The 72,089-nt window shown below is 46.6% G+C and overlaps 1 long non-coding RNA gene across 4 annotated transcripts; it reads right to left on the bottom strand.

Annotated features, from left to right (window-relative positions):
• Window positions 1-44,181: 44,181 nt before the first annotated feature.
• Window positions 44,182-62,712, bottom strand: LOC119407076 (uncharacterized). Of its 4 annotated transcripts, none has more exons than XR_005186618.2 (4): window positions 62,590-62,678; window positions 52,385-52,433; window positions 50,366-50,504; window positions 44,182-44,310 (listed from the first exon to the last, which is right to left on the bottom strand). It is a non-coding gene; the product is annotated as an uncharacterized LOC119407076 (long non-coding RNA). The 4 variants fall into 4 exon arrangements; XR_005186619.2 differs by lacking the exon at window positions 62,590-62,678 and adding an exon at window positions 61,966-62,013; XR_005186617.1 differs by lacking the exon at window positions 52,385-52,433 and having other exon boundaries at window positions 62,590-62,712.
• Between the last annotated feature and the right edge of the window lie 9,377 nt (window positions 62,713-72,089).

Raw genomic sequence — 72,089 nt, 5'->3', positions numbered from 1 at the left:
GTACATTTATAAAGAGACTGATTGAAGAAGGACACCCTTTTGTGTTGGTAATACAGAGAAAACCTACTACATATAGAATAGGGGTAAATCCATTCATTATTTACATTGCACTGTTTTCGGCCACGAAAAGGCTTTAACGTCAATGCATAGGAAAATCTGCATTTACATCGAACGAAAATAGCCGGAACACTTGATACATCGAATACATCGGACAGCACTAAACGCTTCAAGAATTTAGCTTTCCCTCAGAAAAGATTGCCTTTTCCTCAGGGGAAGGAATATTTCCGCATGCCCCCGGGTGAGCCCAATATGGGCGTAGCGAAAATGTTTTCTGTTCAATGGGAAAGGGGAGGCTTTATTTTGTTCGTACGTGTGTTTGTATCCGTGCGTGTATATACGCACAAGCCAAACCGAAAATTTTCAGGGGGGAAGGGGGGTTGAGCACCTTAACTCCCCCCCTCCTTCCTACGTCAGCGCGTCCCACCCTAACCACTGCAACTGGGCACCAAAGGTTGGCCTTCTGAAAAGCACAGCATCCGCTCATTTTTACTTCTCCGTCCTTTGAGAAGAACTTATTTTCCTTCGCAGATGTCCGATAAAGAGGGTGGGGGATACGATGTGGCGACACTTTCCCTCCCCCCCCCCCCTACTTACACACAGTAATGTAGAACCCTGCGCGCGCCTACTCCATCAATTCCTCGCTTTTCGCGAGGAACTTCGAGATTTGTGCAATAAGAACCAAAAATATTTATTGCCCTAATTGTTGGCCCCTGAGAGAGACAGGACGAAGTTCAATAAACTCAGGCTTTTTTATTATCTGCAGTGGGCTAATAAAGCCTACGGCACTTCCATTCTCCATTTTTGTGTTCGGTGCATTGGCAGCCCCTCCCACAGTCAACGTTGCCACTACCTGGAGTGCAGGCCTAGAAAGAGAAAAGTGATCATGTAAATGTAAGGTGCGTAGCATTGCTTTAGTATTTCATAAATAGAGTATAATGATTCCTTGCAACTTGTAACAACTTTAAATGTGGGTGTGCCGGCCATAAAAGCGCATTTATTCCAGCGTGAATGGACCGGTCAACACTATGAATGTGTCCCATTTTGTTTGAAATGAACAGGCCCTTATCTACCGCGTTGAGAGTGACATACATTAGGGAGTTGCTATAGCAATTTAATGATTGATTGATCATAGTAAGCTTTTACGTTTTCGTATGTCTATTAAGACGTAGTAACATATCACGCTGATTAGTGAAGCTGCTTCCGTGATGAGTACTGCGTGTGTCTTATGGTTCTACTCGCAACTGCAGATCATCTGTAGAAGCTCTATTGAGGCAAAAACCTTGCATGTCTCATGAGCCAAGAGATTTTTTAATGCAAACATGCGTACAGTGCACACAAGGGCGAATGGACAGCGAGCACGAAAACGACGTTTCTGCCTTTCGTCTTTGTCTGCGCTGTAGGCAATTTTACAGTGGAATACCGGCTAGCCGGTACTCAAATCCTGCTTGAGATTTTTTACACTTGGTGAGACCTCACGAGACTTCAGGAATAGTAGAAAAAAAATATTAAGGCAGCTTCGTGCTAGTGGTGGCAAGCCTGAACGAACAACGTAGCAGGGCGGCCTTTCTTGTTTCTCTTTTTTTTTCTCTTTCTACATCTTTCATTCTCTTTCTCTGTATTTTTCTCAATTCTCTTTCTTGTCTCTGTTTCTTTCAATTCTTTTCTTTCTCTCCCTCTTTCTATTTCTTCCTTGCACTTTCTTTTCAAAATGGCCGATTCGGCGAGTTGGCGATTCATGATACTCGAAATACGAGTGCGTAAATTCAACAGGGACGAAGTGTGCGCGCCGGCCGAGTTATTGCGTCGCATGCGCTAGAAAGGTAGAGACCATTTATGATGATAGCCTTTGCGCACGCGTAATGAAAAACATAGCTCCGCTGTAAAAAAAACCAAGTAATAAACGTTGGTTAAAAGTCACCTGACTTCTTCAAGAAAAAAGTCACAGTTTCGCCGCAAGGCCGAAGCAATGAATGCGATAGCAAGGAACTAATGCTATACGAAGTGAGGCTCGCCAATGGATACTCTCAGTTTGAAGAGCGCTTCTGTTGCAAGGCGGCCGAAGGCGGCCGCCTTGCAACAGGCGGCCGAAGCAGCGAAGGCGGCCGAAGCAGCGAAGGAAACTAGCGTGCTTCAAGTGTCGAGCTGTGACACTTGATAGTTCGCGCTCATCTTCTGTTTGTTCGTTTAGCGGCGTCCGTGAGCTCGAGTGACATTCGTACGCGCCGTAACATGAGCGCGGACATCACGGTGAAAGCGTGAAACATTCCTCTACCCCTCGCCACGAGAAAACCGCGCGAGCAGACAGCGGAAGGGCAAGCTTCTCCCATGCGCAAATATAAGAAGAAGCGAGCGAGCTCGCCGACGACTTTTAAATGCGCCCGTCGGGCTCCTAGCGCCACCTCGCTGGTATTGAAGAAACGCCTATTATCGCCTGCTGTCTCCGAGTCCGTCCAGCGCTAAATGGTGTGTATATAACGCTCGCCGTTAGCTACGTGGAGGATCTGCGTTTCGTGGCGTAGTGGATAGCGCCGCTCGCTGCGGAGCAGGAGGTCCCTGGTTCGATTCCGCGCTTCGGAAGCATTTTTCTGGGTTATTTTTCTGTGGGGACTTTATAGATATATACATACTTATACATATACGGTGCATGACGGCGGCGACGGCGACGGCGACGGCAAAATCCAGCCGAGACTGTCCATATAATTGCTATCGCAATAAAATTGTAGCGCGAAACAACACAAGGACAGACGAGTGAACGGGTCTGATGCTCAAGTGGTTGTAGGTGTGCCGTGGGCGTACCAAAAGGCACATGGTCTCAATGTGACATATAACATCATCGGCGATGTCACAGGTCACCCCATTTTGTGAAGTCATCACTAAGTCCACGATACGACGTCACGTGATGACGCCATCACACGACGTCGTAGCTTGTTGAAAGGGGTCGATACCCGAACCAGTGCAAAACCACGTCAGCTGCAGAAAGCTTCGGCAAGGCGAGAATCAATACAATAGAGTGAGGAGAAAAACGACGGAGTTGCTATTTTTTAAAAGTTAACATTACTTTGATTTCACTTCAAAACGCATTACTCGCAATGTTTGTTGGGGATGACAAGCCTGAACGCAGCAATAACCTGCCTGTCGCAGGCTCTCTTAAACGTACGTTGCTAAAAAATTCGGAAGTTTCCCAAAGCATGAAAACTGGCCTTAATAACCGGCAAACGGCGAGTACATATTTAAAATGTTGTGAACAGTAAAGACAATTTGCTCTCGCGTTGGCCATTAGGCCAACGCGAGAGCAAATTTGGAATATGATGTGTACGTTTGTAAATCGTAAGAGTTTATTGTAGCAACGTAGATTTATTAAAAATTGTTCTAAAGTCTTAGTGCAAACAATTTTGAATTTCCAATTAATAATAGAGCCTCTCGATGTTATCACGTTTTAAACAATATTTTGTGATTGTTCACCGTGTCAATCACAGTGAGTTTTCTGCACCTTCAATACACGTTGACGCAGAGTATTATAAACATATATACAAGACAAATAGGAAATAGGCGAACACGAGCTGCAATTCTAAGCAAACTACCTCTTGTATACCTGTTAAATGGGCTGAATAATATACATTCAATCAGTATTGTCTCACAATATGGCAGATATTCTTGCCCCACCTAAAGATATCTTTAGAAAGGCACTTCCGCAACATTGATCAAGTGTATTTCGAGCTTTCATCATGTCCCTCGCACATCTTGCTCGGCCAGAGGTTACGCAAACTTCGGAATTTAATAATCCTGTAAGGAGGGTGGTAACGGTAGAAACCACTAGGCACTTCACCGACCAAATTGAAACTACCCACCACACTGTAAGGAGGGTGTTAAATCTGTGATCACATTAGGCCGGTCGATAGCATATCTAAGCAACCGCAAGTGATAGAACATAATGAAACGTAATGAACATTTGCAACTTATTTGAAAAATGCACGATTTCTTACTCTGCCTTTGTCTTTCGGTAGACAGGGGTGGTAAGTAGAGGGATCTATATGCATGATATGTACACGAGCACCGATAGTCCTGCAAGAACAGGACGAAGTATGGTCAGCTCTGATGAGTCGCAGACGTCCTTCTAATGCAGGTATATATATATATATATATATATATATATATATATATATATATATATATATATATATATATATATATATATATATATATATATATAAGTAACGATTTCATTTGAACGGCGGAGCTGGGAGCTGTTTAGGCCGGCGTGATCCTGTCTTTTGGAGACAAAAAACTATCATCATCATGAACCTACACGTGCTCTCTTCATCCTCTCCCTTATTGTCGTCGTCTTCTTCATGTTCTGCTTAGCTCCCACAACGCGTGCTCCTATATTTGCGGCGATAGATGCATTAAATCTGATGGGCGAGACAACGAGTACAGAGAGAAAAAGAGAAAGAAAGAGACACATAAAATATAAGGGAAGCGAGAAATTTTAGGGGTTCAAGGTCTCTTCGCGAGGCGAGATTCGAACACGCGTACCCACGATCCGAAGGCGAGCGCCTTAACCACTCGCCTATCGAGACATGCTAGCAGAGCGTAGCATAGTTAGTAAAGTATAGCAGAGCAAGGAGGTGGGAAAGGGCAGTGAGGAGGAGGTGGTCAGATGTGAAGGTGAGGAGGAGAGACAGGAGGAGGGTAGAGAGCGAAGCATAGCATAGAAAGAAAGAGAAAGAGAGAAATCGAGAGAACGAAAGGAAAAAAGAAGCAGAGAAAGAGAGAGAATCAAAGAGAAACAAATGAAGAGCGAGAAAAAGAGATATAAAGAAAGTGGGAGCGAGAAATACAGAGAGAGAGAGAGAGAGAGAGACAAGAACAGTGAAAAGAGAGCAAAACAAAATTCGGCAGATGCCACGTTCCTTGGGAATCGATGTTATGCGAAGCATGCTGCGGGAAGGTGATTGTGGCGTAATTTTTTACATTGAGCGAAACGTCACGAAATGACGCAATATATATGTGCAAGTGGTATATGAACACACACATGTTGAAGAGTCGAACATGTGCTATATAACCAGTTGCGTAATGATGCCAACAGCAGCATGGGTGTTAACGGCACCAGACGCGGTAAGCTGATATGTAGTGCTTATACTTGTACGTTATGATCGAGAACGCACGCATGTTTCACGGACCCTTGTGCATGTGTGGAAGGGTTGCTTGATAGTTCTCACGTAGATGGCGGCGAGCGCCTTTGTTATTGGGACTGATGTGCACAAAGCAGACTTCGCTCATTCCGCTGCTTGTCTGTGTGTGTTCGGTGTCTGGCGACCGGCAAAGTGGGATGCGGCCTACTAGAGGGTGCACGTCGCCTTGTTATACTGTATATGCCCATGCCGCCGCACCTGCAATGAAACCGCTTGCTGTGGACGACACATTGGAATCTTGTGATTGCAGTTGGCTCGCCACGCCAGGTTTCAGAATATGTTGGGACGCCAATTTCTCTGAGCAGAGCATCTTTTTCAAGGTCTTGCATGTGCGCGTGCACAGACTGTACGTTGAGAGCGGCGAGCCTGAGATCATTGTTGTGGTTGTGGCGTTGAATGAGGGTGGTAGCCCGATCCAAGGCAACGTCTAGTGGCCTCTTTGCTAGCCGGGTCATGTCGTCGACAGACTGTCTGTCAATAGAGCCGGCGACAAGTCGGAACCTGAAGCCACCTTTTGTGTTGGTAAGGTATAGGCCGTCGAGGCTTGTAGCTCTGGAAAGTGCTACGTATAGCAACATCAGTGGTTGACGCTTACCGTACCAGTAGACTACCGGGACGTATGAGGCCATTTCTGACTCATATATTGTTGTGGCGTTTGGTTACGCAAGGGGAAACTGTGTCCTCTTACAGAAGATATTTGCTGGCATATATCGTGGTTGTGGTGGTTCGATTACCACGGGCACCCATTTCAATTCTGTTGAGGGGTGTGCGGCAGTGATGTGTTTCGTCCTGGCTGGGACGAAAATGCCTACCGTGGATGTTGGAAATTCAAGCCACAGTCGCACGAGGCTGCAGTGTTCCTTTCGCTCGATGTACCACAAGGTGGCCATGTTTCTATTAACGAGGCCGTCACGTCGATGTTGGCCGCGATCATGTAAGGCTTGCCGATGCTCATGAAAATTGAGGCCGGCAGGGCACCCATGTCGCTGGCGTTCATCTCGGCCACCTGGGACAGGCCATCCCTGTGTACCTGCTCGTTCTTATAGCCAGTTATGTTATCGCATACGGGATGACATAACACGTTGTCCGCAGCGTCGAGGCAACGTGCGTTATATCGGTCGACGTCCGCATTGCTGTACTATAGCCGTGTGCCACCAGGGCACTTAGCGGCGGCTTCTTCGCGTGTCACAAAGCGGTTCTGAATCCATCTGATGTCATCCTTGGTGAGCATGAGGCCATCGCCTAGCTTTATAAGGAATGAAGAGAAGAGTACGCTATTCTGGCGAACCACGTGTACGAGTGGATGGCAGTCGAGCGTCTTCCAGGAGAGTTATGACTTCAGCTCCCACAGTTGCCTTGCGTTTCAATGTGTATATTCGCGGTTACTGTGTTGATTGACTGTGAATCACCTGTGGCACACACCCGCATAACATGAGCTGTGCTTTGCGGGTACATGCTACACGTGACTGATGAAAAGGGTTTCATGACGTACGCGACAGGCGTTTTGCGTTATTTTTATGTCATGACCAGTGAATCGTGCTCGTCAAACACTGATCCCCTGCTATGCCAATTTTGATATATTACGAGTAATGGAGATGACCAGGAGAGTGCCCAGATGTGGGCGGCTAGATAGATATATAGATACGTAGAAAGAAACGGCCCAAGTGCATGAGGTTCGCTATGAAATGGTTCGCATTTAAGAGAAATAGAGGTACAGAGAAAGAGAAAGCTTTCAAAACTTAGCAACGCAGAAATATCCAGGACTATCGTCAAATACTATTGGGTATCACATTACGGCGAGTATCGGTTATAGGAACACTTTTTATAGAGTTGACAAATATTACTTCACTGTTACTTTAACGTCATTGCAGCTAAACTCTCCTCTTTCAAAGCAAGCTCTTGTCCAATTTTGTACACTGATCTTTCGTTTAGACATTTGGCTGCTTCTGTTACAATCCTGCTACTCACTTCTGTCGCTGGCCGATTTCTTCAGATTTATGCTGTCGACTTCTTTCCCTCTTCCCTCATGTTCTGTTTCTTTCATGGGTAATTTAGCCATGCAACATGTACAATGTGTGGAACATAAAATTACAATGTTCCCATAGCGAGTGCCACAAAGATATGTGCGCGGAAACAATGGCACAAATGATATATTCGGGCACATGCGTATGGCTCACGTTTTTGCATAATTAGCAAGACTTGAGGGTCTGGCACCTATGGGGAAAAGAGAAGAAAACCTCTCTGAAGTAATGGCCGCTGGTTCTTGCCTCCACGAGTGGTGATAAGCACCACCGTGTGAGCCGTAATAACTGAACCAGCGAACGATTTGCGCTTCACGAGCAGGAACACTGTTGGTGGATTTAGACTACAAAGCTTGTGCGTATTCAATGTTTTTCTGGCGTGTGATGCAATGCCGCGCTGTGTCTGAAATTGTTTGAAATAATTTCCCTGCAGTAGTCGCGTTGATACAAACGGCATGTCGGATACGCGTTTTTTCTGACGCAGACATACGATCAGCCTGACAAAGAAGAAAAACCAACAAAAATTAAGTGGAGTTTATCCCGTTGTACTTTACTGATGTACGAGTATATTGATCAATAATGTTGGTTATACTTGCACCGAGATCTGATCTCCAGTAGAGCTCGTTAAGAGGTATACCTTGGTAAGCAAAGGAATGTATGTAAATATGCGCGTGTGGAGGTGTGTATGCTGGGGAACTGAACACTACCGACAATACGAGTGTGAAATTTTTGTGAGTCGTCTCGAGTCCCAAATTTAAAGAACAGCGCAAAGTGTTGTAGAGTGCAGAAATGATTGACTGGCCCTTCGAGGGGTCGAGGATTTTGCTTTACTATTAGGATGTCGCCTATGCCGTGCAATTTGCATTTCAGATCGCTTCCAGCGCACTAAGAACGACAGCTATTTCCATGAATGCAATGTTAACAGCACTCAACATTGCAGTAAATGCTCACAGTTATTGAAGCTATAAAACTCCAGATGGCGGCGAATATTACACAACAACGATGGCATAACTAAACGTAAGAGCTATTCATGCAGGTCGATATTGTGACAGCGCAGTATGAAAGCCAATCTGTTCGGATGGGTCTTGTTTTATATGTACATTTGGTTCACTTTCGAAGATGAAATGAATACGAGGTAACCACAAGGAAGAGAAAATTCTTTAAAGAAATTGGAAGCAGGGAGATATAAAACTACGTGGTAAAAATTATAGCTGAAATTAATGAAAGTACTACTTACCCCAGCATCACGGTTAATGCGAGGATTAAGACGAGTGCACACTTAACAGCCGACATTATGATATTGTTTAGTATACACGTTCTCTCGTTCAGATCAGTCTTGAAGTATCAATGTATTTATACATAGGCTGGGGCGCGGGTATTAGGTATATTTTGTTTCAGGCACGTGATTTAAAGAAAAGAACAGCAGATGACTGTCTATTTTCCTCGAACGTTACATATAAGATATATGCATCTTTCCCACTTACCGCTGGGAGGGCTTGTTAAATTTGGGACCACGCTTTTTCTTAAATAATAGATTCCAAAGAAGTGCACGATAACAAGCTAGCGTGCTTTCAACTATTGGTTCATAGTTGCTGTTGTACCAAGGAAGCGTAAACTATCATGTTTGCTATTGGTCTTTGTTATAGCTATGTTAAAGCGCATGACAATCATTTACTTTAAATATACTGTAAAAAATTTGTTTATTATGTGCGCACAAAATGTTCCTAAATATAAGGATGCCTGCCATTATACTTAAATGTGGAGAAAACTTACCTAAACACTGATTGACATGTTTCATTTTTTTCAGGAGCTTAAAGAGTCCCCTTGTTTTATGGGCCACATGCAAAAGTCGTAAAAACTGGCTTCCCTTTTAGTCATTTTCCAACCAAAGGACCCTAGTTATTAGACAACTTCTTTAGACAAAGTGCTTTGGGGAAAAGCCTGGGTAGGGGGTGATTATATATTCTCCGTCTCCATGTTTGCTCTTTAATACTCTTTTTCCGACAAGCGAGAGTAACGACGACACCAACCGGGATTTATTGATTGGTTCCTTTCACGAGGAATGAGGGTAGACAACACGCGACTGCCGTCCTGACACATTGCCTCGCTTCCACTGTGTCAGAACTGCCTCGCTGCCAGTATTGAATCCGGAGGTTTTTGTGCGAGGTTCCGCGAAGGCCTGAAAATGTACAAAAATGTCTCCGACATAAGGCTCTAGGTCGCCTTGGCTCAAAGAGCCCCTTTTTTGGAAAAGGTTCAGCTTGCGGTCGTCAACAGCGCTCCGTTAGCTCCGTCGGTAGTTTGCTTGCATTGTGGCTGTGAACCTTGTGTGTCGCACTTGGCACTCACACTTTCTGGCGTCGCGCGTGCTACCTCTCCCTCTCATTTTCGCTCTTCAGGCTCTCGCACTGTGCGCGGGTCTCTTTCAAGACCAATAAATTTTAAGCGCGCAACCAGGCGAGGACAGAAAAGAACATGTAAGACACACGGGCGCTAACTTTCAACACTTTATTGAGACCCGAGGAACGGAATATGTCAGGGCACGCGTGTCCTTACATGGCGCCAGGTCTCAATTTATATTCTTAGTGTAAGTCTGAATATATTCCGTTCCGCGGGTCTGAATGAAGTGCTGAAAGTTAGCGCCCCTATGTCTTACGTGTTCGTTCCTGTCCTCGTCTGGTTGCGCGCTTAAAATTTATTGGTCATGCCTTACCAACACGCCCAAACTGCCAGGATTGTGGACTCTCTTTCAAGCCGCTCGTGTAACTTTGGTTAGGATAGCCACGCCCGCTGAATACAAACGACGCTGCGCCGTGCTCCATTCTGAGCTGCAGAAATAAGTGTCACTTCCTTTTCCTAACCATTATTATTATTTTTATAAACACACGTGTTGTTTTCATCCAGCGGCCGTGGGGTGTCGAGTTTGGTTGGCACCCCTGCTGCGCGTTCCCTCCACTCGCGCTGTTCTGAACGGTAAGGCGACTGCTGTCCCTTGTTGCACGTGACGATCGTGCTAGAGAAGCTTCCTGTGCCTACTCTCCTCGCACTGCAATGGCTTTAAAGTGGTAAGTTGGGAAGGAGTACCGGTTCATGGTGTTGAGCAGTGCAAAGGGAAAAAACGGTAGTAAAGAGAACAGAACAGACGCTGTCCTTTGCTGAATGGCTACGCATTGGCGTAGCCGGGGGGAGGGGTAGGGATCGGGTGGGCTCCAACCCACGCCGAAAAAATTCAATTTTGCATGTGTATATTCGCACACATACAAACGCACGTGTGCACGTACGCACACATCACGTGCTTGAAACACCGCATCCCCCCCCCCCCCCCCCGACAAAAAGAAATCCGGCTACACCCGTGCCGCACTGCACTGGCTTTCGCGCTGTATTTTACCAGAACTATAGTTCCTGGATTCATTGGACCTTTGTATACCGTGTAAAGAACATTTATAAAAAGACTACCTAACAAACCCTCTTTTTTGTTGGTAATACTAAGAAAACCTAATGACATGCGGAGCGAAATGAAGAGTAGAGGTTCAGGGGGTTGCGCGCTGGTGAAGGTACTGCACGGAGGCTTGGCCGGGCGTGAGTGGCCAGTAATTATTCTGCCTGAGCGCCTCTTTGCCCGTCCCATATTTCACCATCCATCCCTTCATGTAGTCTGCTGGAAGGGCAGCCTCTCAAGGCCCCGGGAGAAAAGAAAGTTTCGATTTTTTTTCTGGTCCATGTACTATGTAGATGCTAAAAAAATAGAAAATGTTTTTCAAAGCAAGGTCGTCGCTAGAACAAAGTTCACTTGTCTGAACCTAGGGCTCAGTGACATTTTTCAAATGATGTATGGCGCCCTTCTTTTTCTCACTGATGGGCGTGTGTGTGCTTCTTTTGCAAAAAGTAACAAGCTTTGCAATCTGCAGCCCCATATGTCAGCCTGGTAGTGTTCTTTGTGCGCCACCACAAAGGAGGGTGACGAAGTACGCTGTTGTGCGTACCAGCTCAACGAAACTCGGTTTTGATACAGATGCCATCGGACGATCGTATGCACATCCGAGTGCGGGGGCTCTCGTCGAACCCCCAAGCAAATGAACCAAGCCCGCTTTCGGCTTTGGTGACCATGTTTTCCTGCTTCTGGTACGACTGTAAAAAAGCCGAATGCAGACAGTTCTTTGAGGCTCTAGAGGAAGCAGAACTTCAAATGCACACATACGACGGGGCGCGCTAAACCAATTTTCTTGCTTCGCCGGCTGTACTGTGGAGAGACTTGCAAATACACTTGCCACGGCGTCACTGTCCCGGTATGAAGCCAGCCTTACATAACTCCTTTGAACTCAATAAGTTATGAGTGAAGTACAACTCTAATTCAGCTTTGAGCTGTAAATATTATAAAGCTGTAATCTCACTTTCATGTGACATGCTTTTCAAACCTAATTTACAAGACATCGCCATTTCTATCGTCCTGAATATCTGCAAGAGCTCCTACAGTTATCATTGCTGTTTTGTTGCGCTTAACATTTTTGAGACATCAGATGAAGCAATACTTGTAGTCGTGGTGCTCTGTGCAGGATATGTTAAAAAGTCTTAATTTTTCGTCAGGAAGAGTGAGTTTATAGGCCTGGAAAAAAATTATGGCAGCTTTGCACTGGGGCTGCCAAGCCTGAAGTAAGAGCCCAGCTGTGTGGCCTTCCTTGGTTCTCGTTATTTTTTTCTTTTCTCCTTATATTCCTTTCTTATTCTCTCTGTTCCTTGTATATGTTTTTTGCATCTGTTCCTTTCCAATTATTACTTTCTCTCTATCTATTTCTTTCTCTTTCTCGCTCTTTCTATGTATTTTTATGTCGTTCTATATTCCTCTCTCTTTTTACAGCGAAAGCTGTTATGAGATCATTTCACCGGCCGTTTTTGGTGCCGTAGTTGTCCGCCGCCGCCGCCGCCGCCGGTGTCCGTAACAAGTATCGCTCGAAATAAGAAAAAAAAACGAAATAAGAAAAAATTCCAGGATGGAACGAGGTTCGAACCTGGGCCCTCTGCGTGGGAGCCCAGTATTCAACCTCTGAGCCATGCCGGTGCTTGAAACTGCTTTGCAAAAAGGTGCTATACAGCCTTCATGTCGGGAAGGAACCACATTAGCATATGCAATATAGCGTGGTAAAAGAGTAGAATAAGCACCAAGCGTCGCACAACGCGAATTCTGTAACCAGGCGTCACACAATGCGAATTGCGCAACGAGCAGGTTGTTGAATGCTTCCAACCCATTACAAAGGACCCTGCCATAATTCTTCATCGTCATCAGGCACAGCATCAACAAAGTGCGCATAATGCCTTACATGGGTTTAGCAGGTACCAACGCTCTCCGTAGAATGACAAAAAATGGCAGAGTGCCTGCTGGCCTACTTCTCAAAAATTACAATTATTTATAGCGTAGTGGGTTCCTCGCAAGGGCACTTGTATTGGTTGCCAAGGAAGCCCATAACCGTATGATCCATTTCCTCGGGGTCTCAGTAAAGTTCTTCGCTCCCCCCCCCCCCCCCCCCCGTCTCTTTCCCACGTCAACGTATGTTATACAGCATGAATGGAGAGGGAAATAGCGACCGGGCGTCACCGAATGCAAATTACATAACTGGTGGGCCGTTTAAAGATTCCAACCCATTACAAAGGGCTGAGCCATAATTCTTCATCGTCATCAGTCGTCGCGTGAACAAAGTGCACATAATGCCTTACAGACGTGTAGCTGGTGCCTCGCTTCTCCGCAGAATGACGAATAATGGCTTAGTAGGTGCTTCCTTTCTTCACAAAAATTGTGATTTATGGCGTAGTGGGTACCTTTCTAGTGTACTTGTATTGTAGCCTCAAGAGAGCTTAACGGGCTCTAGAAACGCCGCTCTTCCAGCTTTCGCTGTGACTGTGCTGCGGTTTTAGCGCAGGCCTGGAGTCTTTTTTTTCTTCTTTCTCTTCATTTCTCTCCTTATTTCTCTGTATTACTCTCTGTTTTTTCTATCTCTTTTTCGTGTGTGTTTCTTTCTGTATCTTTCTCTTTTTTTCCTATGTCTTTCTCTGTCGTTCTAGCTTTCTCTCTCTCTTTCCCTCTCTTTCTTTTTTCCTTTCCCTTTATTTCTCTCTCTTTCTGTCTTGCTCTCTCCTTTTTCTATATCTTTTTCGTGTCTATTTCTATCTCTTTGTCAGTCTTTCTATGATTTTCTGTGTCCATCTATCTTTTTACATCTTTATTCCGTTTATTTCTCTCTATTTTTCTCTTCCTCCTTCTTTCTATCTATTCCTTTCTTTCTCTATTTTTCACGTGTTCGTTTTCGTTTTACACTCGCGCCAGCTGCACTCCGTAGTGTGGCTTGCCCAATTCTTGTGGCTCATACTCACTTGAGCTTTCTGTTGACACCGCACAAACGACGGTGAGCTACAACAGCTTCGCAGTTAAAATCAGTCTGGTGATGTTTGTGGATGACGAAAGAGTTCGGCTGCTATTTTGCTTGCACTAGTCAAACCTACCTCTGAAAGAGCATCATGAATTTGGAGAGAGAAAGATGGAGAGACAGCGCTAAAGGAGCGGGACAAGAGAAGAAGAAGAGAATCTGGGACATTATTCTCACTTATCAACAATGTCACGAAAAAGAGTGAATGTAGTACTGAGAATGGTGGTGAAGCAGGACGGACAAGATTCACCAAATGGGTCTCTTTGCGCATAGAGAACAATTTACTTATTTATGTCGCATCATAGCTATATGGAAATTCTTCAGTACTCGAACTCGCATCAAAATGCGCGCATGCACCATGGATATCTTTCTAGTAGATTGTCGTATGCTTTCCTTAAATAAAGAAACCTCGACGGCACTGGGCCTCTAGTGGGCAATTCGTTGGCGATTAAAGGTATCCAGGAAGAGCACTTTACTATGATTTTTAGGGTTATGCTGATCCAGCAGATGGTCAGTGAAATAGTGAAAGAATGCTTGCGAGCATATTGTTGATAGAGGGGGAAAATGCGCAGAGACTTCCGGCTAGTGCGCTTCAGTTTTGTACCATTCAAATAGGTTGCTATGCAGCTGATAAAAGCGATCTTATCCTACAAGAAGTATTTTTCTATTGCTATTACGATCCTACCTGTATATTCACTTGGAGAATGAAAGACTCTGGCCCACGTGACGCGCATTACACTGCCTCCGGTAACAGTCACCTACTTGAGTTTGTCACTGTCAGTTGCGAGGGTGAAATGACTACAGTATCGTGCGGATAGTTCTATGCTAAAGAACACCATGCAGGTGAGAGACCAAAGATGCAATCACACAAAATTCGTAAACTCTAATGGGAAATCTGTATAGAAGGCATGTTTGTCGAAGTATTTTCTCATTATCAATATGTTAGCGCATCATCATTATCATCATCAGCCTGACTACGCCCGCTGCAGGGAAAAGGCCTCTCCCATGTTGCTCCAATCAACATGGTCCTGTGCTTGCTGCTGCCGCGTTATATCTACAGACTTCTTAATCACATGTGCCCACCACCGTTAGCCTCTGCTTCCCCCTCGCTCGTTTGCCTCCTCTTGGAATGCAGTCAGTCACTTTAATGAGCAGCGGTTGTTTTGCCTACGTGCTACTTGCCCTTCCCATATCTTGATTTCGGCTAAGATGTCCTTAACCCCCGTTTTTTTCATTGACCCATTCTGCTCTATTCTTTTCCCGTAACGTTACAAATAGTATTTTACTTGCCATTGTTCGCTGCGTCGTCCTCAATTTAAGTTCTACCCTCTTCGTAAGCCTGCAGGATTCTGCTCCGTAGGTAAGTACTGCCAACGCCGCCTTCGCCGGTCTCCGTAATGCTATCACGCACAATAATAAAAGAACACCCAGGATTGAGAGGGATTTGAACCCAAGCCCTCTGCCTGGCAGCCGAGTGTTCTACCACAGAACCCCGCCGGTCCTTGAACCTTCTTCGGAAAAAGACCTTATAGAGGCGTCATACAGGACACAAATTCGCGTTAACAGATGCAACATAGCGTGGTAGGAGAGTGAAATAAGAACCAGGCGCGACGCCATGCGAATTTCCTAACGAGTGGGTGGTTTAAAGCTTGGCCCGCATAACAAAGGGTTCATCCGTAACTTTTAAATGCGAAGCATTTCTCAGCGAACCTCTGGCACTTTGGGCGTTTCTACCTACGTTTCTATCTATCTATCTATCTATCTATCTATCTATCTATCTATCTATCTATCTATCTATCTATCTATCTATCTATCTATCTATCTATCTATCTATCTATCTATCTATCTATCTATCTATCTATCTATCTATCTATCTATCTATCTATCTATCTATCTATCTATCTATCTATCTATCTATCTATCTATCTATCTATCTATCTATCTATCTATCTATCTATCTATCTATCTATCTATCCTCCTACGTCTGGGCGCTCTCCTGGTCGTCTCCATAGGTTGTAATATACCAAAATTCGCACAGAATAGGATGAGTGTATAACGAACACGATTCACTGGTCATGACGTGAATAACGCAAAATACCTGTCGCGTACGTCATGAAATCCTTTCCCTCAGTCACGTGTGGCACATACCCGTATACTACAGTTCATATTATGCGGGTATGTGCCTTAGGTGATAGCATAATCTCAGTCAACGCAGTAACCGCGAACATACACACTGACACGGAAAGTGATAATAACAGTGATTGCTGGGGTTCTACGTCCCAAAACCATGATATGACTATGAGAGACGCTGTAGTGAAGGGTTTCGGAAATTTTGACCATCTGGTATTCCTTAACGTGCACTGACATGGCACAGTACATGGGCTTCTAGCATTTCGCCCCCATCGAAATGCGACCGCCGCGGCCGGGATCGAACCCGCGACCCTCGGGTCAACAGCCGAGTACCGTAACCGCTATACCACAGCGGCGGATGCAAGAAAAGTTAGGGAACTGTAGACAGAGCACCCCTGAAAGACGCTGGGCTACCATCCACTCGTCCACGTGGTCCGCAACTTCGACCACGTGGATTATGCAAAAACCGGGGTGAATGCTTCCTATAGTAACACTGCCGAGAGGACCATGTACCTCATGATTACCGGTGACTTCAGCATTGATTTATGAAACCCAACAACGCGTGGTTCTTAGATGGCATAAAAGACGGCTTGGATGTGGACAGTGCATCACAAGACCTCGGTGCAACGTCCAGGACAGGAGGCATCATAGATCACTTCTTCGCAAGAGCCATCTGCGTTTCAACTAGCTCTACTATACCTCGCATTCACTACACTTAGACCGTTCGTAGCCGCGATCACGAGCGGATCCGATAACAAGTCCTGTCCAGCTGCTGGTGCTCCCTGAACAGGGTGATGATGACCTCATTCAGGAACTGCCAAGGACCCCTTCCACACACACATACAAGTTCGTGAAACGCGCGTGCGTTCTCCGTCATAATGGATAAGTATAAGCATATAACAACTGTAACGCAACTGTAACTGCAACTGTGACTGTAACGTACGTGTAGTGTGCCTGCTCGTGCCACTCGGCTGTGTATATATCTAGGGAAACTTTTCTGAGTAAAGCTTAGTTGCGAGTAGCGTCTGTCCTGTGCATCTGTGTTCCTTCATTGTCCTATTCGAATTAGCGATATCGATTATTGAAGAATATAAGCACTACATATCAGCTTACTGCGTCAGGTGTTGGTAACACCTATGTTGCGTTTGGCATCGTTAAGTGACTGTAAACAACTGGTTATATAACACATGTTCGACTCTTCAAAATATGTGTCTGCGTATATCATTTGCACATTTCTCTAGCGTCATTTCGTAACGTCTCGCTCAATGTGAAAATTTGCGACACAGCCACCTTCGTGCCCATGCTTCGCATAACATCGATTCCTACGGCAGGTGGGATCTGCCGAATTTTTTTTATCATCAGCCGCATCATCAACAAAGTGCACATTATGATTTACTTAGGTGTAACGGGTTACTTCTCGTCAGAATGATGAATAGTAGCATAGTGGGCGCTCCACTACTTCGGAGAATTGGGACGATTTATAGCGGAGCGGGTACCTTGCAGCTAAACTTGCACTAGCCAATCCAAGAGCGCTTACAACCGGCTTTAGAAACGTCGCTCCTTCAGCTTTCATTGTGACCGTGCAGCGTGATCCGCGCAGGCCTGGCGTTTTTCGTTCTTCCTCGCAGCTTTCCTACAATTAACCGATCAACCCCCCCCCCCCCCTATTGCTGATCTCAATCAGACATATGTTCATGTTTCTTGTGCTAGAAATATAAAGTGGTACTGACACGAAAGCTTTAAGTTGTATTTTTTTTCTTTTTTTTTCGCATCAAATGAAAGGCCAAGCCCTCAAGAGCTTAGAAAGCTCACTGGTAAGACTGAGTGCACCATGAAAAAGCAATTGCGCCATGTTTTTAAGTGCAAGTCTTGGTTCTCATGGTACCCTGAACTCACAACACGTTATGTACTTCTCGTCACGTGCTCGCTGAAGATGCCATGACGTTTCTACGGCCGCTCCGCTCCGTGGCTCTGTTGGTGACGCACAAGCCACCATTTTGAATATTTTTTGGTTACGCACAAGCGGCCATATTTAATGTTTTTGTACCTGACGTCATCACAACTAGCCATACGCGTTAGTCATAGATGTGTAATGTTTGTTACATTGATATAAAAGCGGATAGCTTACACTGCCACCTGAATTCGCGTTTTCTTGACATGGCGCTTGTATAGGCTATTTTTTCGAAGCAGTTCGAAGCACTGGCGTATATCTGGGGTACAATACTTTACTGCTATGCAGAATACCTCGGTTAGATTCCGGCTCGAGCCGTGATTTTTATTCTTCGCTGAAATGGGGACTTTCATCGACAACGCTGTAAGCGCCGTCACCGGATTTTCTGTGACACGAGCGCCTGAACGCTTTCGCGTTAAGATTTACAAGTCTATTCTCGCTATCCCTGGGTTAATATAGCTTGTGAATCACATCTGGCGCATACCCGTATACCACGGCCCGTGAACAGCGGGTGTCACACGTGATTGATGGAAAGGGTTTCATGACGTACGCCACACACAAGTCACGTTATTGATGTCGATACCTGTGCATCACGTTTGTCATACACTCAAGCCCTCCTGTGTCAGTTTTGGTATACAAGAAATTATGGAGGCAACCACGAGAGCCCCCAGCCGTAGGCGGCTAGATAGACAGAGAAATAGATTAAAAGGGTGCAAGTGTCTTTGGTTTGATAAGACATGATTCACATTTAATAGTTACAGCCCGCAGCACACACCTGGCCACTTCCTGAGTGTTTTTACCACAAGTGCAGTTACTAAATCTCTCGCGCGCTATATGATACAGGTACTTTGCAGGTGCTACAAAAACTATGCAGGCTATGATGGTTGGATGCTTCGTGTATGCTGTCTGCTCATACTTCTAGTGTTGGAGCATGCGCGTTTGCAAAGTTTGCGAGGGCATTCAAAATGATTGTTTATTTTCTGCGGCTTCGCTGGTGGTGACGCGAACGGTGTGACAGCAAGTTCTGGTGGTCATCGATCGACTTCTGCCTATGCATGTCTATGCGCGTATGACCCAGTGATCGTTAATTTAATTAGTTTGCAAATGTTTACTTGGCATATTCGGGTAGTAAAACTAAGAACATTCAGTTGTTGCCGAGTGCATTGGTGATTGTATGAACAATGTAATAAACGAGAACCCGTGGTCATAGACGTCTTTACTGCACAAGGGCTAGCTCCGAATCCCGTCACTTCCTTTTCACTATTGCGCCTCCCCCATAAGCCCATGCCCAACTTCTTTATATTCAACATGCTCCGAGGGGGAGGGGACGAGCGTGACATAAGTCATTTCGTTTCTTCTAACATGCGCAACTTATGGACAGAGCTTCAGAACGGGGTCAGGTTCAAGACGCATGAAACAAAGTGTCTCTAACGCAAAGTTTGCACTGCATTGCAGTATAGCGATGTCAGTAGATCGGAGGGGTGTTCTCTTCTTGTACCACTGCCGCGCCTCTCATGTGAATCTGCGATGAACCCTGATCCGGCACGGAGCGTGTCTATCTGGCATGTAAATGGTGTGAGCGTTTCCATCTCCGACGTTTCCATCCTGGCACGGCACTGCTGGTGTGCTCCGCATTCGAGTTCTCCTGCAGACGCTTTTCCGCAGCGTATTGGCGTTTTGTTCTCCACGAAGTGCCTGTATACCTGCAGCGACCGCTGTGTCTGCGGCACGAACTGTGCAGTATCACGAATTTCGAGATGGATGCCGCGATGGGGGCATCTCCTTCTGATAGATTCAACATATCAGGGGTGAGTCTCAGTACGTGGCTATCCCTCTGCTCCCTGGGAGTAAGCTCGTTGAGGTTCTCGAGCACTTGGGTCGCGCTGTAGCAGTTTTGATTCGGTGCGGTTTGCAGAGCACTGCACTTCGTTTCCGGATTCAGACACAGTGCTTTCACTTCTTTGCCTAGATGATCATCAACTTGGTTGGTCACAGCCTTGTTGAGTTCGACGAAGCTGAGCGGTACAAAATCCTCACGTTCAGGCTGCGCATCCAACGATGAGGACACCACAGGAAGCACAGCGGGACTGTTGGCACCACCCACCAGCAGATCAAAGGAGTCATCGTTGCGGGTGGGAAAGCTCTCGGCAAGGACACGAGGCTCCGGAATCATTAAAGGCCCTTGGTAACGGCCAGCTTGTCTGCTCAGAGGATGCACAAGCATATTGAGTTCTTGTGCTTTCTTTGGCATCCGGTGGTAAATACCAATCGTGCCGAGGCGCCACATAGCCGATTAGTCACACTCTTGATGAGAGACGCCAGCCGACATGAGGAAAGCACAAGTTGCTATAGCTTCGTAGTGTGAGCTTCTTCCCTGCACAGTCCAACCAAAAGACGCTTCAACCGCTGTGATTTGCTCGTTGAGGACATCAATATTTCCTGTGGCAACCTTCCAGTACGCGTCTCAGCCAATCAAGATGCTGATAACCTCTGGGTGCCAAGTTTCCGGATTGAAAATATCCGCAGCATCGTACTTCCTGGTGCACAACAGCTCAAGCACTTCACTGTCCCTCGGCGGACTGTCACCGTGCATACCTCGGGCACTTATAGCGTCTCCAGTGTAACTGGACTGTCGTTGACTCGTCCAAGAAGCGTGACGGAAACGCGTTGAAAACGCAAATGATGTCGCGGCTGCGCATTTCCGATCGTCAGCAATGATATATCTTCCATGCCGAGGGCTCTACACTGCAATCTCTTTGCAACTTCGGTGCGTATAAACGAGCGCTGGCCGCCGTTGTCTAGCATCACACGAACCAGGGGTCTTCGTAGTCCGTATTCTGCCGAAGCATCAGTCTGAAGCAGTACAGACTTGGCTCCTATGTGACCAGCTAAGGCCGTAGTTACCGTGGGGTGTCGTCGGGCCAGACGTACCAAGCTGTCTGGTCACTCTAGGAAAAGCGGTCATTGCGATGACGCGTGATAACTGGCAAAGGACCGTTAGATGTCGGCGTTGGCATTTGTTGTACGTGGGGTTTCGGGAAACTGTGCAAAACTGCGTGACATGATTGCCTGTAGCGACACCTGTAGTTGCTACACCTGTGTAGCAACAGCGGGTATTTCGAAACCTGGCTCTTTTCTCTTCGGCGGAAATGTCGGCCGTGCATTCTGCGAGGCTATGAGCTCTGCTGTTGCACAGTACGCAAGGAGTGCGCTGCTCTAAGGATTCCATGGCCACAGCGCAGATGCAGCTGCAATGCCCTGTACAGATCTTGTCGGCGAGCCCATGTCATAGGTACCGTGGTCGAGTAGCGGGTATGCGACGATGGCGCTTCTTGGTTCCCTTCTTCGCGCGCCTGTATTTTCAGAAACGACAAGATGGCGGTCGCCTTGTGCGTTCTTGCTTCAGGTGTTGTGTGCTCAGCTGAGGCGTTGGCCTCTTGGATGCTGTCCTCTTCTTCTGTCTGTACAATATGGCCAAGTCTTCTGGCAAGCACCTCAACAGGACTCGATTAAGCACAACAGTGTACTGATTAGGTGGTACACCCAGGACTTCTAGCGCACTTACGCGGAAACGCATGGTGTAATGCAATATCCGAAGCTTCTGCACTTCCTGTGAACTCCTTACCGGTGACAGTGCAAGAAGCTGGTCGATGTGTTCGTTCAGGAGTAGATCTTGTCGACCGAAGCGCTCTTTCAACGTTTTGACGGCAATTTCGTAGTTGCTGTCGGCCAGCCTGATGGCTTCAATTGCTCGCTTGGCCACTCTCGTCAGGTATGTTAATAAATACTTGAATTTCTCATTTGGCGGCAACTGGGTGTTCTGGTGAACTGTGGCGCTGTAGTGGTCCCATAATTCTTGCCACTGACGTAAATCGCCGGCATACGTCGGGACCTCAAGCGTCGGAAGTGCGACAGACCTGAAACGCGGCGCACTGACAGTTCCTTGTGGCGCACCAGCAGATATGATGTTACTCTGGGCGGCTGCTGCCTGGTCGTGAGAATGTCCGCTCACAGACGGGTCGCTGAGATACGTCGACTGTTGGCGCTGAGACAGGAAGAACTGCGCGTGAGCGACCGCGTCAGACTCTTCTTATGGTAATCGGTTGCACCCACGATTTCGTCGTCAGTAGCTTCATCTTCAGTGAGGTCAAGAATGTCCTTGTCTAGCTGGCGGAGCTCAGCTTCCTTTGCCTTCAAAACGGCGGCTTGCCTCTTGACCTCGCGGGCCTCGGTGTCGGGGTTCTGCAGTGGTCCTCTCAGAAGCGTAATATTTCGTGAGACGCTGGCCCTGACACTTCCACGCAGCTTCCGGAGACGCTAGGCTGAAGTCATCGTAGTTCACTATTGACGGCTCCCGGGTTTCCCGGCAACAAACAATGTAATAAACGAGGACCCGCGGTCATAGACGACTTTACTGCGCAAGGGCTAACTCCCTTTTGTGTTTGTTTTGTTCTGTTGTCTCAAAATTATGCCACTTACCCCCTCTGGGGGATTGGCCAAGACTCCGTATCGTAACTTCTCCCGCGCATTGATGGATGGATGGTGGAACTTTATTAAATATAGTCCTGAGACGCGAAATTATATATATATATATATATATATATATATATATATATATATATATATATATATATATATATATATATAGCTCGCACGCTTCCTCCCATAAGCCCATGCCCCACTTCTTTATATTCAACAAACCCTTTCCACCTAAGAAAAAAGTGCGATAATTTAGCAATAGTAGACAGAAATCTTTATTGCCTCAGTTTTTCCCACTCACACCTCCATTTGTTTCCAGATTTCCTCTTACATTCACAGCCCAAGCCGCAGTCTTGGTTGCCACTGTGTGGTGTGCATTCCTAGAAGGATAAAAGAAAAATACGTACGTAAGTGTACCCCAAGACAAAATCTTATTTCTTTTTTATTTCCTTTTCTCGTATCACGAGAATCGCATTATTTTACTTGAAAAAAGCCACTTTTCCCTTTTCCTGATTTTTTTTAACCCAATGTTCCAACTGAGAGTAACCGCCGGCTCCTTGGCCAATCCCCCGTTGTGGGTGCGAGCCAGATGCAAGGAACAAGCAAGCAAGCAAGTATTTGCAGCATGGCTTTGGCAGATTGGTACCGCGTTCGCATACAAAATTAAACAGTCCCTTGTGGCGGTCACTTGCAACATCATATGTCGTTCATAAAACTGCCTTGTCTCGGACTTCAGTTTTGAAGAAAACGCTCAAATTATATCATGAAAATTTTTTGTAGTAGAAAAGACACGACATGTGATGGAAGTGAGCAGCACCTTCGCGGGTTGCACGGTAATCAGATGTTTATTCTACGCGTAAAAGTCGCGACAAGCTATGTCGCGGCACTGTACTGTGAAACATTGGTATTGCCGTTGTACCCTCTGCAACTGAGCAAGGCCCTGACGTGCATCAGGTATTAAGTTGACAGTACCAATTAGTTTGAGTTGCAACGGTCGCGTTTAATTACGGTTTTCGCTTTTTCATTTCTACTGGGTGTTTAGGACGACCTCAAGTTTGTAAGCGGCAAGGTGTGGAACAGTGCCGCAGGCGCGTCTGTCATTGCAGGCTGCCCGCATATGAGCTTTTTCGCACGGGCGAGTTTCTGAATATTCCGAGATTTATTGCCGGTGTATGATACAAACTGCTGTCGACTTTTTTGTAAAGGGGTGGGCAGGCTGCCAGAAGGGTTGGTGTGATGGTGTTGGTACCTCAATCTCTTAGTGATGATCTTAGAAAATGACGATGCTGCAACATGCGAGGTTAGCTTGGCAGACATGGTCGGCAATTGTTCCGCCGGAGCGTATGCTTTCTACGTAGCATATTTCACCATTTAAACCATAATCTAGTCTCTCACAAAAAAGTGAGATTATTGCGAGGCACTTGTTTTTCACAATCCCTGGCCATTCTGCGAACCTAATCTGGCCGATGCCCTAGTACAGAAGCCCTATATTTTTATGCCGTCCACAAGCCTTCGCCCTTAAGTACGGGAATGTTCGCAGGTCCAGGAAAGTCCTATACGTCACCTACTTCATGCCCTCAGTCCACAATAAAGACATAACACCCCAGGCTATAAATGTGCGCGTAAGAGTGTATTCCAAGCCTGCTAGTATTCTTACTATGTAGACAAAAGGGCCATTAGAGATGCTAAGTTCATTTTTGAACACAGGAATAGAATGCTATTTATTTGCGTATTTTCGGAGTGGCTGACTAATAGGAGCCTTTACTCTCATACAGTTCCCTAGATCGCTGGGCACCTCTTTCATTGTTGAGATAATGATATGAAAAGGCATCTACTGGAACGTTATTCTAATGTATTTTCTAGCCTCTGAAGCGCGTTGTCTGGTGTTAGAACATCTGCACACAAAGTATTACAACCGCTAACCAGCAGATTCCTCAATGTAACGCTAATGGCTGCTCTGGCGTACACATTGGCTGCATTCTGCTGGTTATGCATGGTCTCGGTGGTTGGACCATTTGACCAAGCCTTTTCAGAATCTGCAGTAGGTGCCGCCATGAAAACTGGTTTTCACGGGTGGAGCTAAGAACCCACAAACCAGTCTTCAGACGCTTTGCATTCAAATGCCCAGCAAATGAACATGAGGAAAACTTGGGTCATAATAAGAATCCCAGTGTCTTTTGTACCTTTGTTTTAGTCGCATTTCAGATGAATTACATATGACTTCCATGTGCTTTCCTTGTCCTCGTTTTTTTTTGTCATGCGGTTCTCGTCGGGTTAATTTACTTCTACAGAAGTGCAAACGAAAGAGAAGTTAAGGAAAATATGGAGGCTTGAACCGATGAAAAAATCGTTGAACAGGGAATGTCGCTGGACTCAACGTTTCGGCAAGTGGACTTATCTTCTTTATAGAAGCAACTGCTGTCCTGGCGAACACAAGTTCACTTTACTGCAGCCAGTTGCAGGGTTACATGGCAGAGGCAGGAGAGTAAAAAATTCAAACCGGGCGAAAATTCTTCTCCGCATTTGTTCATGATGTTCACATTTGTTCTGCTGCCACCGCTGCCCTCGCTATCGTCACTTTTACCTACTGTTTGCTAACAAAATAGACGACTGCGTGCCACTTTTTTTTGTTTTCTGAGCGGTTTATTTGTACCGCATTTCCGCTATACATGCAGAACGTGGAAAAACGAATATACTTTTCGCGCTTGTTGTTTTCTGAAGATACACCAGGCTAAATAAGTGAATTCACCCGTCTCTGCACAAGCGAGATACGTCGAGAGACGCAAATACACTGCTACGGCGACGTCTGCCGATTCTCGTCTTCTCGGCACACTTCATACAAAACAAGATCTTCCGGAACGCGTCCTTGTAAAGGCTATGTGTTTTGTGATGCAGCACGAGGTTGCTTGTGAGTGCGTCGATGAGAATCACCGCTGACTTTTTAGCCGTGTTGCGAACGGCCTTCGCAGGCAACGGAACCTCGGAAGGAAGATGCGGAGGCTGGATGAAGGAAAACTTAACAGCAGTTCATTTACGTAGTTCACACGATGAATTATTCGTGATGACTCGAAGCTCGTTAATTTATTATGAAGGGTCTCTTTTCCCCAGATCCCCAGATGGGGAAATTGCTCCTAGTTAGTGGAATCACATCACACAAGTTTCAAGGATGCCGCCCACATCTGCCCAGGTCAAGGCCCTCGGCGGGGACGTAGGCCGCGTAGCCACCGCACTCACCAATTGTGGCACAAAGGGGGTTCTCCCTTAAAATGTGAAAGGCCGCGGACACACGCGCGAACATCTGGGCTCTTGAAAGGTTTCACCGTACCGTAGCAGCGCACGCTCATCCGTGGAAACGGACGGTCATCCCTGCTGACGCCGTTGTCTCCTCAAGGTTGAAGTGGCGACCGGTTACCATTACGGCCACCTGGGAGTACCTTGCTGTGTCTGGCCGCATGGCACCTGATACCCGCGGCTCAGGAGAGCAATGCACGTGCTTGAACGACTATCAGCTGGCAAGCAGCCCTTCTGCGCATTCTTCCAAGAACAGGCATCTGCGCTGCCTCTTCGGCGCCGGCGCCAAACGTAACAGCCGCCATATTGAACTTGAGACCGGATGTTCGCATGGTAGCGCCACCAAAAGGCTTTCGGTAAAGCGAAAAGCTCCGCTTTTCTATGGCGCAGAATCTGTACGAGAGCGATAAGGCGCGCTCCCTGATTTTCTGCAAGCTTAGGCTGCGAATGCTCCCGTGCTTGAGTGTGTGTGCGCTTTTCTTTTTTGTTACTCTTTTTTCCTTCCTTACCTTTCTATCCCCCTTACCCCTTCCCCAGTGCACGGTAGCAAACCGAAACACTTCTGGTTAACCTCCCTGCCTTTCACTCAACCTTTATCTCTCTCTCTCTAGGCTGTGAAGCGAGCAGATTTTATCTGAGTTTTCGTGCCGCTTCCACCCCTTGAACGAGAAGTTTGATAGGGACATAAGTGAATGAAAAACGCAGCCACAAATGGCAGAGGGTTAGGTGGGGTGATGGCATTAAGAAGTTAGCACGCATAAAATGGAGTCAACTCTCGCAGAACAGAAACAGCAAATAGGCTGATGGTGGTGATGATGATGACAACACTTGCTCATTTCCGACTTGCTCAGTTTGATGTTTTTTCGAAGCCTTTTGCATTTTCCTTGGGGTATGAAACATTTGTGGCTTTTAAATGCAGTAATTACGTTGCTTTCTGGTCACTTACACTGTATGTTGAGTTTTTTTAAACGTTTATGCACCAGACACTGCAAGTATGTCGATACGAGCTGCAATTCCGAACAGGCGCATTTTCATGCAAAATGTCTGAACTCTGTTAAGCAAGACGAGACAATTAGGAAAGCCCATAAAGTATGGCAGATATTCGTGCTCTGCCTACACACTGTGCGTAGACTATATATTTCCGTAAAGTTTATCAAGTATATTTATAGCGTTCATTGTGCTTCTCCTACTCTGCTATAGGGGCGATGTATACTAGGGAGCTACGTCATATTGCAGGGACGTTGCTGCCTGGTTGGAGAGAATTTTAAATTACGGCAGCTACGAAAGGGATAATTGAGCATGCCCCCACCTTGCGGGACTTCACAAAAATCATTTGAAATTATATCAGCATTCATAGCTCATCTAAGTAACCTCGAATTATAGCACACAAAAAGGTCAATGGAAAGCACATGGTTGCTTACAGTTCCGTTGCGACCATCGAGGCAGCGATGAAATGGAAATGTGTTGTCCTGGACCTTCTTTTTGGCCGCGCAGGAATTTCTGCAAAAAGAGGAAGGAATATCATTAACCCCGACGCGTCACAGCCTTCCTGCGCAGATTTACACTACAGTAATGACTAATTTCAGCAACAAACGCAAGTTCACTATCGCTGCTGTCATGGACTGATTCACGAGATAGCGAAATACAAGGCCAACCTTCGGCGGACCGGAGGTAAAGTATACTTTCGATAGGCGAGTAGGTCCCCACCACGGCCGATAGGTCCCAACACGGCTTTCGATAGGTCCCAACCATGGCCAGGCATCGAATAATTCCTAATACGTAGATGTATTGCGCAGACTTGTGCCCGTTTTCGGCACGCTAGATATCGACCGGCACGCGCGGCGCGATAACGATGCATAATTACATGGCATGTTTTGGGACTCACAGCTCCTCGCTCACTCTGGTGGTAACAAACACGTATCAAGATGGAACACCATGAGTAAAGCAGGCACGCAAGAAGGAAAGAGGGGAATACACGTGTAGGAAGGAAGGGATTGGGTGCCGTAATAGACTACGTGAGTTCCTGTATATATAAATTATCTTTCATACAATACTCACACGCCAAGCCTTCCCACGACACAAGCACAAAACAACGGTTACATCAACGGAAGCACGGCAAACAATCATGATGCTATGTATATCTTCAAGAATTAGAGTTAAGAGGCGCTGCGTATAATTTCTTGCCGTATTCATATGTGTCCAAGTTATGTCGAATCTGTGTAGGCGTATGTAGTCGAGAGCCATGATTTGAATATTAGCGCATCTCTTGTGTGTACGCATTAATTGTGATCCGTGTTTCAAAAAACAATTATCGAAATACAACGCTTTCTGTGTAAACTTCTGCCATTCTTTATGTATTGTGCTCTGCCACGGGTTATAAATTTTCAACAAGGCCCAGCTCATCTGCCCATGTATGTAAAAAGTAATTTCTAGCTGAAGGGTGCCTATATCATGTTGACCAGTGAGTATGTTTGTCGTAGTATCTATTGTCGCTGTTGCCAACCGATGAGCGAGCAGCTCCTAGTCCTGCCGGAAGAATAAAATGCTCCTATAACAACTCATGCTAACATATTTTGTGTACTAAGAGAATGTCGTAGCAACTCGTCCGAGCTTCTACGCTAGTTGTGACTTCCGTTTTGTGGTTTTTAAGGGCAATGCACTTGTGCGCCGAGGGCAAACGGCGCTCGTGGTCACGCAGTTGCAAGCGAAACAGCCGCCGAGCTTCGCCGTTAGGCCCAGAGATGGCTCCACCACCCGACCATGGAAAGTTTCTGAGGGCTTCGCCTCTAGGGGTCCTCCCACGCAGCAGCCGAAAAAATAGTTTTAAACTCTTTTTTCCTTTTATTTTTTTCGAGCCTTGTGGCACACATGTCACCGCCCCGTTATAAATGGGACGCTCATTGCATCCTTTCATCTATCCAATAAGAAGGCGCCGACTGCCCGATTCTTTCCCGCCACGGACGCCACAGAGGAGGCTCGCCGAGAAAGACAGCGTGTGCTCCCCCGAGTACGGCAGTGCCGACGGAGAGCGCATCCCGCCGTCATTGCTAAGCGAACAGAGAAAGAACGACTACGTCAAATGCTGAACCTTACTATAGGAAAACAGGACACACAGCCAAACGGCAACAACGTAAGGAAAACCTCAAAGTGACAGGCAGAGAAACAGAAGTGAAACGCCGGGTCGAGCCGATCCAGAGGTGCGGTTGCAAAAAAAAAAAAAAAAAAAAGAAGCGAAAAGAGAAACAGAGAGACAGGGCATGCGTTGCACTTCTCCAGCACTCACTTCGAGTGGAGCTTCCCACAATTATTTTACTGCCTCTAAAGAACATGACGCGAGAGCGTAAAAGAATAACTACGAGTGCAGAATAACATCTACAGGTCTGCCTGTACATGTAATATTAGCAAATTCAAGTACACTAAGCAGCAAGGCCAGTGGAAGCAGCAAAGAGTTTAGGATCGCTTGTGTTTATTAAGCGAAGAGACACAATTATTGTCGGTCCACACACTACTATATCTCCATAACTGTAGGAAGGTGAGAAGCCAACAGGTATCAGCCAGATACACGTGACTACATCTGATGCTGTCCTTACTGTGTTTCCTTAATGTGAACTGGATGAGTTAATTGTGTTATCTGCTGGCTGCGGTATGTTAAAATGGCATTGATATCGAAAATCTAAATATCAAGCGTGACGTTCAGCCAAATGAATTCTCACCGCCAGCTTAAAAAGTAATCTGCAGTGCTGCCGGCGCGCGACCACATTCTATTACTTTCGGAATCTCGCAATTTCCGGCTATTGCAAACATTTACACTTCTGTGCGGCGTAACATAGCGCAATGTGGGCGTCCACTACATTTTCGCCTGTCGCGGTTTTCGCTTCTCTGACGTCGCCTGTGAGTCAAACACCACGAGGGCTTGACTCACAAAACGTAAGCAATGAAAGGTGAATAATAGATGGTTTAGAATGAAACCAGAGCAGAATACTTCATGTTATTGTAAGCCACGTTGCACTTCAAGAGCGCAAATCGCGCGTGGCACTTTCTTTCCGTCGCAACGGCAGGAAGAAGAAGATCAGTACCCGCTTAGACTCACATTTCACATACAAAGACAGCATAATTATGCATATGAACCTTGAATCTCATAGTAAGATAGCACGAGACCTTACAGAACAGGAAAACTTTAACGAAATATAAGTCATTCCTTTAAGGAAAGCGTTAGTCAAGGGCCCCACTGTATTCTGCCGCCCATTCGCTTCCTGGTCGGCCAGGTCACAGCTTCCTGCTTATTTATTCCGTCATATAACTTAATGGGGTGCACGTGTTGACAGTATTTTTCTTTTGTGCTTTGCTAGCAGAGAGCTTCAGTTGCAGTACAGCGCTTTCAATAGGTGGTTTTCTATGAATTGCCGTTAACGGGGTTGATATAAACCCCTCACCAAGACTTTCCACTCACTACCTGACGCGTGACTCGCCGGAGAAGTTCAATTGATTATGGTGCTCGACTGCTGACCCCAAGGTTGCAGGATTCGATGGAGGCGCCCGCGTACGTATATTTAGGTGTACGTTCATGATCCCCAGGTGGTTGAAATTCCCGGAGCCATCGACTACGGCGTCCCACATACTCATTTAGGGATTTTGGGATGTAAAACCCAACAATTATTATTACTATGGGACGCATGCGGCATCCACAATGTTCGATGTCCACCAATGTGGCCGGCTGTGGAGACGCGGGCTAGCAGTTCCAGGCCTAGTTGTCGGACAAGTGACCAAATGTTCAGGGGAACGGCGCCGCGGTAGGTCATGCGCAAGAGCATAGCACGCGCGATGCGAAGGCGGTAGTTTGTCACTACACGTTTTTCAGCCGACATTCGTTTCCCTTTTCTAGCATTGCTTTATTAAATTAAGTAAAAAATTATAACAACTTGCGCTACGCTTTCATTGGTTCTTATATTCTGCTGTCCTCATTATGTTTGTGAATAATGAAAGTCTGTATGAGAAAGTGCGTGAGAGAGAGACAGATAAGAAGAATAAAGGGAATGCTGTAAAAAGAGCCACACGCACTTCCTGTTTTCTTCCTTGCGTTGGGGCAGTGTCGCCAAAGTTAGCGGTATGGCGTCCCACATTTAGACATGTGCTTCTTTGTGCTTTCTTGCACCTTTGTGAACATTTACTTCCTACACACGTAGTAAACAGTGAAAATTGCGAGCGTTTGAATGCTTCCTGCTGGAAAATCCCTAATAATACTCGGATGTTTTTGGAAAGAAACCCGGTAATTCCACCCTGGGGCATCTTTTTGTAGATGCCCTATGCTTCACATAGATCAGAAAAGGGACCTCCAAACTGCTGACAGTCTTATAATGCGATGGGGGCCCACGACAGAGATTTCGTGGTGCTCATAGGATGAATTCGGGAGAAAACAGCGTATCTCTGAGAGGCTCGACACACTATGCTTCCTATAAATAAATTATAAGTCACACTGTGTAAACGGACATGGAGCAGCACTAGGAAACAAACTGTAAAAGAGGAAAAGAAATAGGGATTATGCTGAGAGGAGAAATTATAGACGAGTTAGCGATTAAAAAAACAGTACTTACACCAACATAACTGCGAGCACGACCATTACGACGAGGGTGAATTTCACAGCCGACATGGTAATGTTGGTTGGAGCGCAAGAGTTCTCTCGTTGAAACAAGAATAATAGTTCGCAGTAAAATCGCGACGGGTATTTATACACAGAGGGCCGCCTTACAGAGAGTGCCGCGAAATTGATAATTTCTGCAGTCACGTGATTTTGAAAATATGAGATGATGTGGATTAATCACGTCACCGACGTATCAGTTACATATATTCGAGTACCATGTATTCAATGAAATATGACCTTTTCACACACGAAAATATGAAGAACGTAGGAAATAACATTCAAATGAGCTAAGTCCTAGTGATGAATAGTCCCTTTAGCTTCCAATTAGCGTAAGCAAAGTCGACAGTTCTTCGCATTTGTTATATATATGTTTATCAAGCCAGGCAACCAGTCATTTCGAATAACATCGTATTCATGAGCACTTCCTTTAAATGTAAATGCGGGCTTGTTTTTTTAGTGTTCTTGCGATGACTATGCGCATTTAAAAATGCTTCACTGATGACGCTTGTGGTGCTGGTTCTTGAATGTTTTCAATTTCGATTTAAAGTGCAATTTTTATTTCCACAATAATGGAGGAAGTCCCGAACAAAATGTGGTAGTTTCCAATGGTCCAAGATTTGGGCCCCCTGTTCAAGGCGTAGAAGAAGGATATACATTATACACACGTGCACATATAACATTCAATAACACAGGAAGTGCAGAAAATAAGGCAGGTTTTATTATCAAAGCGTTGCTTTGCTACTTCTCTTACAAAATGTTGCGCCTCTTTGTAATGAGAAGCGTTCCCTGTGGCAAAGAGTAGCCTATCTTGGAGATAGTGCAGATTGCTAAATTTCATTGTTTTCCGTACATCACACCCTTCAATGCTTTCCACCCATTACAATGAGTCTGTCGCATTTCGCCATCGTCGTCAAAAGAAGCTTTGTATCGAGCAAGCAGTCACACGTATTCACTTTTTTACACTTTTGGCCAAGTTTCACTCATGCTGCTATTTTTTCCCGACGACACTGAATGACAGTAACTATCTGCCAGCGAGTGTTCTTGAGTGTGAGACTATTAGGAAGGCAGTGGCAAAGACATAATTTTTTTCGGTGGTGTGGGAGGGGGATTTAACCTTGCTTTGTGTGTGATCGCGCGTGCGTTTGTACGTGTGCGTGTACATATAGACATGCAAAATTGAGAACAAGAAGCTGTTCCGTGTGCGAATAAAACCGATGAGCGAAGCTCCTTAGAAATGGGGCGCAAGGGACTATGCGCCTGATCTCGCCGCTGGCTTTCATGAAGGCGGTAGGGTGGGGAGAGCGTCTGCTACGCTCGGTGGCGGGAACGACTGAGCGAGTGAGTGTGCGGCGAGCGCAGTGCAGGGGGAGGGAGACAGGTGGGAGAGGGGTGCGACCAGTGATGCGGCGGGGAGCTTCGACGGCGGCGACGGAACGCCGCGCGCGGCGTTTGACGCGCAGCGTTTCATTGTCTTTTTGCGCCGACGCCGTGCGGGGAGAGAGTCTTCTATCTTCGACAAAGATCCGTAGTGCGCTAGAATGATGGTTTCATTTCACAATCCACGATAAAGGTGGTGAAAGTGAAGACGACCATTATAACCAGTTTCGCACAGAGGTTATTTCTTTAACCTCGAATTTCTGGTGCGCAAGAACGAAACCGCTCAAGGCCTAAACATTTCCTCTTAAATCACCGGCACTGCAACCTAAAGCGACGCTTAAGAGAAGGGAGCTTCGACGGCGCAGACGGGTGCGGGCCTAAGGAGCCTCGCTCCTAAAAAAATGTGGAGGGGAGAGAAATTTCTGAACACTCTTTCCTCGCTCTGTTCTACGCCTGTGTAGAACGGGGCTTGAAGCTTCTTTTGATGGCGTGTAGTATGCCTACATTATAGGCATTTGCAGCACGCGACGAAATTTTGTGTAGTCTTTACTGGATATGATTGTATCCTATCTGTGCTGATGTTTTGTATTACATATCATGCAGCCACCTCTGTTTGGGCCTAAAATAGGCCTTTGTCATTTGCAAATAAATAAATAAATTTAATAAACAAATAAATAAATAAATATATACATAAATAAATAAATAAATGAATAAATAAATAAATAAATAAATAAATAAATAAATAAATAAATAAATAAATAAATAACTCTTTATGTTACAGTCGCGCAGTATCGTGCGTGTTGCCGGTATGCGTGCCGTGTATTTTGTGAACAAGAACAATGAATTGTGAACAAGAATTGTGAACAAGAACGATGAACAAGAAACAACTCAGCAACGATTCATCATAATTATAATTATTATCATGGTCTTCGCTATGGTCATCATGGGCAACAGTTTCTACAGCAGCTCTAAAAACAATGCAAGATATGGCTATATTGAGCGGGCTTTCTATGTCTTCCCCTAACGACCGTCTATATGACATGGCAGAAGCAGTTGAACACGTTTTCATTGGATATACGAAATGCCGTGCTTCTTTGGTGTTATTCATGAGCGTCCGTATGTAAAAACATCGAAATCAGTTATCATGGTTTGAGATGCCTGCTGAGAGCTTATGATGATAATATTCCTTGCGAATTGTGTTTGTCTTGTCGCAGTCACGCCGAACCGATCACTTTTCATGGCTGCATTTTATTCAAGTTTCTGTAGATAGACTGCGTGCCTATAACGTCAGCTAACAAATGTCTATATGACGTGGCAGAAGCAGTTGAACACGTTTTCATTATATGTACGAAATGCCGTGCTTCTTTGGTGTGATTCACGGAAGTCCCTATGTAAAAACATCGGAACCCGTCATCTTGGTTGGAGATGCCTGCCGAGAGCTCATAATGATAATCTTCTTTGCGAAATGTGTTTCTCTTGTCGCCTTCACGCCGAACCGATCACTTCTCATGCCTCCATTTTAATCAAGTTTCTGTAGGTAGACTGCATGCCCATAACGTTCCTAGGGTTGCATAAGTACCCACAAAAGCAAACGCTAGTGTGGCTTCAGGCCGTGGAACTACTGGTAGGGCACATGACGTGTAATGCTGAGGCCGTGCATTTTTTACTCTCGCAGGCGGAAAGTTGTTCGTTCGTCTACCTTTACTTCCTTCATATCACAATTAGCACACTTGAAATGAACACTGTAAATAAAGGAGGAGTGAGCTCATCAGAGACAAGCAAGCGCAGCCCTGCCTATACGCACCACTGCCATGCACATTACCATTTATGTAACTCATGTCTAGGCATATGCAGGGTCTCGGCATATGCAGGGACCGACCTTGGGGCGTCGGTCCCCACTAGCCACAAATTTTATTTTGTAGCGTTAGCTACACTTGCCTAGCCGGAGCCGATTTCGCGTGGAGGGTCATGAGCCGTGCTGCGCATGCGCGAGGATCAGTGATGTCACAAAGCTGGGTCACCGGAGCTGGCATCGCACGCGCTCTCTGACACCGCCGCGCGCGGCTCGCCGCTGCTGGTCTGAGCGTTCGGGAGGAGTACCGCACACACAAATACCGCACACACAATTTTTTTTTTGTGTGTGCGGTATTTTCATTCATACTGCTTCGCAAAAATTGGTGAAGCTTGCACTAAGCCGCGCAAGATTTGAAAGAGCGAAACTGGACCAAGTCTGGAGACTAATCTGGTTGTTTCTGGGTTGTTTTTACGCCTTAGCTAGGTGATGCAGGTTGCTTCTACGTTGCTTACAGGTCGTTGCTAGGCTTTCTCTAGATGATGCTAGGTTGTTTCTACGTTGATCATTAGCGCATAGAGGTTCAAGTTAAACCACAGGCAGTCACAGACACGACACGTATGTTGAAACTCCAGAGACAGAACTTCGCGCTGAAACCAAGCGTTCGCACCTCTCATAGACCTACGGGCTGCTTATTCTAGTTGTAGTTAGGCAGAACTTAGTTGTAGCTAGCTTTAACTCGGTAGAACTTGGTTGTACCCAGGTTAAGCTTGGTGTGAGGAGTTTACCGTGGTATCTTTTCGAGCTATCACGCCGGCCATGGCAGAGCAGGCTGCTATAGCACTGGCCGTGGCGATTCCCATGCGCACGCGCATTTTCACTGATTCTCGGGCTGCTGCACGAGCGTTCATGACCGGGTCAATCTGTGAGCAGGCGGCCAATATTCTTACCAAAAGACCAAATTGCACAGATATCGACGGCAACATCACCTGGTTTCCTGCCCACATGGGCAAGGATGTCCACCCTGTTATCCCCAATGCCAATGAGCATGTCCATGCCCGCGCACGCGAACTGTCCCACCGTGACGGGCAATCGGCATCTAATTTTGGGGATGGCATCCGGCAGCTTGATTCTCTCCTCACCGTCAATGGGATTTGCAAACATTATTAATTGGCCAGGCGTAGCTTTCCGCTCCCGCACACGCAACTCTCGAGGACCCAGTCAGTCACTTTAGGAATGCTGCAAACGGGTACTTACCCGTAGCCTTTAGTGTACAGCAAATTTATTGACAGCATAAAGCCGCACTGCCCTCATTGCGACGAGAGAAGATGCACGTTAGCCCACATGCTCTGGCAATGCCCGCACTGCCCTCATTGCGACGAGAGACGATGCACGTTAGCCCACATGCTCTGGCAATGCATGGCGCTGCGCGATTGCGAGAATCTCAGCACAGAGGACGCCTGGAGGAAGGCAATCACCAGCTCGGACCGGGAGGTCCAAATCCGGGCTGTCCAGAGGGCCCGCAATTTGGCGGAGGGGCTTGCTCTTCCTGTCTCCACGTGGGTGCGGCCCGCAGCCGACCCTCCCTCTTGAGGGGAAACGGCTCCTCAGGACAATTTATAAATAAAGTTCATTGACTGACTGACTAAGCTTGGTGTGGCTTATTCTAGTTGTAGCTAGGCAGCACTTGGCTGTAGCTTTGTTAAACTCGGTAGAACTTGGCTATGTCGAGGTAAATTTTGGTGTGGCTAAATGACCGACGTCGCTTTGCAGCCATTTCTTGGCCGAACTGTTGCCTTCTTCATTTTTAGTGGGCCAGTCGTGAGTGTTGGGATTCACCCAGTTTCTGTGGCACATATCCGTTTATGACGATGATAATTTTCGTGTAGGCCGCACGGTACATACCGGTAGGGCGTACAAATTACGGCTAGCTTAAACACCTTCGCTGTTAAAATTACCAGAAAGCAAAGGAAAGCTACTAAAATGTTACCTGCTTTGCTCGGTTATATATTGTGAATTCACTTCATATGGTTATGTTCACGAAAGAGAAAGCTGGAATGACAGCGACATTCAATTTGACTAGTTCTTTATTGTGGGCAGAAGCATATCTTTAGTACACTCTAAGGAAAAAAGGACTAAAAGGGGTAGGGAGGTTAGTCCTTTTCGGGATCAACTGATTTGCCTCAAAAGGGTCCTTTTGGGGATGAACTGCAAGGGGACAAACAGTTAGTCTTTGAAGGATTGACTGTAAGAGGACTGACGGTTGCTCCTGCAAAGACTAACAGTTGATTTTCGGAAAGGGTCCCTGACAGAGCAAGTGTTGTTCATGTAAGGACAAACGGTTGATCCGCAGAAATGATCCTTGAGAGAGCAAATGTTACTCGTTCAGGAATAACTGTTGATCCTGAGAAATCAACCTTTAGAGAGCGAATGTTACCCCTTGCCCTAGCAAGAATTTTTAGTTGCGTACCCTGATTTTTGAATTCTTCAAAACTCTCTCAGTCCTATGACCAAGGTAAAAACTAGGCTAGAAGTGGCAAATTAGTACACAGGAACACAAGTCACATGAATCACACCACACACACACATGCACAGTAATGCATATTATTATTTATTGTACAAGTTGCAGATGTCCTACACTCTAAGAAAAAAGAGAGTCAAAAGAGGGTCATGGAACCGTGACTCTCTTCGGGTGTCCATCTGACCCCTTTTGAAAGGTACAGGCAGAGAAAAAGAGTTCGCATTTGGGAAGGGGTCACTGGACCCTCCTGAAGCGCGTTTCGATTGGCCGCCGTATACGCCATACATATCGCACGCTCGCCCTTTGGCGCCGTTGTGGCGCCTTGCTCGGCGACGCAGACGGGGTTGGCGCCGGGGTGGTGCGCCGCTCTCCTCTCTCAGTCGTCTCAGTCTCCTGGTCTATTGGAATGCGATGCGTGGTTGCGTTGGTTGCGCGTCTTCGGTGGTGTTGACGCCGGCTCCGTGCACGAAGTGACGCTTGGAGGGCGGAATATTCATGGAGCTGCGGACGACAACGGGCGCCAGTTAACGGTGAGTGTACTGCTTTCGTAGGTACTAATTATACAGCTTTAGCTGGGCGTCTGCAGCTGCTCTGCGGAACCTGCCAGCCATTTCCAACAGTAGCCTGTATCCGCGGGTCTGTTGCGGATGCCCAACTAAAGCTGTCAGTTAACGAGTTGCCACCGTTATGCGCGTTGCTGTACAAGCTCCCATAAAGTGAGCAATGCAAACAATAATCGAGGGTCATTTCTTGCTGAACGCACGTCGTGTCTGCACTACTGAAGGTGCAAGATGTCGTTTTGAGATGCACTTTAGTCTACTTCATAACATTTCCATCGACCTTGAGTGTGCAGCGTGCTTCCGCGCGTGGGAACGTGAAAAAAAAAAAAAGCCTGTGTACAGAACGCTCAGACGCACTTATATAATGGTTTTTGTTGGCTTAAAGACGGTAGTTTGAGGTGTAGATATAGTACGGTGGCTTCCAGAACGTACGCGGTAGTCATTCAAGTTGGACACGCCTCGCCGGTAAAGTGAAAAAGCTCTAGACTTTCGACGGCGCGCGTTGTTGCGGCCGCCGGTGTGCACTCTTTTCCCTCGTTTCTGTTTGCTGTTTTCGTGGTTTGCATACACTGCGATGACGTTGGGCGCTAGAACAGAATCGAGTGAGTGTACGTGATTGTCGGAGTTATGTGCGCTAATTCTAGAATATGACATGTCTGATCTCGACGTAGACGGCGTACGCACGCCCTGGGTGTCGTTCGGGCCCTAGTACTCGCATCTGTTTATCTGAGCATTTAAGGATGGGTTACGTTTGTAAAACATGCGGTCAATAACCGCTCGCGGCATGCCCCTGGCTGTCGGAGGATGTGCTTTGTTGTTTTGTTGTTAGCCTTTATTATGTCTGTGTGAACCACTTATTGTGTAGGTTTTGCAAACCTTTACTGCAATTTCATTTTCTCATCATAATATCACGTTCTGCTTTTCAGATACCGTTTTTAATGGTGCTCACGCTGGACAGGAGCGACAACCTAGCAAGCCACAAGTCTGATGCCTCAAGCCGTCACCACTTTTTGATTTATTCTTAATCACAAGGAATAAATATGGAAACATGATGGCGATTTCTGCTGTTCATTTAGCACCATATGACACTGTGCACATCACAGTCACACATTTTAGTTGGCTATACTCATAGAATTCTATATAACTTTGCTGGAAAATATGTGTTGTTTTGACGAGTTTTATTAAAATAATGCTAAAACTGAACTATTCTTTTTTTACAGTCGCTGGGCAGAACGGCAAGTATTATTGGACTTGCTTAAAATGAATACTCCACTATATTCAGTAGTAGTCGCGCAAAAGTAGAGCAAGGATCAAATGAGTAGCTTAAAATACTTGTGGAGTCGCTTGATGCTTCGGTGTGGGTCCCTTGACCCCCGCAGGAGCGTTACCGGCAAGAGTCGTCTGACTCCCTATAAGTGGTAACATGATCCTCCCGACGAGAGTCTTTCCACTCTTCCTAGAGGGTCAGGGGACTCTCCTAGAGCGAGCCGACTCTGACCCACCGAGAGTCACCGTGACTATTTAAAGAGAGTCCTATACGTGGCAAGTCAGAACTCTCCGAAAAGAGTCACGCATACTCTTTTTTTTCTTAGAGTGTACGGTGTTCTATCAAGTGTTCAGAGAAAAAGCAAAGACACGATTCTATTAACATCTATCTTTATTTGTACGAAAACGCCAAGAGAGACGAATGCCATCATTTAGTTGGTGTAGGGTCTGTTTCCCAATAACTAACTGGAAAGTCCTAACTGGAAGTAATACAAAAAAGAAATTTTTTAAATAAAAAAAGTGGCTAGAAGAGGACGGCTTAATCACGTAAGCCCCAATAATTGCACAGTCGCACGCTTAAAAAACATGCGACGCACAATGCTTTTATAATACAATATTCCATCTCTGAAGCTTTGCAGAAAGGAAGCTGCGATTGAGTCTTGCATATAAGCTTAAGTGTCCATTTTTCCGCAGGAAGGTTAAGATGCTGAGCCCAATAAACAGCCGGCACGCATTAACAAACGCGCATGCGCGTCCACAATTGCAGCACATGCAGCGAGATATGTTCTTCATAGCTGCGTTGATAGTCTGTGTCAATAGCGGCACTCGCTGACCCCGAAACAAGATCAAGAGAGATAAGTGACGAACACGACCGGCACTCGACACTCCGGTGAGCGATACTGAAGAAGGGCGGCGCGGAAGAATACCAAATAAAAGCGCTGAAACGTCCGTCAAATTTACACGATTGTCACCACCAGTAAATATTGCGAAGCTCATTGGTCAACTAAGCTTCAAGTCCTCATTATTGATGACACAATATTAACACCCTACAAATTAATCTTTTCTGGAGTTATTTTCATGATCGCAGCAGTAAGCGGGCCTACACGCCGACGCCTTCTTGTCATCTGTGGAGTGGACATGCGTTCGCCGAATTCCTCATCCCTCAGGACCCCGCCCCGTGCAACCCGCACCGCGACGGAGTAGAAAGGAGAGTTTCGGAACGATGGGGCGCACCTGGCCGAAAGCTAAGCTCATGACCTTTGAAAGAGGCATTCGTGGGATGCACCATCACTGTTTCGCGTACGCTGCTGAGCCGTGCTCCAAACAAAGGCCGCAGAAAACACGTCTTCCCTTCAACCTTTACCCGAGGGAGTAAATGAGCCGTTCGCCCTTTCATTAGTCTTTTCCGAGGTAGCTCTAGTCCTCCGAATTTGCACACGACACTAACTTCACGTCCGTCCGTCCGTCCATCCGTCCGTCCGTCCATCCATCCATCCATCCGTCCGTCCGTCCGTCCGTCCGTCCGTCCATCCATCCATCCATCCATCCATCCATCCATCCATCCATCCATCCATCCATCCATCCATCCATCCATCCATCCATCCATCCATCCGCCTACGTCTAGGTGCTCTCATGGTCGCCTCTCTAACTTGGTGGAGACCAAAATTGTCATGGGAGGGTAAGAGGACCTGATGACGACATGAGATGACGGCATACGACAGCGTACGACAGCTAGTGCTGGGTAATATCGAATATACATGTGTCTTAGATACTCTTTGGATGTGTTGTATCTGTATCGCGATACGTCTCGCAAAACGAATATCTGTATCTGTATTTTCGATGCATTCAATCATGTATCGTGTATCTTAAAATACAAGATACTACTATAAAAACACCACCGTGTAAAACGATAGATGTCGGATGAACTCCACTTCTCAAGTTGATACTACTGCCACTAAGTCACCTGAATAACACTAACAGCAATGACATTCTTTTATCTTTCCACCAGAGTGCTCCAGAGAGCACAGCCATTTAGGTCTACGCGTCCATATTGTTGGAGCAGTCACGTGATGATGCTCGAGCCATCTCGACAACAACAAGCGCGCAAATGTCTACGGGCAGCCGATCTTTTGTTTTCTCGACGTTGTCATTCATTTTAGTTGTGTCGTGTCGTGAAACTTGTATGTAGCCAGTGTACTGTGCTGCGTACTCCAATGCGTGCGGCGTCTTTCGCTCAAATTTTGATGCCACTATAGTGCGTTATCAAAGAATGCAAGAATGGGGTTACTTTGCACCTTGCGGCTTTCACACATCAGCGATTCGAAAAATCTCGTTATTGTAAGCTTGACTTACATACGATGAGATTAACTTATATGCAAATGAGATTCTAACTACCGTCGCACCACTGGTACCGATGCTAGATAGTATTGAACAAGCATTTACGTAAGAGAAGATATTTTGGCGTACTGTATCTTTGTTGTCGCTGCTAAGTTATTCAAGAAGTATGTTTAAATGGTAATTTGCTTGTTAGCACAAGTGCTCTCTCTGCTGTCCTCCGTCACCATCCCAAACATCACCTAGGATTCTGCATAGTTTTGCTCGCCTGTTTACAGTGATATGTGTTTTATAACCTGCTGCTGAAATACGTTCTCTGCTCTGTTGCTTTTTAACTGTCTGCCGTCATCCGTACTATTTACATATGTACATTTCATTTCAGTTTAATGTTATGTCAAGACGGTGTTGAGGACAAAGGTAAAATAATCTGAGCATGCCTACAGTATACCATAACAAAAAATCTGTTTACGATTGAGTATACTAGCGAAATTGAGTTTACATTGTAATAATGGAAATTATAAGAGAAAATCTTAAATATGTCAGAAAAGGATTGCAGAAACATATTACCAAGTACTCCGTTTTTCTTATGAGTGTGCCCATGAGCCCTTTCACGCTATATTCCATAGGCACTGAGTTTTCTATTGTCGGACCTTAACAGCTTAATTGACAATACATCATGTTCCATTGTCAAAAGCCGCCTGTATCGTGTTTATACGGGTCGTTTCATATAAGTAGAACCAAATATTTACGAACAAGGGCTAAACGTCCACGGAATGAAACCAACGACATCGTTTACCTTCATGTGGCTCTCTGTGGGATATTTTTATACTGCATTTAATTTCTTACTGACCTAGAAACGAACTTGGCTCTAAATTGAATTTCTATAATTCACTTTAGGGCCAAGTTCGTTTCGTTACGTTGTAAGGGTATTCGAAGGCGACTGATCCATGTTTCTGCGGAAAAGCGTACATGTCGCGTAGTCATTTTTTCCGGCGTTCAAAGAAAGCCGGAAAAATATGACCACGCTACTGTGTTCGTGCGATACCGTACTGCAGTGCTCTCAAACGAGATTAGAGTGAAACACGCGGCGCGTAGATGGTGGCAAAATGAGTGGCCGCTGCTCTAGGCATGGACTCCATCGCGCGTCAACATTTATGATGTCCGCGCACGGCAGCAAACGCCATTGTGCCCGAGAAGCGACAGGCTGACGCTCCGCGCGCCGGTTGTTTCGCTCAAGCACATTTGAGAGCGCTGCAGTACGGTAACACATGAGCGCAGTCATGTGATTTTGTTTCATATTTCGCGGGCTTTCTTTAATTAAAAGCCGGAGAATATGCAGCACGCAGCATGTACATCATCAAAAAAATGGATCGGTTGTTTTTAAATGAGCTTTAAGACGCGACGCAGCGCACTGGACCCTAAAGTGAAATGTAAAAATGTTGCATAATGACCTTCGTTAAACAATTAAGCGCTATATCAAATATACCATAAAAAACGCCAGGCCTGCGCGGACAGCGCAGCACAGTCACAGCGAAAGCTGGAAGAGCGGCATTTCTAGAGCCCGTCATAAACTCTCCTGTGGCTACTAATACAGGTACATTAGCAACGTACCCACTACGCCACGAAGCGTAATTTTTTGGAAGTTGGGAAGCACCCAGGCCCAGCACGACATTATTCGTTGTTCTGCGGAGAAGCGAGGTACCATATGTAAGCGATTATGTGCAGTTTGTTGATGCGGCAGTTGATGACGATGAATAATTATGGTTGCGCCCTTTGTAATGGGTTGGAAGCTCTAAACGACCCACTAGTTACGTAATGCATATTTTGTGACGCCCTGTCGTTATTTAACTGTCCCACCACGCTTTATAACATACGTTAACCGGAGAAACGTAGAGCGAGAGAGAGAGAGAGAGAATTGACTTTATTGAGACCCTGAGGAAATGGATCATGGGAGCCTTATCGGCTTCCTTGGCAACCAACAGAAGTGCACTTGCGAGGAACCCACTACGCTACAAATCATTGTAATTTTTGAGAAGTAGGGCAGTAGGCACTGTGCCATTTTTCGTCATTCTACAGACAGCCGTGGTACCTGCTAAACGCATGTAAGGCATTATGCGCACTTTGTTGATGCTGTGCGTGATGACGATGAAGAATTATGGCAGAGTTCTTTGTAATGGGTTGGAAGCATTTAACAACCTACTCGTTGCGCAATTCGCATTGTGTGACGCCTGGTTACAGAATTCGCGTTGTGCGACGCTTGGTGATTATTCTACTCTTTTACGACGCTATATTGCATATGCTAATGTGGTTCGTTCCCGACATGAAGCCTGTATAGGACCTTTTTGCAAAGCAGTTTCAAGAACCGGCATGGCTCAGAGGTTGAATACTGGGCTCCCACGCAGAGGGCCCAGGTTCGAACCTCGTTCCATCCTGGAATTTTTTTCTTATTTAGTTTTTTTTCTTATTTCGAGCGATACTGGTTACGGACACCGGCGGCGGCGGCGGCGGCGGACAACTACGGCACCAAAAACGGCCGGTGAAATGATCTCATAACAGCTTTCGCTGTAAAAGCACCACCACACACCGTTGGTTTCATTCAATTGTGGTTAACCACTTGTGTTTTAAATATCTGGTTCTACTTACTGAAACACCTTGTATACTTGCTGAAGGATTTGCATGATTTTTGCCTTTGTGCATAGAGGGCGTTCACGCGTTACATAGAGAAAGGGCAGCCGCTTGTACTTAAACCGGCCTTCGAATGTCTAGGCTCCTTACCTGATTATTTGTGAGTAGTTAAAATTTTAACACCCACAAAATGTAATCCACAGTTCGTATGTAATAACAGTTACTACGGAAGTTGTGATAAGGACATAATCTTTCGACTAATATACATTGCAGGCGCCAATGCTGCTTTTGTTTTGTAGCTCTTTTAAGCAGATGGGAAATAACAAAAATAAAAATGTGATTACGTCAATATGCTGCTTTTGTGCCGCGTTCCAACTACCGCCTATGTGCTACAGAAAACTTCTCATTCTTGTTTAGTGCATCCAACCAGTTCACTAAAACTACGAAGATTGGTCTGTGTTGTTGCCAAGTAAATTGAAGGCGCAATCAGTGTTTCGCCTATTAAGAAAAAGCTGCAACACGTTAGGAATATAACCATGTAATATTTATTCGCTTATTTCCTTCTGTAGAATCCCACTGACACACCCATCTTGTACTTTGTTTGGTACAATTGCAGCCCCTGCCGCAGTGTAGGTTACCGCTATCGGCACCGCATGTCTGGAAAGGCATAAGAAAAATGCATACGTCAATGCACTGTTCATACCAATGCTCTCTCACATAAGTTCTGCGTTCAGAAACAACATGTCAGAGTACATTACGACTGCCACTTGCGATGTTCATGTGTCGGTCTTAACATTTCCTCGGTTCAAGCTTAAAGGTATACAGACAAACGCTCAGTATGCGTCATGAAAATTTGTTGAAATACAAAAGACATTTAGCTTCTTACCGTGTTAAAAATTTATTTTGAGCATTTCCTCACCAAAAGTGCCTATTTCTTGCTGATTTCGAATGGTATTCAGAATCATAATGAGAAACCTCTTTATTTCCACACACTTGTTGGGATCCCCCAAGCAAACAGTTGTGCAAACAGCTTGACTGGACCTGGGGATCTATATAACATATTGTCCCGTGGGAGTGACGTTGGCGAATTCAGAAGTCGGCGTGTTGAAGGCGAAACCCTTCATTTGGGCGAACTTGTGCCCGGAAAATGAGATTCAAAGCAGAAGCAATGCAAGCTGTACAGGCGCGGCTACTGTTATAGGTAACACGGAGCGGGTGGCCGCGCAGCACGGAGCATTGCGATGGGCGCCGCGCGAAGTATTGCGGCGCAAGCGCAATCACCGCCAGAGGCGGAGTTAGCGGCGCGTCGTCTTCTACGGTTCCTCCCACTTCGCCGCCAGCGGCGAAAGATAGTTTGCGCGAGCGCTTTACAAGAGCGCGTGCGGCGAAGCGGGAGGAACCGTAATGGTGCATTCACACTTGAGAAACCAAGAGAAAGCGAAAGCGCCAGAGCGGCCGGAAAACCATGGTCGCGCGCGTCGAAAATGTTCACATTTGTTCTGCCTCTCCAGCATGCCGTCACCGGCGCCGCCTTCGCCACTTCGAGAATTCATTCTCTTTTTCCCGTTTCCAGAGCATTTAATTTCGTACCGAATTCAAGTTATGCATGCAAAACACGGAAAATAAATAGCTTTCACCTTTTCAAACCACTGTTTCGGGAGGTGCATACACCAGCAGAAGCTACATAAGCGGACACGCCAGCAGCGCTGGCGGATTCACCTGGCTGTGCAAAAGCGAGACACGTCGGGGCACGCCGACTCGCTGCTGCTTCCCCTTCTGCGAATTCCAGTCTTCTCGGCAATCTTAATCCAAACCAGGCTCTCGAGGAACGCGTCCTTGTCGAGGCTGTGAACTTTGTCTTGCTGCACCGGTAGTTTGCAATTGCGCCGATGCGAGCCACCGCCGACGCCCTGGCCGCCATGTTGAACTTGCGGCTGGCCGTTGTTCACATCACGTGGTTTGAGCTAGTGCAGCCAAGGTACGTCTTCCCGTGAAGCGGCCAGGCGATCCGCTTTTGCATGGCGGAAAAATCGGTATCGGACCGATTTTTTCGCGTCCGCGGCTCGCCGCGTGGTTCCGGCCGCTTAGGCGGCGAAGCGAGTGAATTTCCGGAGTCTTTGCCGCTTTCGCCCCCTTCGAGGCCAAGTGTGAACGCGCCTTAAAAGGCGACCCGCAGCTAACTCCGCCTCTGACGCAGATTGCGCTTGCGGCACAATACTACTCGCAGCGCCCGCTTGGTGGTCCGAGGAACGCGGCAACGCACGCCGTGTTACCTCTAACAGTGGCCGCGCCTGTACACTTAGCGGCGAGAACAGCGTCGGCCATCGAGTTAACTCATCATCAGTGTAACGCGTCACGTTTTATACATCGGTCATCGAACCTTCCCGCGTTATTGTTGGAGCTCACGTAAGCTCTCGCATAAAGTAGACTATTCGCGTCCTGAGCATAATCTTAAAACATCGATCTCAAACAATCGCAAAGCTTCTCAAACGATGCGGTGCGTTCTGCACCGAGCACTGCTAATAGTGTTTGCGGGTGAAACCCGAATACACCAAAATAAAACACGCGTGGCGATGTCCCTCTCTGAAAAAAATCACAGCATATCCACGGAGTGAATGATGATGAGTGGGCGAAGCTGCGAAGGTTCATCGGTAAACCGTGAATCTTCCGTGAATTCTGCCCAGTACATCATCACCGACGTGAGATCGGGCGCGCTTATACTAAAGGTTCGATGAGTTATGACGACTTGCAGCTCACTTTAATTTTACATGTACGCTGTGAATTTTCATTGTTTAGAAAACCATTGCATTAGAGAACATCTGGCGTCTTTCGTTAAGCAGCTGGCGTCTTTTCGTTTTGCTTTAGAAACATCTGGCGTTCTCTCGTTTTGCTTTTACAAAACATCTGGCGTCTTTCGTTGGTTTATTTCATCAATCAACGGCGTTTTGAACAAAACTTTTATTGTTTAATCACGCACAGGAGAAATCTCACCAGGCACTACCTTGGAGGTAAACAATGGCTGCTAATGGGAATGAGAGACAGAAGAAGTCGGCTTTTAGCTAACACTTACACTTCTACTTCTACTAACGTTTCCTACTGGAACATGCCAATGGCTGCTAATGGGGAATGAGAGACAGAAGAATTCGGCTTTTAGTTAACGCGCACGCTGCGAATTTTTTATTGTTCAACAACGCACAGGAAAACTCTCCCACCGGCACCACCTTGGAGGTCAAAGCGTAAGACTAATTACGCACTACGATTACTACGACTACGAGGGACGAACGGGTGCCGCCTTAAGGAGCTTTGCCCCTAAAAGCATCGCCCTCATGCTTAATAGAGAACATGGAATTGAAAACATGGATGCAATAAGAAAGAATATTACAGCAAGCAAATAGAAGTCCCCAGGTTCCTTAACGCACATAGAACGGCTTAAGCGCACGACATGAACGAGTAGGCACGATACAGACCTAGACCCGATCGTCGGGCGGGTATTCTACGTGGCGTCGTCGAACGTGTAACGACGGCTGTCGGTCTTTCGTTGACTCTAGATGCGCAGATGGGCAAACTGTCGGGCTTCTTCGCCGCTCTGAAGGTGACGTCTGGGTTTTGCTTCGTCGGTGACTCTGGGTAGCATGGCGTGGATCGTCGTTGCTGGGCTCCTTCCGTAGACCAATACGTATGGCGTCAGCTGCGTGGTTTCTTTCCCTGCTGTGTTGTATGCGAAGGTCACGTACGAAACGAAGGAATACCACGCCTTGTGTTCGACGTCAACGTGCATGGACGGCATGTCAAGCGATGGCCTTATTTAGACGCTCGTTCAGGCCATTGTTCTTTGGGTGATAATCTATGGTTCGGTGGTTGCTTGTCTGGCTGTATGTCAAGATCGCCAAAGTTAGGTCAGACGTAAAGGCCGTACTTCTTCGGTGATGAAGACCTCAGGGGCGTCTTAAGGATGATGTTCTCAACTAATAACTTGGCTACCTTGGCAGCACTGCCTTTGGGCAAGGCACTTGTCTCGGCGCAGAGGGTGATGTAGTCGGTATCTGCGACAATTCATTTAGTTCCGGAAGTCGACGTCAGGAACGGCCTCAGTACGTGCATCCTGATTTCCTGGAGCGGCTGGCGAGGTGGTTCGATGAGCTGCAGTAGTCTGGGTATTCTAGGCGGCGCGTTCTTCCGTCCCTGACAATCTCGGCAAGTTCTTACGTAATGGGTGATGTCGGAAGTGAGGCGTACTACTTTTCTTGTATCCTCGCGAGCCTGCAGGAAAACCCGAGGTGTCAAGCCATCGCGTCGTCATGTAAATCTTCAAGAACATCTGGACGGAATGCGGAATGTATAATGAGCATGTAGTTGTCCCGTTTAGTTGGTCCGGTTTATTGCGCTTCATTTAGCTATGTATGCATCACCAACTGACGCACATTTCTACTCTTCTAAAGTTCCTACTTGAATTCCCCGTCGGTTTTCGTGAGTTGGCTTAATAGCTCGGCGATCCGTGAATATTCTATGACGAAGCGTCTGTAATAGGCGCACAAGTTGACAAATCGTTGTACGGATGATTTCTCGACTTGTGCTTGAAGTACAGTTCAAGACGCCGCAGGGGTTCGTCGAAGTTTGAGGCAGACATAACGACGTCATCGAGGTAAACCAGTTAAGTCTGCCACTTCAACCCTGCCAGCACCGTATCCATAACGCGTTGGGAGGTCGCGGGTGCCCAGCAAAGACAAAAAGGTAATGACCTTCAACTTGAAGAGCTCGTCTCAGGTTATAAAGGAAGCCTTCCCTGGGTCTCTCGTCTACTTCGGTTTTCCAGTAGCCGTTCTTGAGGTTCATCGACGCGAAGTATTTCGCGTTGAGTAATCAATTCAGGGCGTCGTCTATCCATGGAAGAGGATACAAGTCCTTTTTTGTGATTTTGTTCTGGCGACGACCATCGATGCAGAAAGGTAGGATTTCATCTTTCTTTTTGAATAACACCACGGGAGACACCCATGGACTTTTGGACGGCTGGATGAGGTCGTCGCGCAGCGTTTTAAAGGGGGTCCGTCGCAAAATTAAAGGGGGTCCGCGAACATGCTCAGACGTTTTTATTTGAACACACTGAGCTGGTTCTGTTAGAACGAGCTGTGTGTTTGAACTCTCGGAGCACACAAGTTACCTTTATATGTCTTTCATATCTTTTGTTTTGATGCTAACTGAAAAGAACTATCCGTCTTAAGGAAATGGTAGCAGCTCCTCTATTCGCCTTAACTGTGCTACATCAGTTAGATTAACATTGGCGTGTAGAGACCCTCCAAGCATGCACCAACAATAGGATTGTCGCAAACACCAGTGCTCTATGAGATACTATGACTTTATTGTACACATTGTAATAAAGCATGGCAAGAGCTGAAATGAATAATAGTATGCAGATGATGTGGCTGAAATTAAGAAGCAAAACTGACAAAAAGGAAATTGAATTTGTGGTCCTGAAGAATTTGCGCCTGATAAAAACTGTTAGAGAAATTGTCTTTATTACCCATCTCAATATGAGACGAAAAAATTGGGGGACCCTTAAGCTTCGCCTGTAAGAGTTGAACGCGATAGCGAAATCCGGCCCCCAGTGCGCACTTCAACCACTAAGTGCACGCTTATTAATGTGTGTTGTTGCACACACACGCACACAGACACACACACGCGCGCGCTATGTATCTATAGTAATGGTACAGGCACTGGTAAAGGCTTTCGATCTAAAGCACTTCCCTCTGCTGGTCGAGACATATTTCTCACAATGCCTCACAGATGGCAGCACATTATCTAATGTTTCCTGTTTGCTTGATCAACGCCTCCTCTAGAAAGGAGCATGGCCTCCGAGATGGCGAGGACGCCGCGCGCCCGCCATCTCGGAGGCCTATAACGGAGACGTTGGCTTGGTATGTTTTCCGCTAGATGGACATAGTTGTCCATTTTTGGAGCTCTTTGAAAGTTCGTGTGTGTTTTTAGCGGCGATGGCTGCACTATCCCGGCTTTTTTCGAAGCATAGCGTCGTGCAAAAAACGTAGTTTGACGGCCTCGCCAATGCGCCTACAAATTGCCGAATGGGCTCATTTTCACTCAGTTTCGTCGTGACACCTGCCGAACAAAATGCGTTAAGGAGACTCCTTCCACTACATGACATTTATGTGCTGTTTTTTCCCGAAGCAGTTGCAAGTAACATTGTGGCCTTACGGTAGGACACCTGCTTGCCACGCAAACGGCCCGGTTTGGATCCTCAATGGGACCGAAGAGTTTTATTGTTTATTTTATTTGCATCTTTCTCGATTTTTCGCTCACGGACTATTTGTCGCTCATAAGCGTCGGTAGCGACGCGGACACCGTCGGCGACACCGGAATTTCTGCGACACGAGCTCTCTAACGCTGCGTTGTACATTCTCCCCTAGGCAAATAGGCGCTTAATACCTCTCTTTAGTACCTTCCTTCATACCTTGGTGTGGATTCCCTATTTTTGGAAAGCTGATCGAGTGTACCTGTAGCTTTCAATAAGCATCTCCTGCTGTGATATAGACTGGGCATTTCTGGTAGCTCTATGACGTTTTAAGGAAGTTGCTGAATTTGAGAAAGTTTCGAGTTATATAAGGAGTGTTACCAGCACATCTAAACAGCTGCTCTTGGAGAAATATAAGTATCCAAGAGATTCGTGCAGCAACTCAAATAAAACTAGATTCTTGCTTACTTTGTTGATATAGCGATATAGGCAGTAGTGATGGGGAGGGGAGTCCTCCTGCGTTAACTCCTCCGCTGACGCCTCCGTTAACTCCTCCGCTGACGCCTCCGTTAACTCCTCCGCTGACTCCTCAGTTGAGTAGGTAATTCTGTGAGAAGAAGGTATATAATCAAAACCCACACGTCGCGTATTTAGGTGAAAGCCTTGGATCTAACGCCGAAGGGGATCGTCGGCGGCGGGGACAACATCAGCGATAGAAAAAATGATCATGTGACGACGTCACATAACGTGTCGTCACATGATGACGTCACTGCATGAAATCGTCACTTGGTCCTAGGTGGGCAGATCCTGGAGGAAAAGCAAAACCGCGTGATTTGCAGAAAGCTTCCAATGTCGACGATCCCGGAGGCAGCGCAAAACGACGTAGGGGGAAGATAGTTACTGGGGGGGAGGGGGACACAACAAAATCGGCTGAGCGGAAAAGGAAGATGTCTTTTGCCTTCGAGTCGTTGTAGGCAAATGTATACAAGACTCTGTGACTTTTGCAGTGCGGTATTTGGCTTTCGCCGGCGGGAAGCAGTTTTTTCGTCTACTTTCATTACTTTGTTCCCGTAATAGTTACAATCGAACGCTAGAAATAACAAACCCTATGCTTTTCCAGTCATCATCCGTTGGCTTTGTATTACTAACAAGAACAGATCGTTCGATATTTCCCTTGATTTTTCTAGCTTATTTTGAAGTTACATTTACTAGCTTTAATTCGCTTTTTTTTTCAATCCGGCGTCCAGAACTACCGGTGCTTGCCCATCCAGTCCCCCAGCCCAAAACGTTTGGCAACGAGGGTTTGCTCCATAGCCATTACCAGCCTGCCTGTCTACGCGACGGGACTGCTAGTACCTGACCCACTAGACAAGTGTTAAGCGGCTTCCATGACCTGCGTCTAATTTCATTGTGAGATTGTCAGCGGGGTGAGTGCACTGACTATATTTTGCAATGATAAACGGCCCCTCATTGGTGATAAACCGCAGAAGGAATCTCAGCAATTCTCAAATGTTGAAAAGGACGCGCACAAAGGTAGCTTTTATTAACTAACTATACTAGTGATCCGACTTTTTTATGACGCCACGGCGCATATGCGTCATTACCCTAGCGGAAAAGTGCGCGAAACGCCTCTTGATCTCGAAGGCTTTCGCTCTGGCAATACCAGATACCACGGCGCCTATCAAAACTCTGCCAAGACGGCAGTGGGCCGCACAGGAAAATGTAAAAGGCAGACCTTTGCTGAAGCTTTATGGGCGATAACCGCGGCTTTATTATGAAGCATGCTGCAGAGCTGAGGACTGCGGAATAATTGTGGTCAGATGGGGTTACTTGACGTGCAGCTAAGCCTATAAGTACACAGGTATTCTTGGGTTTCGTCGCTATCGGAATGTAACCACCATGGCCGGGAACCGAACCCTCGTCCATCAGCCCAGTAGCGCAACACCAATAAATTCATTTTCTAATTAGCAGTTATTTCTGTAGCATTCGGTACAGTCAAGTGCACCTTTCTAGTTTTATATGAATAGTTTAATAGGCCACTCAGTCGTCAAGATGCATATTGTGGACGTAGTTAAGACGGGGTTGCATATAGGCCGGTTCGAGTGATTCATTGTAGATGCGGTTTTTCAATTCGCGTTATCCGAAGCTTGAAGTACGGCACAAAAATCTTGGCAGAGCCGATTTTGGAGACTTCCCATTTTTCTAGCAAAAGTATGCCACGCAGTAAAACCAGTGGCTTCAGTATATTGTATATAGTGTTCATTCATTGTTTATTAATGTTTCGCGTAAGGATTGAGTGTTCTCCTGTCGATTGATAACATAAAAAAAGTATCAAATAGATTTTGGTTCTGCTTCGACGTTTTGAGGTTGACATGTGCTAACGCGCTCAATTATAATGTATCTTTCGCATATATTAATGTTTATGCTTGCGAAAACATGTTACTTCTCTTTTCTTAGAATGAAAGATTGCAAGAAAGAACGACGTACAATGATGGTGTGATGTGCCAACGACTGTATAAACACGTCCCTTCTCCAGCTTCAGAGGAATGCAGAAAAAAAAGAACACGCCTGTTACGAGAATGACGACAAGCATTCATTCTTTCCTAATGACATTGTACTTTTTAACACTGATTTCATACGTAAACGCATTACCCTTGTCAACAGACATAACTATGCTGCGAAAAAAAACAACAACAAGAGACGAGGTGAAGGCAATAGACAGGACTCGGCGCTACGGCTTAGCGCCGTGTCCTCTCTGTTGCCGTCACCTTTGTTATTTTGTTATGTCTGTAGTGAATACACACCAACTAGCCGAACTTGCTTCTCTAATATTGTTGTCAGCTCGACGATTGATACACACTTTCACAAGTTCCCTATTAATGATGCTAAAACAATCGAAATTTGAGCAAATTGTAAGGGATTCATCGTCAAAGAAGGAAAGCCTTGTGTAGAAAATTACAATGGGGAAGGAGACGACGTAGGCAACATAAACGCATCAGTGTTGCCTTATTTCATAACTAATGATTTTGTGCCAATTGGTATAATGGATCGTTTATGAGCTCTGTTGTCGTCTCTACCTCGGACGATAATGTCACCGTGCCTTTAGAATTTGTTCTTCAAATAATTTTTTCCCATTGTTCAGCTCACCTTCTAAGTCTTCCTTTTTTTCTGCCGCTTTGCCTACAAAGTATTTAGGTATGCCCGACCGCTAATGAGATTAACAAGGTAATTTTGTAGCTATAATTTAACGTGGTGTAGCAAGCGTCTGTCGTGTCAGGGAGAACGAATGCGTGGCTTCTTCTAGATTGTTGATGAATTCGTGTATTAACGCGTTTTTTTGTATAATTAGCATGAATTTAATTTTGTGCATTGCACGCGTTCGCGCTTTATATGAGGAAAGGAGTTGCTACAGGTTTCCAAACATTTGGGATAGCCGGCCTGCCCGGCCGATTTTATGTTAACTGTTACTCATACATAAACACCGATACAATGCTTTCGGTGTTTCGTAATGATTGAAGCCGAGTATTGAACCACGTAACAAAGCCGAACTTATTTGAGTAATTACCGCGGCATGTGCCAACGCTTCTGTTGTCGAGTCGCTCTAGTTAGCAACACGGCTGAAACAACAACATGAAAAGTGTGACAACATGAAACAGGTGTTTTTTTTTCGTACTAACTCTCCGCTATGTTAGGAACAGCAGAAAACTCCTCGCTAATTTAATTATTATGGCGTTTTGACGTCGCTAAACCACGCTAACGATATTAGAGACGCCGTAGTGGAAGGCTCCCGATATATCGACTGCCTCGGGTCCTTTAAGGTGCACCTAAATTTAAGTAAACTGACCTCTAGCATTTCGCCTCCATCGGCATGCGGGACTCAATTCCAAAACCGGTCGGCGGTCGAGCACTGTAACCACTAGTCCACCATGGCGGGTCCTAGTTACTTCATAACCTCTGAGCACATCACAACTGAAGGCGACGAAGGCACTGCTGAGGTTTTTGAGAGCGACGAACTTGGCCAAGCGCCTGTGACAGAAATGTCGCGTACCACGCAGAAGTGACCAACTACCACGCAAGAGTGACCGACTGTTTCTATGTGTGCTATGCTACCACGCAAGAGTGACCTACTGATTCTATGTGTGCTGTGTCATGTGCTATCTTTCTCTCTTTCTTTCCTCTCCATCTTTAAATCTCCCCCACCCTGTCCCCATGTGTAGGGTAGCAAACCGGTTGTCCTATACTGGTTAACCTCCTTGCCTTTCCTTCTCTACTATTTCTTCTCTCTTCTGAGCACATTGTACTGCTCTGGCAGCGCCATGAACGTGCTGTGGACTCTAACCATAAATGCTTTCCCGTGTTGCCCTTCACCCCTGGACTCCAAGCACAGCCCTCCGAGAGGGCGCTTCACAACCGAGCATCGACCATATCGATGGTCACGTGGTCACAACCGAGCATCGACCATATTGCAACGTTGGTCACGTGGTTGAAGTGGCAACTGTCAATGAAGGAGGCACTGTTTTCGATTTGCTGTGCCACCGGGGCACCCCGCCTTGGCACTCGGTGCTGTGGGTACTCTGCGAGAGCTTGGCCTCTCCTATTTTCCTCTCTCCTTTTATGCTGTTGCACACGGGGGTGTACACTCAGGTTACTCTGATTTGCGTTGCTTCCGTTAGTGTAGCAAAAAGCTAGCGATGCACTTTTAGCGTCTGTAGATTGTGACGGGTCTTTCATTTAGAGCTAATTAGAACATGCAGGATGGAGACATCAAAGTGCCAAACGTTGCACATTTGCAATGGACGATCACTGCATGCCCGTGGACGTTTTTACTGTGCGCTCGTTGCTGGCATGGGCTGCTTAGACCGCGTGATTTCATGCGTGAAAGGCTGTTCAAGGACTTATATATACATATATATATATATGTATATATATATATATATATATATATATATATATATATATATATATATATATATATATATGTATATATATTGTCAAGACGTTTATTAACGGGCACTCAGCGACGGCGCACGGCAGCGACAGTCAAAGTGGGGCGACTCTGTGCACGAGGGGCGTGCTCTCAGAGAAGAGAACGACCCACTGGAAGGCGCTCGAGAGGACGACCCATTACTGAGTAGGGAACGCGTCGCTACAATTACCCCGGCTACGAAAAGGGAGCCGCCTGGCGACCTAGCAACTTGTCACTATGAGCGGGTCATGGTAGGGCTTCAGGCGCGCCACGTTGACAATGTCGCGCCCTCGACGGCGCATGTCCGAAGATGGGTCGATGGGTTCGATCAGGTAATTCACCGGGGATGTGCGTTCGACGACACGGTAGGGGCCTTCGTATTTGGGCAGTAGTTTGGAAGAGAGGCCAGGTGCAGTGGTAGGGACCGAGAGCCATACGAGCGCTCCAGGAAGGAACGTGGGCACAGAACTGGTGGTGTCACCGCGAATGCTTTTCTGCTGCTCTTGGCTATGCGTATTAAAGGTCTTGGAGAGCTCGCGACACTCCTCAGCAAGTCTGGCTGTGGCAGAAATAGGCGCACATTCAGATCGATCCGGCTTGTAGGGAAGGATTGTGTCGATGGTGTGCGACGGGTGCCTGCCATACAATAAGAAAAATGGTGAGAAACCAGTAGTGCTCTGAGGAGCGGTATTGTACGCGTACGTGACGAAGGGCAGAATGACGTCCCAATTCGTGTGGTCGGCGGCGACGTACATCGAGAGCATGTCGCCTAGCGTGCGGTTGAAGCGTTCGGTGAGGCCATTCGTCTGCGGGTGGTAAGCAGTAGTTTTGCGGTGAACAACGTTGCACTCTTTGAGAATGGCTTCGACGACTTCCGACAAGAAGACACGGCCTCGATCACTGAGCAGCTCCTGGGGTGGACCGTGACGCAGCATGAATCGGTGGAGCAGGAAGGAGGCCACATCGCTCGCTGTAGCCGCAGGGAGGGCAGCAGTTTCAGCGTATCGCGTGAGGTGGTCTACAGCGACGATGGCCCAGCGGTTACCAGCGGACGTCAGGGGAAGTGGCCCATATAAATCGATGCCAACGCGCCCAAACGGTCGGTAAGGGCAAGGTAGAGGTTGCAGACCTGCTGGCGACAGATGCGTTGAAGTTTTGCGGCGCTGACAATCGATGCAGGAGCGAACGAACTTCTCCACGTAGCGGTACATCCCTCGCCAAAAATAGCGTTGGCGAATGCGGTGGTAGGTTTTCGATACCCCAGGGTGTGCACACTGCGGATCAGAGTGGAACGACTCGCATATGTCATAACGCAGACTGCGGGGTATTACAAGTAGCCACTGGCGGCCGTCGCCGTTGTAATTGCGTCGGTGGAGCAGGTCGTCGCGAACGGCGAAATGGTGGGCTTGACGACGCAACAAGCGAGTGGATGGTGTGGCCGATGGATCAGTCAGCAAGTCTATCAGTGAGGCAATCCATTGATCCTTGCGCTGCTCGGTAGCGATGGTGTGAATATCGATGGAAGAAACGACAAAGTGAGACGCTGAGTTGCGCGCATTGTCGTCAGGCAAGGGAGAGCGCGACAGGGCGTCGGCGTCAGCATGCTGACGTCCGTTGCGGTACAGCACGCGGATGTCGTAGTCTTGCAGGCGAAGTGCCCAACGGGCAAGACGGCCTGAGGGATCCTTCAATGACGACAACCAGCACAGTGCATGATGGTCGGTGACCACATCAAATGGGCGACCATACAAATAAGGTCGGAACTTTGTAAGGGCCCAAATGATTGCCAGGCATTCTTTCTCCGTTACGGTGTAGTTGGTCTCGGCCACGGTGTTAGAAGTACAGGTGGAACGACGCAGCACCGGCGCCATGCGCTCGCTGCGTCGAACTTCGGTTCCTCCGCGCCGTCACGCCGCGAGATGGCAGGAGCAGTCAAGAGGCTCACAGCGGCGCGCGCCGGCCTCTCTTCCGACAAAGCCACGGTGACGAAGTAGTTGTCGCCACATTGCTTCCTCATTTAATTCTTTTTGTGCGATGGCAGGTCATGCTAGTCGAGTGAGAAAGCCGTGAAATGGGCAAAAAGTGTTTTGTGCCGCGGTGCAACTCTGTACAAGACCTGCACTGAAAAGTCGATTTTTCTGCACCCCGAGATGCGGAACGCCTGAATGTTTGGCGCCATGCGATTCCGCGCAAGGACCGCGTGCTGCAGTCGACTGATTACGTGTGCGAGAAGCACTTCGAGCCGAGGTACATAACGAAGACGTGGGAAGCAGTGTACAAAGGGCACGTTCTTGTGAGCGCATCACGAAAGGCGGCTCTGGATAATGACGCCGTGCCGACGAAGTATTGAGTTCGTTTTGAGTTCATCGTCTTGAGTTCATCCACGCCGTGAGTTGGCCCGTTTTTTTTAACACCTACGTGCGTTTGCAGTCTTTCTCTCTCCGTGCGAAAGCTACGCTTGTTAACAATGAGAATATATGGGGTTTTACGTGCTGAAACCACGTTATGATTATGAGGCACGCCGTAGCAGAGCTCCACAAATTTCGGCAATGTGGTGTTATTTAACATGCACTGACATCGTAGAGTACACGGGTCTCTAGCATGCCGCCTCCATCAAAATGCGACCGCCGCGGCTGGGATCGAACTAGGGAACTTCGGTCAGCAGCCGAGTACCGTAACCGGTGTACCATCGCGGTTGACTGGCTACGCTCGTTGCGATCGACGTGTTCCTTGAAGGACGAAGTAGTAACGCTGTCTTCGGGTGACTATGCGAGACATAAACAGTGAAATATATTCCTCAGTTGGCAACAGAGAAGAATCGGAAACATATATCCACCATTCATAATGTCTCCCCTTCTCGCAGTGCCAAACCAGGACGCTTTTTCATATCCTTCGTCGGTGCCTCAAACTTAGCTGCCGGCATTCGCTAAAATTCAGTATTTTATGCACGACCAGCTAAAAAGTCGTATTCGTGACACATATTTTTTATCCGCGATCAACGACCGCAAATTACTTCGAATGTTCGCGACAGCAAAGACAGTGTGCATTTTCTGTTGTAATACTAAGGCTAATGCGGTATTTTTTCTAACTATCTAAACTATACTTCTACAAATAGAACTAATTTTTGTCATATTTCAGCGTGACGTCACTGTCATATCTCTAATTGTCCGAATAAGGAAAGCATATGTTGAATTTGCCACCGCCAGCCTTCGCGGTGGCAAATTCAACATATTCAACAGGTAGCGGCTGTATCGCCCAAATTTCGATTTATTCGAAGCTCTTATTTGTTTATTTATTTTTGCGCTCGTTATAGCGCGAACGCACAGTTTTTTATTCATTTCGAGGGGCGGTCGCAGCTCCGAAGCGACCACGCCTGATACCGCTCTTGAGCCACCAGTAGTGTAGCGCCATCTAGGGCCCTGTGAACAAGACGCCACAAACCGCGGACAGAAGTTCGCCGCTTCCGGAGGCGCCGTCGGTCCACCTATAATACTTCTAACACCGTGGTCTCGGCTTTAGTAAGCGTACGACTTGCATATGCGACGACATATTCCGGGAACCCAGGTTTGCGCTGCGCAAGGACAGCACCGAGGCCAACACCGCTGGCGTCCGTGTGTACCTCTGTAGGGGCCGTAGAGTCGTAGTGGCGTAGAATGGGAGGAGACGTCAACAAACGACGGAGCTTTGCGAAAGCGTCGTCGCACTCTGACGACCACGAATTGAGGGGCCCGTTACTTCCAAGGAGCTTCGTCAGCGGTGATATGATAGTCGCGAAGTTTCGGATGAAGCGCCGAAAGTAGGAGCATAGTCCTACGAAACTGCGCAGTTCTTTGACGGACGTAGGTTTGGGGAACTCTGTCACGGCCCGAAGCTTGGCTGGATCTGGGAGGATGCCGTCCTTGGACACCACGTATCCTAGTATCGTCAGCTGCCGTGCTGCAAATCGGCACTTCTTGAGATTCAGTTGTAGCCCGGCGTCGCTCAAGCGCGTCAAAACCTGCCGCAGGCGTTGAAGGTGTGTTGAGAAGTCAGGGGCGAAAACGACGACGTCGTCGAGGTAGCATAGACACGTGTGCCATTTCAAGTTGCGCAGAACGGTATCCATCATGCGCTCAAAGGTCGCGGGCGCATTGCACAGCCCAAACGGCATGACGTTGAATTCGTACAAGCCGTCGGGTGTGACAAACGCTGTCTTCGGTGGAGCGTCATCCGCCATGGGGACTTGCCAGTAACCTGAGCGCAAATCGAGCGATGAAAAGAACTCTGCTCCTTGCAGGCTGTCAATGGCATCGTCTATTCGAGGTAGGGGATAAACATCCTTACGGGTGATCTTATTGAGTCGTCGGTAGTCCACACAGAACCGCACAGAGCCGTCCTTCTTCGCAACGAGAACGACAGGAGACGCCCAGGGGCTGTTTGAGGGTCGAATAACATCGCGGCGAAGCATGTCTTCGACTTGCTCGGTAATTACACGACGCTCTGTAGGCGACACGCGATATGGACGTTGCCGTAGTGGTGGTTGGGCGCCAGTGTCGATGCGATGCGTGACAGCAGACGTGCGGCCGAGAGAAGTTTGCGCTACATCGAACGAAGAACGAAATTCTTCCAACAGGCATAGAAGCTGGGAACGCTCGACCGACGTAAAGTGTTCAGCAATCGAAGAACCAAATAAATCAGCGGGTGACGAATCAGATGTGGAAACAGCACTGAGCGAATGGGAGCTGGCGCAGTGCGTATCACCCGGTGCGTCCATAACTTGTGCGTCTTCGAGGGCTTCAGCTCTGCCGAGACATTCCCCTCGCACCAACCTAACAATGTACGGGGATGGGTTCGTAACAAAAATATCGGTGTCGCCCTGAATGACTTGCACGGTCGCAAATGGCACCAACAAGCCTTTTCTAGTGAAGAGGCGGTCAGATGGAGAGAGGAGTGCAACGGCATCGGCGAGACCTGTGCAGCAGACTGACACAGCCGTTGACGAGTTTGCAGGAAGTGTGGTGTCGTCTTTCAGGAGTACCTTGGTCGCAGCCGGTGGACTGTCCGCCGGCATCAAATCTGAGAATGGTGAGAGCTCTATTTCGGCGGGTGCGCAACGAATTACGGCGGCGTGACGGGCGAGAAAATCCCATCCCAGGATGACGTCGTGAGAGCATGAGGAAATTATGATGAATTCGACGGCGTACAGAGCGTCCTGAATCACGACACGGGTTGTGCATACCGCTGTCGGGTGAATACTGTGAGCGCTGGCTGTACGGAGGGAGAGCCCGGAAAGTGGCGTCGTCACTTTTCGTAGTAGTCGGCTAAGTTTAGCGTCCATAACGGAAACGGCAGCTCCAGTGTTTACAAGGGCCGATGTGCGCACACCATCTACAAACACGTCTACTACGTTTGATGGGCTTTGCTGAGGGCTTTGGCTGTTCGATAGCGTCGCAGCCCTTGCCTCTTGGACTGCGACGACTAGTTTTCCTGGTCTCGTGCGACCGGATGAGGCCGCATCGGTGACAGTGAGCGGCGTCGTGGGGACGGTGAACGACGGGTAGATGGACCTGGGCGTGACGTCGGTGACATAGGCGGCAGCGGGTCATAATACGGGCGGCTGGACTGGTTGGTGACGGCTGATCCGACTCGAGGCGGCTGCACGCGGTTGCAATAGCGGGCGACGTGACCGGCGCAACCGCACGCAAAGCAGATCGGGCGGTTGTCGGAAGTGCGCCATCGGTTTGCCGGGCTAGGTCCCATCCACGTGGCAGGACGCGAGGGACGGGGCGGCTGCTGATATGACGACTGCATGGTGGGCTGCAGTCGGGGCGTATGGATGATGTCGGCGTACGCAGCCGGTACACCCGCTTCGAAGGCCTGAGGCCTGGCGACGGCTCCAGCGTATGTTAGCGGGGGCACCACAGGGAGCGCTGGGGGCGGCCTGGCTGCAACTTGTGCGTAACTGAGCGGCGCAGACGCCGGAGGAGGCTGGTGGTATTCTGTCATAACCTCCGCGATTTCCTGCTCGAGAGCCCGGCGTAGGGGAGGCAGCAGTGTGGTCGACGACTGTACAACATCCTGCGGGTGAGAGAAGGCCAGTAAGGAGAACTGGCGGGCAATTTCCTCCCGCACGAATGACTTGATTTCGGCGAGTAAGACGGAGTGGTCCGACACGGCCGACAAGCCAGCGAGATCGGCGTCGCGTGCTAGAGGTCGACGCGTCATAAGACGCTGCCGGCGTAGCTCCTCGTAGCTTTGGCACAGCGTGATGATCTCTGCCACAGTGCGAGGGTTTTTGGCGAGTAGCATGGTGAAGGCATCGTCGTCGATGCCTTTCATGACGTTCCGGATCTTGTCGGCTTCAGACATGGTTGCGTTGGCCTTCTTGCACAAGTCGAGCACGTCTTCAATGTAGCTCGTGAAAGACTCGCCGGACTGCTGGGCTCGTTCACGTAAACGCTGTTCGGCTTGCAGCTTGCGAACGGCAGGGCGGCCAAACACGTCGATGATGGCGGTCTTGAAAGCGGACCACGTAGCGAAATCGGATGCGTGGTTGTTGTACCATAGACTTGCCACACCCGCGAGGTAGAAGACGAGGTTGCTCAGTTTGCCTGCCTCGTCCCATTTATTGGGGACGCTCACACGCTCGTAGATCGCGAGCCAGTCCTCGACGTCGGTGCCATCCGCGCCGGTGAAGATAGGAGAGTCGCGGATGCGGGGGACACCCGGACATGGCGTCGGTGCAAGAGGAGGCGTTTGCTGGGCGGCGTCTTGAGTCATGGTAGCAGGCACGGTACGGGACCGAAGCTCCAAGGGCATCGAATGCGGACCGTAGTTGTTTAAAGGGCACAGCACTCTCCACCAAATTGTCAAGACGTTTATTAACGGGCACTCAGCGACGGCGCACGGCAGCGACAGTGGGGCGACTCTCTGCACGAGGGGCGTGCTCTCAGAGAAGAGAACGACCCACTGGAAGGCGCTCGAGAGGACGACCCATTACTGAGTAGGGAACGCGTCGCTACAATATATATATATATATATATATATATATATATATATATATATATATATATATATATATATATATATATATATATATATATATATATATATATATATATACGTGGCGGTGCCGCGATGTGCCGACTCGGGAACGGTTGCACCCATGATTGCACATCATGGGTGCATCAGATGTTTGGTCACTGTGGAGTTGAGGTTGTGAATCAAGCGATGCAATTATTTTTAAAAAGTAAAGTTGAAATAAACTTAAGCCAAACTAAGAAATTGTATATGCGAGAAAATATGCTAAATGTTACGCGAAGAATGTCAGCATTAAGTACATGCAATGGCTGAAGTCAATGTATTTTAGCATAAAATACAAGAAGAGAAAAGATAAATTATAACAGCCTCCCCCTTGATAGCGTCGTCTTATAATGCGACGATAACACTAAACGAAGACTACAAGGCGCTTATAGGATGATTAAGGTTGAAAACTGAATGTCTAAAAGAGACGTCATTATAGTACATTTTTCATAATTACAGTTATTATGGAAATAAGCAAACGAGAAAAGAGCAACACTAGGAAGCATGCTGTCCAAGATAAAGGCAAAAATGGGGGTCAAGTTTTGATGAGGTAGACCTTAATTTGAAATCACCACAGGGAAGAATATATTATACTCGAAGGACTGTACTGAGAGAAGAAATTATGCTCTACTTAGCAGCTGGAAGAAATGAAGATAATACTTACTCCACCATGACTGTGGGTATGACCATTAGGACGAGTGCAAATTTTATAGCAGACATATTCAGGCTGGTTGCTGCACATGTTATTTCGTATAGACCATAATATCACTTCAAAATGCCGAGGTATTTATACACGGACGCTGCGGGGCGCAAGCATAACGAATCGCTCCACGCGCATTTTTTGCAGCCAAGTGATATGCAAAACAATAAGAGCTGATGCTGATCAGCTTCTTTCTGATATACTTCAGTATATAAGCTTTCAGGCAGCACATTTGATGCATCGTTCCGAAGTGCTGCAGCAATAGATCCTTAATTTTTATATAGAAAGGACCCTTTGTAAAAGCGTAGAAGAAAACATTCAAATATGCTGACGACAAGAAACGCGTAGTTCCTTTGGTATCATGGTAACGGAAACAAAGTCGCGAGTTATTCGATATTAGAACGTTTATGTTAATCGCGCTGGGCAATCATTCAATTCGAATGACATCGTCTACATCAAAACAGGTTTTATATGTACACGTCGCTTGTTTCCAGACGCATCTTCGATGACTCTGTGCATGTAAAGATAGTCTATAATAATGACGTTTGTGGATGGGTCTCTGAAGTGTTTTATGCGTAAGCGCGCTGTTGCTAAATTTCTCGGAAAATTGTGAATCTCCCGCCTCATCTCTCGCAGAAGACGTGTAACTTCAGCTCTCTCTCTCTCTCGTTTTGCGAAGTGTTCATGCACTTACCATATTCTTACACCATGAGCAGTGTACTTTCGTTCACGTTCAGTGAATCTCTTAGCCTATGTGCTGAGGTGATCGACGAATGCACATTGACTATCACAAAGTTGGCAATAATGTTTATTCTATCGGTTTTTCTTCCACGTTTGTCTGATGGACGGATCCATTAACGGGAATACGTTGTTACACCGACGCACTTCCACCCCTTGGAGTGATCGTTGTTGTCTTTCGGAAAGCACGAACAAGGATAGCCGCAGGAGTGATCACCCTGTCCTGTGCAACTCTGGAAGAAAAACAGAAAAAATATAGGTATCGCTGAGAATAATGTTTCAGTGTGCCGCAAATGGCATAGCTATTTTGTATTTCTTAAATTTGACATCAGTAACGCTTTGGAAGACCTTTCTCTTCAGGCCCGTTTTGCCAAATGATGGATATGTGAAAAAGTTTTTGAATTAGCTACCCAGGATTTTGGCTTTCGTTTGCATAAGCGCTCCTTAGATGATTTAAAGTGAGCTATTTCCTCCTTAAAGCAATTCGCACGAGAAGCGCACAGAGCTTTTCACAAGCTAAACGTTAAGGAGCTTTTGGCATCTCCTCGTACGCAAACTATTTTCGGAAATATAGGGGCCAGAGTGCTAACGCACAGAGTACTTAGCATATGACGCATGTGCAGTGGCTTCAGCTGAATGTGACTGCATACGCAAAGCTCTTAATTTTGGCAGGCTAATCTAAAAGATCCCAAACAACCTTACGCTTGTTTCAGTACGACTGTAGACGCTCTAGAAATTTTGAAGTTTCGGGAATGCTCGTTACCTACATGTATTATTTAAAGTGTGGGTAGCGTTAGAGCAGTCTTTGATGGTATCCTTCTTGAATACAGATGTCCTAACATGTTTTGAAAATGACGTATCGTTCTCACTTGACAAGTGTTTCAGGAAAACTAAAAGTTTTCCAGTTTAACAGGTGTAACAATAGGTGGCATTGTGTTAGTGTAAATTTAGGACGAAGAATTGGCTAATGGTGGTTGGCGCAGGCGTAAAATTTCGTCCGTGTGGTTTTATATACGGATTTACTGGATCGGTATGGAAGGATTTTCCCGAGTCATTCAGGAGCAAATTGTTGTTTTGAGTTTAAATTTTGGGAAAATCAGAGGCGTACAATGAATAATAAGGAAAACGCGTGTTCTGGTGGCAAGTATAATTACAAACTAAAATTGTTTACAAGACACTGGAAAGCGAGAACTACGCCTTAATGAAACTCCCGCAGTGATTTTGCAAGGTTTCTGTGTTTTTGTTAGACAATTTTTCGGACAGTCCGCATTCGCACAACCATAAAATGAATTTTTGATCCCAATTATTGCAACGTAGTCTAGAGAAAAGAAATCATGCCGAACTTACAGTAACATTAAGCCGCCTAATTCTAAAATATTTGAGGTCATGCCTAGCACACTTTTACTGCGTAATGCCACGAAACCTATACATACAGTGACGGCTACTGAGCTTTGCTTCGCTTTGGGTCTTCAGACTCCGACAAAGAATTTTAGATTATAGCTTGTGCGTCTTGCGTACAGCATTGCCAAAGCTGTGTAAATCAAAGAGCCTAGTAATGTTATCAGGAAGATATTCATTTTGGAGTCATTATGTAACCATAACTGTGACATTGATAGCTGATCTGGAGCAATTTTGGTGATGGTATACGAATGATTTGACACGTCAAACCAATCGAATAGCAAGCACGTCGTGGCTTACGTTTCTTTTGCACGCTAGCGGTGCGTTGTTGTGGTTTTCGATGCTTGAAATATTCCTGCATAGAAATGAGCGACACCTGGTCAACTGTGACTGCTTCGCATGTCTTGGAATTTCATACGCGGCACTGGCGATGAGAATCAAGAAACGGAAATATCGATGTAGCTGAAGCTCACGATCTTTAAAAATACACAATACAGATGTGACTCTGAGAGTCCTTTTCAATATAGAGGAAATGCGATGGTGGGGTGAGGCATGCATCGGAAAGTCTTGCACCCATGGTTGCAAATTTGCTTCAGCTCTTTGGTTGGCGCCTCCGTAAGTTGGCGCAAACCAATAATGTGGAGAGGAGGGCGTGGTCAGGTTGATGAATCAGGGGATACACTTGGTTAGAACAGCTGAACAGGAAAACAAACTCTAGGTTAAGAAATTGTATATATGGAAAAAATACGCTACATTTTCTACGAAGAATGCCTTTAGTACTACATATAACGTTTAAAACTTGATTTGTTAGCATAAGATGATACTAGGCAAGAGCTGATTTTGCAGAGCCATTTCATGAAAAAACGCTCCTTCGCTCCGACAACGCCAATTTTTAAAGTGACGGCAACACTAAACGAATGCGACACGGCGCTTATGCGATGATTTTGGCTGAAAACTGAAGGTCTACAAGATAGGTGATTATGCTACGTTTTTCAAAATATCTCTTATGAAAATGAGGAAGCGAGTGAGGAGCAAGGCTAGAAAGTCTAATGTCAAATAGAAAGCAAAAATGGGGATTCACTTTTGTTAAGGGAGACACGAAGATAAGGTCACAATACATGAGGAAATATAACAAAAGGGTAGTACTGAGAGAAAAAAAAATTGCCGATTACTTAGCGGCTTGAAGAATTGACAGCATTACTTACTCCACCATGGCTGTGAGTGTGATCATTAGGGGAGAGAGAGAGAGAAATAAACGTTTATTTTCGAAACAGTGTTCCGAGCGATACTTGGTATCACCCTATGGTGGGAGGGCTCCCTAGTCTAGGAACCCTCTGGCTTCAACTGCCCTCTTGGCCCTGATGACAAGTTGTCGCTGGTCTTCCAGGTCCTCGAGGGCGAGCTTGGCCTCCCACGTTTCGGTTAGGTGGTTGTCGTTCGTGTTTAGTGCTGGATTGACGTCCGTCTCCGGTTGCATATTGAGGTCTACATGACACAGGCATTCCAGGAGCAAATGTGCCAGGGTGTCCGGTACGCTGCAGAGCGGGCACATGAAGCTATGTTTCGTTGGGTAGAGGCGGTGCATTAATATTCCATGTATGTGTGTGTTGCTTTGCAGGCGTCTGATGATCACGCTTTCTTCTTTAGTCAGTTTTGACCATTAGGACGAGTGCAAATTTTATAGCCGACATATTCAGGCTGGCTACTGGACGGGTTCTCCGGTTTAGACAACGATATCATCTAAAATGCCCGCGTATTTATACGTAGGTGTGGCGCAGCGTGAGCCTTACGAAGCGTCCCACGCACATTCCTTCTTTTAAGCGACGTTATTAAAGAAACAATAAAAACTGAGGCATATCAATTTATTTCCAACATATTTATGTATGTGAACACAGGCACCAAATTTTACACGTAGTTTGTTTGCAAATGCACTTGCTATGACTGTGCGCTTGTAGGAACGCTTGAATAATTATGACTGCCGGGGCGAATTTTTTAATGTTTTTTTTTGCATAAGCGCTGTTGCTACTTTTCTCGCAAAACAGCGTGTTCCTCGTAGCATAAAGCGTTACCGTTACGGCAGCTGATCCGATCATGGAGGGAGGGCAGTGCAGTATGCTGTGACTGGTGTCGTTGGTTATAGTAATTACACGCCTACTACCAGAATTCAGCCGAGCACCGTATTTACTAGCATATTAACAGCCTCGGTAGTGCATGTTAATGTCGGTTGGCTTTGAGTATGCATGAAGGTTAAAGTGGACCGGTCATCAAGGCTAATTTTGCTTCATAATAGCTCATGTCACCTAGTGCTGGTCGAGTGGTGGCTAACGCCGGCTATAATATCGGCTAATGATACCTGAATCATGAATATTGTCGTCTTGTACTGTCTATTTTTCTGTACGTTACCGTGGGAGCATGAGAGAGAGAGAGAGAGAGAATAAGAATAAAAGAAAGGCGGGGAGGTTAGCCAGGGCTGAGCCCGGTAGGCTACCCTGCACTGGGGAAGGGGGGAGGAAAGTTAGAGAGAGGAGGAGAGAAAAGTCACTCTTTCAGCCGGCGTAACAGTTCCGCGTTTGACATCACAAACGGCGAATCAGTCCGGTATCCTTGAGAAAACGCAACAGCGCTTTTCGTTGCCTTTCGGAACTGTGATGGGCAGCCCCATGGTCCCATTGAGGAGTAAGGGATAACTAGCAATGGATAATCACGGATGGTGTTGGCTAAATTCATTCATTCATTCTTCTTTATTTTCCAGAATAAAACGAAAACATTACATTCTGGATGGTTTCCTGGGCTAAAAGCTGTAATGTAACAGCTTGACTAGGGTCCAGAAGACCAATTACATGGCAACAAGTGACATCTGAAAAGATTTGCACCAAATGTAGAAGTCATATCACACATGATAGAAAAAAAAATCATTTACAGAAACAAAGCATATAACAATACCCGATCAGTCATGCATGCTAACGGCACTCTTGAAAGCCTGCAGTGACTCATCAGTGATATTTTGTACATGGACAGTTTGATGTTGACGCCTCTTTTCTGTTTTTGAGGAACTGTATTGCATGAACACTGGACAGTGGTCACTTATGTCTGATGAAATAGTACCGGCGTTAGAAACAAATGTGTCAGCATTCGTAATCATCATGTCTAACAGTGATGAACTGGATACTGTGATACGAGTTGGCGTTGATATTAGATGTGTAAATCCAGATGAGTGAAGGCACGATATGAACTCGCACTTGCTTTGAGTGTCCTCAAAAGGTTCAGATTAAAATCACCACCGCATACAAGCCGATATTTGTTTGAGTTGATATAATCTAAGAAAGACTAAAAAAATTAAGAAAATTCACGATGTAACCATTTGGGGGACGGTAAATAGCAGCAACAATTTCGGAGTCAGTTTTAAGTGTTAAAAATTCAGTCATCCGTAATTACAGAAAAATCGGAAACAAGTTCATGGGTCCGATAAGCTTCAACAAAGATGCAAACGCCCCCCTCCTCGACGATTCGGACGATTATTAAAAAGCGTGAGTAACCGTCCAGATGAAGCATATCACAGCCATCATAGTACCGTGTCTCAGTCATCATGATTATGTCAGACTTAAACGAGAACTGATTAATAAAGCATGTGATGTCATCTTTTTTTCCCAACTGCAGAAGGTGCATTCAGACGTAAAGTAGTGTTCTGCGATCGACAATGTAGCGAAATATTTTGTGGTGGAGCAAGGTTATGGTAGTTCATTTATCCTTTTTTTTCTTTGTAAATGTGCAAGACGTGATACTTCTACTAGTTTATTTTTTCAATATCAGCTTCGCGAGATATCTGTATGGCATCGGAATCATCAGACTTGCGCGCAAAAATTTTCCCACTGAAATACCAGACTTCCAATGCTTTTCATGCCTGCGCTTTACTGCCATGCCTAGAAGGCGCTTCAGAGCAGGACAGAGATGCTCATTTATGTAGATCTACGCAGAGTCTGAAATTCCGATATCATTGTTGCGGATGAGCATCTTCTTTCCTTTCCTTAGTACAATATCTCGCTTTGCCCTAGACTTAAACTGAACTATAATGTTACTGCGGTCAGAATTTCGTGTAGACACCCGATGACATATATGTCAGAGTCCTGAACAGGCTCATTAATAGCCTCACCGATTTTTGAGAGGACACTTAGAACATCCTCACTTTCTTCTTTTCGGACACCCTGAATTTTGATGTTTGAGTTTCTGGAATACTGCTCTAGGTGAACCAGCTAGGTCCCCTGTATGGGTCTCAAGAGTCTGGCATTTTGCCTGCAGTTCCTCGTTTCTTGTGGTTAATTCAGCATTTTTTGCTACTGCGGCAGCCAGCTGGTTCTTCAAATCCTCTCTAGTTGTATAAGCAAACTCAAGGCTCTGAGCAACGTTGCGTTGTTCAGTTTGAAATTCACGCTTTTCATTTATGAGTTCCCTCTCTAACAATTCCCGCGACATCATTTCCTGTTCAAACTCATCTCTTAGTTTCAAGAGATCGTTCTTGACTTCTTCCTTAATCTTTGCAATACCTTTCGACATGAATAAAAAATGCGGGTAACAAAAATAGCACACAACACACTGCAAAATATAACAGGAATGACACAGCTTGGCAGCACTGACAATATATCTTTTAGGAATGTAAACGGAACAGTAAAGGTCTTTGCACCAACCTGCGGCAAGAATGCAGAAAAATGCCTTAGACGAGGTGAACGTAGCTCGCCGCTGCTGCCAAATGAAGGCCTCGATGCTTGAAACGGTGCTTTTATGGCAGTCGCACTTGCGAAGAGGCACTGACGCGGCCGTTGTCAACGCCCCCTTGTGCTGCACGGAGTCGGTGAATTCGGCCGACACGTGTCCAACTGTCCAGGAGGATCGGGTGCGCTGCGCAGGCTGCGCTGAAGTGATCTGCGGCAAGAATGCAGAAAAATGCCTTAGACGAGGTGAACGTAGCTCGCCACTGCTGCTAAATGATGGTTAATGCCCGACCGTGTTGTCTAATGTAGGCCTGATGATAACGGATACTGGTAAGAGTTGCCAGAGGTGAAATAGGTGACCTTTAAAGCATGTTTAGGCACTTTCTGGCAGCTAGCTCGTAGAAAGTCCTGGCTTTTCACGTTTGACTCTGTACCAATAAGTCAGCATTCAGACGTCTGCGGACAAGCTAACACTCCATTAAATGGCTCCTGAAACACTTTTTGAACGTGGTCAGAAAATACAGTTCACTGATTGCCGAGGCTCCTGCGAACATGTCAGCGAAACATTAAGCACACGGCACGGAACTTCAAATTACATTTCAAAATTAGCTAGAAAGCGGTCGCTCTTCTCTCGGCAAACACTGTCATATACCCGAAATGCTACTGCGCCATGCGCCCAAAAGTGCAGGGACATGTCCATTGGCTTATTTGAGTGTGGTCAGCCACCTAGTTACTGAGTCGCCATGGTGTGCTGGGATGTGTCCGCGCCGCGTTTTACAGTACTAGCGACACTATAGAATTACGCCAGAGCGCTCGTGATACCAAGAAAATTGGGCCGCGCGTTAAATGAAAACAAGAAAAAACGGTGCTCCAGGTCAAGACAGTGCGCCAGGCTGGCGTACGGACGTACGTAGCTTCTTGGCCCCTTGTCTCCCCTCCTCCCCTCATAGCGAGTGGCTTTCAGCGCACTCGCTGGGACGAGAGAGAAAGCGCTTAAATGGGTATTCACACGAGGGAGAAATCCGCGGGGGACACGGGGAGATTGCGGATCATGTGACAGCGACGTCACGGATTAGTGAATGGGCGCGACCTCCCCGCGCATCCTCAGAGTAGACGAGGACCTTTTCCCCGACAGGACAAACGATCCCCCGCGGTGGGGGAGAAAACGGATTTTCGGGCAGGTGTTAAAATACTGGATAAACAAGAGAAAACTTGCAGGACGCTTGAGCTTCGCCTTCAAGAATAGAACGCGATAGCCTAATCGGGCCCTGTTCGCACCACCTTCTTAATCGCTAGCCTGGCTTCTGTTCTCGGTGGACAACGTACCGCAAGGAAGGGAGCGTCACTGCGCATGAGAAAGTGGCCGTTTCACACTATTCTAGCATGCCCGCTCCCAGTACAGTTGAGAAGTGCCCGCCGCGACATAATTCTTCTTTTGCAAATTGGCGAAGTACCTAGTACGCGTCGTTAAGGCCACACTTGCACCTGCGCAGATTAACACGTTGTTGGTGCTGTTGCTGAGAATGATAAATAATTATAAAATTAAATTTTAAAAATGGCTATTTCAGTCTGAGTTGTAATTGGTTAACCTTTAAAGCAACCATCCTTCGCGAAATGCACATGTTTCGACGCCTCGTGCGATTCCGCGCTCTGTCATGCAATATTACATGTGTTAGTGGGGCTCCTCGGACTACATGACACTCATATAGTGTTTGTTTCCGAAGCAATTTAGAGCACGGGTGTGGCTCTATAGCAGAGCGTCTGCATGTCACGCAGTATGCCTGGATTCAATTTCCACATGACAGGAAAATTTTTAATTTTTTATTTCAATCTATCTCGAGTTTTCGCTCACGGACAAGGCTGATTTTTCGCTCACAACCAATGACGCAGACACCGACAACCGAAGCCGGCATCGGAATTTGTCCAAGACGAGCTCCTTAACGCTGTCACGTTAAAGAGCAGTTTCCAGAAGATTTGTGCAGCTGCAAAACAACGCCTATCTCTTTGCTCTCTATAGAGAAACAAACTAGATGCATGCGATTGCCGAGCAGGACGAACGTTTCCTTGGATATATGGCTACGTGTTCCTACGAGCACTTGACGACGCATCTGTGCAATTTACAAAGCGATGACGCCATAGTACGTTTACCATATATGAAAAGTGTTCCTGGTTTACCATCAATTACAGGGAGGGCGTAGCTGATTACAACATTCAGCCTTGTTTTTCCGTGAATCTGCATGTGATTTCAATGTCTCCTTCTAGAAAAGGTTAAAAGATATATCGGGTGTTTTGGAGAGTATCGCTTGTAGTTACTTGTGTGTAAGCGCGACCTTTAAGCTTACATTTATTTTCTGCGCCATTAAGACGCTGAGTGGTAAATAAATGTTACTCTGGAAAATATACGGAAACTGCACGGGTAAACAGAAGTTATGCGCAGTGTTTATATTGGACAGCGCTAAAAACACGTATGTGACAATTGCTTGGACGAAGGAAGGACGGAAGCAGGGTTGGGAGCTTCTTCGCGCCACATTGGCTACTTTACGAGCCCGTCTGGCGACTAAAATTTCAGCTTGGCTCCATGGCTACACTATAAATGATGCCTGTTGATTACGAAAACACCTG

This window comes from Rhipicephalus sanguineus, chromosome 10 (genome assembly GCF_013339695.2).
Source record: "Rhipicephalus sanguineus isolate Rsan-2018 chromosome 10, BIME_Rsan_1.4, whole genome shotgun sequence".
Classification (NCBI taxonomy): domain Eukaryota; kingdom Metazoa; phylum Arthropoda; class Arachnida; order Ixodida; family Ixodidae; genus Rhipicephalus; species Rhipicephalus sanguineus.
Note: the sequence above shows the minus strand (reverse complement) of the source record. Positions and strands in the feature narration are given on the sequence as shown.